Raw genomic sequence first — 71294 nt, 5'->3', positions numbered from 1 at the left:
ACCACGTCTCCCAGTGCAACACCTAAGCATTCACTGAGCAAAAGCTTCGTTTGGAGGAGATGTGGCCCTGTGCTGGCTCTGGTGGCACTTTGGCACGGGTTGGGATTGCTCTCGGCACGGAGGGCTACGCACGTGGGAGCAGGAGAGCAGCTCCTTCATGATGTACGTGTCGTAGATCTGGCGGCTCCTGCTCAGGCGCTCCTCCTCGGAGTCCAGCTTCTCGTACTCTTTGATCTGCAACGCCAGAGGAAGGGCCCATCACATGAGCACATCTTTAATACTGTTCAGGTCTTTGGCAAATGAAGGACTTTGCTTCGGCTAAAGCTTTGCTTATCTTCATTTTTTTCTTAGTTAAGACATGTAGAACCACAATTACACGTGATGTGAGGTTTCCCTCCTAATTCTTTTCTTGTTTGCCTGAAATTCCCACAAAGCTCCATTTCCTACAGCTGTGTGACTGCAGTGCATTTCCCTCAGCTCAGTTTCGCTTTTGTTTTAGCATCACTCAGGAGCTGCTCTATGCACAGGTGGAACTGAGGAGCCCAGAATGAAGCCAAGGAAAAACCCCCAGCCCAGCCCTGGTGTTCGCTGCCTGCCATTAGGCAGCAGTTCTACTGCCACCTCTGACCTCTTCCCCCTTGGGACCATTTTATAATTACAGTGATACAAAACATCTTTGCTACGTTGTTTTTAATTAATGCCATGCCTCAAAACAATTAGAAGCAGCAGAGGAGCCCCAGTGTGCATCACCTGAGCTCAGCCTCATTCTCATGGGCACCACAGACAGCATAACCCACGGACACAGCACCCCAAAGCTGCAGGGACACCCCTGCCAACCCCAGTTCACCTTCACACAGCAGCTGATAAAGAAGCTTTCAAGAACTGCCATTAGCTTTCAAGCACCCTGACGTTCTTTTTTCCTTCTTTTTCCTTGTGTTTTTTTGTTTGAAACCGATCCGGATGAATCACTCATCCACTTAAATGCTCGATCGTGACTTAAGCTGCAGCAGTGTGTGATCCCTGGAGTACGGAGCCTTTCTGCACTGAGTGATTTTTAATGTGGCAATGCACTCAAATTATTCCACATGTAATAAGTGCGGCAAGTAAATCAAATACATCGGGAAGAAAAGCTCAAGAATCCAGCACATCACAGGAGAAGATGTAATGAACCTCTTTAAATATCTTCAATAGGATTTTTCCAAAAGTGCATGACGAAGCATTTAACATCTTTTTAAGCAACACTTCGCTAATAACCTAAAAATACAATTTCACATTGTTTCAAAGATAAAAAGGCGGCTAAAAATATCTTGCTAAACAATCGGCTGCAACTCGCCTTCCTGATTACTTCTGACAGCAATATCTTCAGCATAGAAAAAGATGGAAATGATGGGAAAAAAAGATCCCTCTTCCTTGAAAGCAATGCCTCACTGAGTGGGGGAGAAGCGGGTCGCTCGTGATTTGTCTCCACGCCGATCCCTCTTCCCCTATTTGTGCTGTTAGCCCACAAGCAAGAACAACTGTAACTCATCAGCCTGACAGCACTCCAGACACAGGGTTATCTCAGGCAGCACTTCTAATTAGCACAGAGCAACACAGGCTGCACTGTAAAGGCACCCAAACCTCACTGCTATACTTAGCAACAGGCAGGGGCTGAACGCAGCAGGAGCACGCGGGCGTCCCTTGCAGAGGCAGAAAAATCCTTCCCTACATGCAGTGGATATGAATTCACGTCCCACGTCAGCTGTAGTAACAAGTTCTGCTTTTGCTTTCAGATCTTTCCGAGAGCAGGAATCTACTGCTCTCGTTCCACTGGGAGCTGGCAGACGTTATTTACTTTCGCCTCATCTCTGTTTGTAGAAGAACTCAGATTTATCATCATCTTCACCAGCAGAGATCAAGAGTTTACTCCACTGCTCGAAAACGGGTCTGGCTTAACTCTCAGCTATCAGAGATCCTTTACAAGCCGAGGTGAACCCAGTTGACAACTGAGCTCTTAGCAACAGTTCAGGTGACCCACAGTAAAAGCAGGCAACTCACAATGGAAAATAGCAATAAACCCAAAGATACTTCGATCTCTGTTAGCATCCTCCTCCTCTCCACCACCATAGAATCATTAGGGTTGGAAAAGACCACTATGATCATCCACTCCAACCATCAACCCACTGTCCAACTGTTGACCGTCAAGTCAATCCATGTGCTGTGCTGGCAGTGTCTGCAGGGTGCAGCTTACCTCTTCATAGAACTTCAGCTGAGGGACGGCTTCATCGATTTCATTCATGCAATAGTCTTTAAAGAGCAAAAATCCTGGGGGGAAAAAAAAAGAAAAATCAGAAAAAAATGTATCACTGCTACAACTTGCTCTAATATTGCTATCAGACAAGGCCTGGGAGCCCCATGGGCTGCATACACCTGTGTAAGTATCCCTAATTGCCACAACTGAGCGATGTTGATTCTCCAGCAACTTCACAGCATTCTGAGTAGAAAACCACCGTACAACTCATTCATCTCCCAGGGGTACGTAAAGCACATCCCAATACCTGCTGAGGAGCTTATGAGATGTTTATACAACACACCGAAATATTCCATTCCTCTTCCCTGTCTGATCTCTGAGGTGTTTTTCACAGTAAAAACCAGATATTATTCAAGCATTTTGCTTCTTGGTACTGGAGTTCCATGCTTTAGTGATGAAAAACCAACTCCTTCAACATTTTGACTTTACAATTGCTGGTTAGTGTTACCACTAATGGATTTTACAGTGCCATGAATTACATCAGAGCCTTTATAGTTCCTTTGCAAGTGATTTAAAGCACGGCCCCTGCAGCCCGCTGAGGAGCCTTTTCCATTACGAGTGCTTTAAGCTCTGCCCCACAGAGGCAGTGTGGGCACCTATCATCCAAACCCTCTGCCTGACACTGGTATTTCAAAGCATCACTCCGTGGATACACACATCCATGTACACCAGGGCATAAAGTGCTCGTTTTCAACTTACCCAGCTACGCACCACTCTGCTCTATTTTATTTTTATTAAGCATCATTGTCATTTAAACTTACAGGTGGCCCTGAATTTGCGGCAGGGCGGTTGGAGCTTGATGACCCTTGAGGTCCCTTCCAACCCAAGCCATTCTATGATTCTACGAGAACCAACACTGAGCAGACAACAGAAGGCCACGTTGATGCACAACCAAAAGCTTCTTGGTTACTTCTGGATCCCAAGCTAAATTTCCTATTAGCAGAGCTTGTTCTCCTGGGCACCCCTTGGTGCAGCCATAAACAGACACCAAAGAAGGGATGATGACCACAGAGACGCAGTGCTTTCCCTGACTCACTTGGCTGATTAGGATGATATTTGGATGATCATACAAACCGGGTTTTGTTCTCTAAATAAGGCCAGGAATCTAATTAAGAAATTATCTTCTGAGAATCTCTAAACTTTCCAATTATTCTCACCAAAAAAGAATCATTCTTGAACTACTTTATAGCCAATTGGGTTTGCTGTTGATTTTCTTTTTTATGAAAACAGAAGGAGTTTGCCATTTCCCTGAAAGCCATTTGCAATTACCACTCAGAGCAGCATCACACGCATGGCAAACGCAGTCCCAAAGCACAGATTACCCTGCAGCCCACTGTCTGCACAGGAAACATCCCATCAACCCCATCTGGAGCAAACCTGAGGACAAAAAACGGCGCATTTCTGGATCTCCACAAATGGCACTCATGGAAATAAAGCTCGCTCATTAACTCTTCTTTTACACATGATCGAAACATCACAGCAAAACAACGCTAAATAGACCGGACTTCTATTTGGACAACGAACCAAAGGAGATTGCAGCTGTGTAATTAAGAGACCAAAGAGCGGCACAAACAGCGATGAATGCAGTGAAAGAAAAATCCCTGGCGTGTTCCCAGACGCTGGCTGCTCACCAACGAAACCCACAAACAAAACAAACCCACAAAGGCAACTGTGGGAGGGGTGTGAAAACACAGCAGCACAACCCCTCAGCAATGCTGCTGCCCACACTGCAGCCCTGTGTGATGGGCAGGGGACGAGGAGCAGTGACAGCCTGCTGCACTGCTCACAGCTTCTCACCGAGATGCTTTTGTCTTTAATTGCACTGCAATGGTGAAGGGAAAAAAAAAAAGACACATCCAAAAGAAGTTGGGAACTTTGACAGCTCGTTCATCTATCAGCTCTCCACCATTTTCTTTGGAGGGAAAAGAAGTCGATTCGTTCCCGGTTCAGAAATGCTGCTTGGGTCAATGTAAAAATAGATCTCTCTCTCTCTTCCTTTGAAAAAACCACTGGTCAGAGCATTTATGTGTGTCTGCTAAGACATACTGCACTCATACACGTTATACAGTCATTAAGAAGCATTTCTGAGACACGCTTCTCATTAACAAGGGATGCTGCATTTCACCTCATGCCAATCCCAGCACTGCTGTTCTTTCAGGGCCACCAGCAGCAGAACAAACGCTGCTCCCCAGAACTGATCTCCCTACAAAAGAAGGTTTCCATTTATGCCTCTTTTCAGAAGTTATGCTATGACCAAAGCACGAGAAGGACGAGGCACCACCAGCCTGCAACACGCACTGCTCCATCAGCCAGCTGCACTTCCACCGCAGCATAAAGGAGATCTCTTTTTTCCTACTGATGTTCTGAGATTGAGCGAAAAATTATTAGCCAGGAAGCACAGCTTTCAGATAATAGCACAACTAATTGACAGGAGCAGTGCTGGAGTGGTGACAGCAGTTCTAAGGAGCTTGGGCAGAGCTGACGCAGAGCACAATGAGCACCGTTAGCTGCGCGCTGCAAGTGGGACCCAGAGCAGAAAGCAGGAATTAAAGAAATGATAGCATTAAGTAACTGCTAAAAGGAACCAGCAATTATTTATGAAATAAAGATGTTGACAGCTTTTTGCTTTCAAGATTTCTCCTTCTAGGCTATATAATTGCTGCAACCACCAGATCAGTGGCTGCTAAGGAAAAAGAAACTGGTAACGAACAAAGTGATGGATGGGATTAATAATGCAGACGCGTGAGAGAACAAGAGGGTACCTCACTGCAGGCCATGGCTTCCCAGCCTCTGAGCACTGCTTTTTTCTCACTCCTTTCTTATGGATGATCCTGCACGGCACAGTGTGCCAAATGCCATTATTTGCAGTAAGCCCCATCACCGACACAGCGCTCACGCTCGCAGTCTAAAGGTCACCCTGCATTCATCACACCATGTCCCCGTCCTCAATTCATACAGAGAGCAGAATAACCACCATAAAACTAATGAGGGACTCCATAATAAAACAGCCTCGGATCAAACTACTTATCGAATCTGAGCTGGAACTTTATTAGTATCCGATTCAAATTTCCTTTGAACAGGAGTAAATAAAAATCTTATTAAAGCAAACAGAAGCAGCCAGGTAAGTCAGCAGAGCTAAAAATAGGCAGCTGAGCTCTGGTGCAGGGATTCGCAGTGCCACAGACTGAAAGGAGGCTGCCTCTATTTACAGCAGACCTGAATGTGGTCCAACATGCCGATGTCGACTCCTTCCAGTAAGCAAAATAGGAAACAAAAATGTCAAGCTGCTTCCAAATCCTTACTAAACGTGCTGCAAATAAACAGAAGGTGACCGGAGCCCGTGGGGACACCTGTGTGCAGTTGGATGGTTGGGTCCTATTGCTGCGTCCCCAGAGCTCCACAACACCCACGGCGGGCACTTTAAATCAAGGTCTCTCCCCCGAGTCCCTCTCAGATCTCTCCCCATCTCTGCTATTTGGCTGCTTTCGCCCAACAGAACCCAGAGGAAGGTAAGCAGAGGGACGGCCACCCCGCCTCCAGCAAAGCCATCCTGCAGAACTGCTGGGAAACCGCCTTGTGCTTCAATCTCAGTCACAGGTCTGGGTTTCAGACACCAAAAGTCAGGGACAGAGGTCTATGATTAAACCATGTAAGCACCTCGAAACAGCCTGCGTTGTCCCAGAATACCCAGCCAGGTTCAAAGTCTCTCTCTGCAAGGTAAACACGCTCAGTTGCCGTAGCGTAGGATAAGTGAGACCCCCTAAAAGCTCCAGAATGGAGACAAGCAATGATTCCTCATTCAGGCACAAAGAGACCTGAAGTGCCAGGAGAGCCGACCCACGCAGGGAGCCGGGTTCAGCATCACAGAGCTGTGCCCACCTTGCAGCCCCAAAGGCACCGTGGCTTTCCCTACCTCTGTGAGCTATTTGCCTTTAGCCTACTCCTTCTAACAGAGCCTGATGTACGTCCACCCGTCGTTAAAAATAATAGATCATAACAAATTAGAACATAACTCTGCACATAAAAGGCAGGATAAAAGAACAAATTAGATTTTACAAGACAGCACTTGCATACACTGATGATGAGCGCAGAACAGTTTCTCAAGAACAGAAGCAAACTGAGCCCAAATGAGTCTGCAAGTTGCCAGGTAGCTGGTTTAATAACCTCCATAAATCATTACATGAAAATAAATTTTGCATCAGTTCAAGTGTCTTTAAAGAAAATCCTTACTTCAGGCATACCCACTGCAGGGGAGCTGCACAAGATGACCTGCAAGGGTCCCTTCCAACTCAAATCCTTCTGTGGTTCTATGCTTCCCAACAGCCTCAGTCCTGCCTGAGCACAGCACAGGGATATCCCCAGCACTGTCACACCTCTGACAGCACCAGCTTACAAGGCAGAGCTCGTGCACTAAGCTAATGGTGGCCACCAGCATAAGGATTTCCAAGAAAAGGGGCATGTACAAAGATATGTAAAAATATTCCAATGTCTAACGTGACAACTAAGTACAGCACTGAGGCATTTTGTCTCAATCAGCTGCAAAGAATGTGCCTGAATTCCTCCACTAAAGCTCACCAAGAAGAACAGAGCGCTTGAGTTCTCTTCTTTTTCCACTTGTGGAAGTGGTGGGAGTTCCTTAGATTTACAAGTAAGTGGCATTAGCAGCTACCAGCAAGCTATTAGCGAGCTAACAAGTATTAGCAGCTTTAAATGTCACCCTTGTTGTTTAGAACTCATCAGCTCTTTCCCTACGTCACAAGAACTCTCAGTCCCTGGGAAGGACGTGACAGACTCCTCCTGGATATTGTTTGGTGAAACGATCATTAAGAATGATCCTGACAATGCAGGTCTGCACCCCCTGATCCTGACCACGCACTGCTCCTGCGCAGCATTCCAAGCCACAGCAGCAGGACAGTACTGCCCAGCCCCCGATGCCCTTAGCAAGCAGTGTGAGGGACCTCAACCACTCTAACGAGCCAGAGCCAAACGAGGAACCAAACTGCTCACAGCAACAGCAGCAGGCTGCTACACTGCGGGTAGCACCATCAGGCAGTACGTACCCACAGCACTTGGTGAGGAGGAGCAAAACCGCCCCGATAGCGGCAGGGCACAGAACTCTCCCACGTGAATCTCAAAGCCTTCCTGTGCACTCAGAGAGAGGAAAGCTGCTGAGAGCTGAAGATTCGGCAACAGATGGTTCTCATTCTCTCCTGGCTTCCCCTTCTAATGGAAGAAATTATTGATAGAAGCATCTCAGCTCACTCGGAAACCGTCCTGCATATCTGCAGCTCCCTTCCCAACACAGACACTGCTGGTTGCTCTGCACCCTCCTTAACAGAGCATTGCTTGTAAGGAACCAGGACAGCACTTAGGGACTTAGGAACTCTGCCTGTTCCCTGACCTGCAATGAATTCATAACGGAACTGATGGCCAGAGCTCTCTGGTGTGTCTGCTGCAACTCTTTGACTATTGCTGAAAGCCACAAGACTTCACAGCTTCAGCAATTTATGCTCTACTTACTGTACCCTTGGTACTGGAGTTTTTTTCTGGTTACTAATGAGTTATCCCACTGAGAAGAGTGAGCAGCACTGACAGGGCCAGACAACTTGCTTTGTTATTGCTACAGAGCCATACAGGTAAATCGCATTAACGCTGTTATTATGCCACGTTAGAGACATGGAAAACTAATATTTACCTATTTCACAGTAGGGTTCTGAGCCTTAATTAGTCTGTGAATTGTTTGAGGACGCATGGATGAAACCTCCATGAAAGTGGAATGCTTCTGACCGACTGCAAAGGGAGGGAAACCAAGGCTGTGCATGGAGCAGTGACAGAGCACAAGTGAGATGTTCCACCAGAAATGGGCTAAGAAAGCTTAAGTGAACAACAGCAGATGGAAAAAACGTAGGTAGAAAGCTGTATTTTTGGTAGGGAAGTGGCTGAGCAACACGCAAGGTTGTGTTTGTAACACACAATCATAGAATGGCTTAGGGTGGAGGGGACCTAAAAGACCACCCAGTTCCAACTCGAAATATTCAAGTGAAAATTCATTCAGAAAACTGGTAATCTGTCGCCTGTACCTATCTATGTATTATATTTGTCGTCCATCTCGTTCTCTTTTTCTTTCTCCACTCCAGCTGTAACCCAACCCCAAAGCTGTGTAATTACGCTGCATTGCTGAGATGAAGACTATTTTTCTCCATGATTCATATTTTCCAAGAACTGTACTGTATATAAGTGTTAATATATATCAGCATATACACATTATCCATTATGTGATGTTGCACAGGATGATAAATGTATATATATATATATAAATTTCTTCTATTTTAAAGCTCAGATTTAATCTGTGGCTCCTCTGGGAAATCACACAACTGAGCATCTCCGACACTTCTAAGAAGAAAGCCATGGGAGCTTATCAGGCTGTATCCCAACAAAGAAATGCTCAATTATTCATGATCAGAAGGAAAAAAAATAATAATAAATGCATACATTATTAATAGTGACTTTGGATGCTGTCTGTCCCTGACACACAAGACAGACATCTCCTTACAACTGCCTACAGGCAAAACACGCACATCTCTCCAGCAGGAAGCTTCATCAGCATCACTCTCAATGATCTCCAATATAATTCATGCAAGTATCATGTTTATTTCACAACAAAATAAAACGTATGCCAAGAGAGACGTAGCCTCCAGCAATGCTTCAATTATCAGATGATAACCAGACCTCAAACTCAAGGCTAACTCTAAGAAAAAAAATGCACACAGCAGAGCAGGCTGAGCTTGCAGGAAGGCTCTGAGCGTGCATTTTCTCTCCTCCAGCACTCACACCCCACACACAAGAGGAGAAACGCTGTATGGGAACAGCTCGGTGCAAAGAGCCTTGCAGTTTCTGTTTCAGTTTGCAGTCACACAGCTTCTGACATTTCCTTGTGGTTTGCTCTTGGCGTTGTTTTGAACCCACTGGAGGCACTGCGCAAGGAAAGCACGCGCTCACCAAACCCATACGGGAATCCTGCACACCATCCACGATCCAGGTTTTAGCCTGCACTTGAACTGAGAACAAGGAGACACAAGAATAGAAGATCCCTCTTAGAAGAGCATTTCAAACACCATCTCTCGTTCAGCCGCTCACTTCCCCATTTTGATGGTGCCCACTTCTGCATGGCGGCTGGCTTCTCTGGGTCAGAAAAGGAACGTCCCAAAAAATAAAACAAACTGCTTTCATACACCGCCTGCCTCCTTGCTCCTGCAGAAAGCCTTGCTGTGCACACAGCATTTTCCAGTCCCCAGCCCCCTTCTCATGCCCACCCATCGCTGGTGCTGCTCCATGCACCCAGCCCTGCCCTAACCTTACCATCCGTGCCAATCCAGCAGCCCAAAGCTTCCTGACTTTCTCTACTCCCAACCAAGCTTTATTGCTTTCATTGTTATTTCCTCGGAGGACTGTTTCATTAGTTGAAAATGCCAATGACACATAGATCTTACACTTAAATTAAACAATAGCTTCAATAACGCTTCGGGGAGGTGCTTCTCCAAGCCTGTTATTTTTAGGCATCAGGGAGCGCAGTGTGCTGAGCTGCCACACTGCACCACAGAAAGAGGAAGAGCAAGGATGTTTTTCTCAACACGTTTTAACTCCAGATCCATCTCAGCAGCAGCACCGAAATTCTGAAGTAATGCAAACAATGGGTCCCTAACCAGAGAAACAAGGGACAGAAAGCGTGTTTCCTTGCACCAAAAAGCAAACACACAAACAAAAACCACGGTGCTTTGGCTGTTCTGACCCTATTTCTTTTTTATTATTTCTCAACAGAGCTGTCAGTGAGAGAGCTGCAGGAAACACAGAGCAGAAGGTCAGCACAGCGCTTCTCTCTCACTCCAGAAAGTCCCCTCCCCGCTGCTGCAGGTTGGGCTGTGCAGAAGGAACTCTGAAATGGACCGAATGCTCATCTGGCCTGAATGCTCAGCTGCAAAGAGACCCAAAGACACAGAGAGATGCAGCGGCGGGAGGGAGCAGCTGAATGCACAGGGCACCAAGCAGGAGCTGCATGTGCAGGAAGCAGCTCTGGTGTGGATGGCAATGCTCACCTGGGCTGGGACACCTCCTGCTGCAGCTAGCTGGTTGGAGAGCACAGAACAGAAATTAAAGGAAGTTTACACTCACTCATACTGCAGTATTAGCAGCTGCTGGAACTGCTAGAATACATTTGGTTCTCACTTCTCACCAACCCAAACCCACCAGCTCTGTGCAGGTGACAACTGAGGTGGCTGCAGGCAAACTCCCACATCCCACCAGGCTGCAAACCAGGCCAGAAACCCCTGGCTAAGCTGAGCTGGAACTGCAGGATGCAGGACAAGGGGGAATGGTTATAAACTGAGACAGAGGAGGTTTAGGTTGGATAGTAGGAGGAAGTTTTTCACCCAGAGGGTGGTGAGGCACTGGAACAGGTTGCCCAAGGAGGCTGTGGATGCCCCATCTCTGGAGGCATTCAAGGCCAGGCTGGATGTGGCTCTGGGCAGCCTGGTCTGCTGGTTGGCGACCCTGCACATAGCAGGGGGTTGAAACTAAATGATCACTGTGGTCCTTTTCAACCCAGGCCATTCTATGATGCTTCATGCCTCTGTTCAGCTCTGTTTCTCACCTACCAGGTAGATGCAAGCTGTACAAAATCCCACAATCAAACAGTGAACAAAAAAATAAAACTGGTCCAAGCAAATGCACCTTAATAACCCCAGTAATCCCTTTCTAAAGCAATACTATGACCCAACTTCTGTCTTCAATGCCCAGCAGCCACACGTGACGCAGCAGACCCTGACTCTCCCACCAGCTACACCCATTGCAGCTCATTTCCAAACTGCCCTCTGCAAGCAGTTTGCTTTCAGCACGCCTGCCCTGCAGCTCAGCACAGCCCTGGAAGGATTTCACGTACGGTTTTAACACGGTCAAGAAGCAGAGTGGATTCCACGTGTTAATTACAGATATTGGGATAGTAAATAAATAAATAAATAAATAAATGGCTCCCTCCCCCCCCTCTCCAAAGCAAACCCATAATCTGGTGTTGTAGCAAACAGGATGTGGTAGAAAAAAAAAAAATTAGCTAAGGTGGTTATGTACTGTGCTCCGAGACATGCTGTACTTCCCCAAGAAGCTTCTGCTGTGGAGGAAGCAGCTTCTGCAGGAGCAGTCGGCTGTGAGGCTGCAGGGCAGCACTTCGCCTCTGACTCATTCTGTAATTCTTAGAGAGTTCATGACCGTTCTGGAGGAGCCCTCCTGCAAACGGCCGTCAGAGATCAGCAGCACATGCAGCTGGTAAGGCCAGTGCCACCGCAAGGCTTGGCGGCAGGAAAGCATCACCGGCTGGGACTCCATGCACACAGCGACAGCAGACAAGTGATCAACGCTCTGCTCCTTTTCCATTGGAAAGGAGGATACTGAAAAACGGAACAAACTGGGAACTGGAGCTGTAAGAAAGAGCTGTGGTCTGGGGAAAAAAAAAAAAAAAAAAAGAAAACGGAACGGTCCTCATCTGCACTGCCTGCCAAAGCAAAGGGAGGTCGCTGGATGAAGCTTTATAATGAGTGCATAAAGGAAAGCATTCTAGAGCAGCAGGCTCTCCGATGAGGCATGAAGCAGCAAGTCTATCAGCGATGCTCCCTGCAGGCTGGGTCTGACCCAACCAAGCTGCCCGCACACCTCACAGCAGCAATGCCAGGGCAAGGTGATCAAGCTTCCCATCACCACACCCTACTGATCTTACAGCACTGTGCATAATGCCTGCCTACAACTGAGGGTGCTTCACCACAAGTTATTATGCTAATGCATGGAAACAGTACAGATTTAACGGCAAAGAACAAGCTAGAAAACGCAATAAAATTTAAATGAGCCACCACGGTACAGGAATACAACGTTTTCAAGTGCAATGCAAAGTCTTCTGTTAAAAACAGTCCTATTCCATCTTTCCTCCTTCCCTCCTAAACCTTCCCTCCAAAGGAGCCACCTCCAAGCTCCAGCCCCATGTGCACAGCTGGCCTTCGTATCTGGGACTGCAGCACAGAGAGGAGGAGAGCTCTGCACATCTGCAAGCTGTGCATCTCCAGTAATGGGAAAAGCTAATCCCTAACGACAGCCCGGGCTCCACAGTTCCACTTCTGGCAGCTACCAGAGTGGGGAAAATAAGGAGATAAAATCTTTCATTTCTTCCAGGGTCAGTTACCTAACTGTAATTGCTGTGACTTATCAGAATAACTGCAACCGTCTTCTCTATCCTCTGGAATCAACTGTTAATGAAAAGTATTCAATTACATAAATACAAATATCCATTACATACAAGCCGTTCCACTCAAATTCATTTTTTATTTTATTTTTAAAAAGGCTTCTTCATTTCATTGCCAACAATGAGAAACAAACAGTTTGAGCCAACGCTTATGAGGTTACTTAAAATTCCACTTATTTTGCAACTGCGAGGCTATAGCAAGACATCAGTGCTTCAGCAGAGACCGCACATGCTGAAAGATGTCAGCACAAGCAAATGAGAAATCCCTGCATGCACCACATAGGTGCAACGCCACAGGACACCAGTACCTTTAGGAAATGGGGAACAGCAGCCCCGTGCTCCCAGCACCTGCTCATCACATTCTCTCCTTTCCTTCAGGCAGGAAGAGATGCACTGAGCTCCTCTCCTTCCCAGCCCATCTTATGGTCTTGTCCCCATTTTGCAAGACAAGTGCTGTTGTGCCATCACCGCAGACTTACAGCAACCCGCTCCTAAAATCTACTTGACAAAGACATCACAAGCTGCTCATTACATCCATTGCACTGCTTTACACCCGTTAATTATCAAAAACCAACACATATTTTAATCACATTAAGCCTCTGGAAATCAAACTGTCCTCACCACCTCTGCAACCACCTTTCTCTCTTCTTAAGACTGCCTACCCTCACTTCTCTCTCTCTCACAGCGCGCATCGTGCCCTACTGCAGTACTTCCTTGTAGGTCGCTCTCAGCAGATGCTAAGTAAGGTCTGTTTGCTGCCTCTGCTCCTTCCTGGCTTCCTCCCAGCAGGTCCACGTTCGTTCTCCAGCCCGGTGCCAGGACGGGACGCAGCACTCTGCCAAAGCAGGATTACTTGCCGTGCCTCGCAGGCTGTGATCCCATGGTTATATTTAGTTGTGTGATCGAGCCGAGACGTCACAGCTTGAGGCTCACTGTAACACCCGGCTCTGCTAAAATGCTGCCTGATTTGCAGCTTTCCAACCTCTATCTGTGCCATTCTCCAGCACAGGCGCTCACACCTCCTGTTTATGGAGCTCTTTGGTAACCTGCTCTCAGTGCATTTACGGCCTTTCTCTGAGGTTCTTCATCCCAGCATTCCCACTGATAACCAAATGCTGACATTCGTGCAAGCTCGTTGGCTGCATCCATCCATCCCCACCCTGCATGAGCCACTGGAGCTCTTCTCAGATCACTTCTCCCAGCAGTTCACCCAGCACCTGCCAAAGTCACCCAGGCACCCTTGCCTGTGCTGCTATGGGAACACCCAGCAGACAGACAGGATGACAAGCATGGTATTTTTATACAACTGCTCCCTGACCAAGGCTTATTATCCTGCAGAAAAAAAAAAAACCAACTTGAACTGATGTGACACATTATATTGTTGACAAGCCCATACCAAGTAATACAATTTTCTCCTACATGTTTCCAAGTAATTCAATTACTTTTCCAGTAGTTTTCCAGAACATGAAGTTAAGCTGACAGATTGCCTTGCTTCACCTTCTACCCTTCTACATCTCATTCTACCAAAGGCCTCTGTTTCACAACGTCCTGTCCACACTACAGCATTCTCCAGGCCACTCACCACGTGGATTCTGTGCAGCCCATCAGAGAGGTGGCACAAAAGACAGCCTTAAAAGATTCACAAGAACAGCAGAACGACTCACCGATTCTCTGATGGAAGATCTTGTCAAAGGTTAATTCACCCCTTTCCTCGAGGTATTTCTGCATGACGCTGCGGATGCTGAAAGGGAAAAAGAGAAAAAAAGAGGTAGTTGAAGCTGTTTCTTTTAACAAAACTCTTCACACACTTGGGAGAAAAGCATCGCTGCAATGAAACACCCATGCAAAGGCCAGTGCAGACACCACAGCTCAGCCCTATCTCCATACTGGGCACTGCTGCCTCTTCGGCCCCACGTTGGGTCTTAGCCAGCACCATGCAAATAAAAGCACAAGTCAATCGAGTCAGCATCAGGCCATTCACACAGCCATTGCCACACATCATTAGGAGAATTAGCCAGTGTTGGCTCCATTAGGAGCCCAGCTTGGCTGTGGTGCACTTAACATCTCCTTTGGCTAATTTACAATGTCACAACCACTCATCGAAACCACATTAACGAAGATTTTCTTTATTTGTCAAGTAACGTCAATATTCTTTTTAATATAATGCTATAAAAATTTCATATGGGAAACAATACAAGTACATAAATTTTAAAATCAATGCAGCACGGCGGTGCTGTGCCATGATCCAACTGTGCCATGGCAGCATTCAGCCAAAATTCCTTTTTTTGTTTTGTTCTGTTTCCAATTTTAAAACTGGTATTTTCGTGCACACTCGGTATTTCTGTAAAAATAGCCACAAATAACCCACACGATGTATTCTTGCCCTAAATAAGGCTGTCAAAATCGCTCGCGCTCTTCAAAAGCACGGCTGAGCACCTGATCCCTGCGAGACGCAGGCTCCACACCACTCCGTGTCAGGGAAAGGAAAGGAACAAACTAGCTCTGAAATGCAGCAGGGCAGGCTGGCTCTCACAGCCTAACCCTAACGCTTCCTGGAGAAGGAAAATCAGGTGGCTTGGCTTGTTTGGCACCAGGACTCTCAGCCCCTTGCCTACATGAGGATGATCTCTGCAGCTCTGTCCTGCCCTGGTCCCAGCTCCAGTTCCCATGCGAGCAGCAGACCAGCACTAACAAAATGAGCCCTTCTCATAACAAGGGTGCTGAGAAGGCTCTGCTCTGCCATAACAAGTGTGCTGCGAGAGATCACATAAATCTGAGTCTAGACAACGGGAGGAGAGAATAAGCAACATAACGTGTGAGTGAAATGCCCTGGGAAACACTCTGTAATGAACAGATCTGCTCGGCAGGGCTGCTCCTGTCCCTGCTGCTTGTACTGCTCCTGTGCCCGCCTGCCTGACTCTCACCCACAGGTTGGAGGTGAAAATTTTACCGGGTTGGCAAGAAGCAAAGCAGAGTCCACACATCCTTCAGCTGGATGGAACAATCCGCAGCGCAGCCCAGCCCATGCCACAGGCAGGAAGGAAGGCTCCTCGGCTCCTGACACCGACCCATTAGCTGCCCTGCAGGCCAGCAATCCGCCACTAAAAGCCACATTTTGCAGAGAAGCGGCCGTTCCTCAAAGGCTCTCCCTGCCCAAATGTGCTCTCAGCACTAATGGGAGCTGTGGCCTTCCCGCGGGTCAGCTCGGTTCACAGCACGACCCACCTCGATGGCAATACTCAGATCAAGCAAAACAAAAGCTGCCTGAAAACAAAATCCAGGGAGACTCCAGAAACAAAAGCACATCCGACCACGCTGGAGAAAAACCTTTTGTCGGTATATTTTTTTTTACTTCATAAGGGAAGAAAACAGCAAGCAACAAAAAACTCGGGGATGCTCAGCTTGCTGTCCGCACGCCACGAGTGTGCTGAGCTGACGGGGCAAATACACAGGGCAGAAATCAAAAAGCAGACTTACAATTACATTCAGACTTACATTACATTACAATCAGACTTAACATTAAAAGCCTAGGCTATAGAGTAGCTTTGGTTGGAAGGGACCTTGAAGATCCTCTGTTCCATCCCCCTGCCGTGTGCTGGCTGCCCCCAGCTCAGGCTGCCCATCCATGGCCTCGGGCACCTCTAGGGATGGGGCACCACAGCTCTGGGCAGCACTGCCAGGGCCTCACTGCCCTCTGAGTGAGGAATTGCTTCCTCACATCCAACCTCCATCTCTCCTCTTTTCATTTAGAGCCGTTCCCTGCCGTCCCATCCCCATCACGCAGGCAGGTGCCCACCTGCAGTCCCCAGTCTGTGAGCTGGAAAGGAACAGTTCAGCCCAACCCGGGCAGCAGGGCTGCAGGCTGCACTGGGAGCTGAGCTCACCGCAGCAGCACGGCCCGTCAGAGCTGATCAAAGGCATCTGCTGAGCAGCAGCCTTCGTGGTTTGGGGGCCTTCCATCAGTACAGAGCTCTTGCTGCCCATGAGCGTGCAGGAAGGTGAGCTGACAGGACACAGATCGCAGCACCAAGGTACAGGCGCACAACGCCCATCTGAAAACACATCTGAAAAAATAAGGGGGGAAAAAAAACCAAAATGAACGATGGGCTTTTTAATGGAAAAGAACATGGGTAGGGCGTGAGGAGTGCACATCTGCAGCCCTGCCCTGCCACGAGCACTGGAGGAGCAGCAGGGCATGGAGAGCAGCCCGGGCTGTGACCCCTCAGCAGCAACCCGTGACCCCAGTGTCACCAAATTTGTCAAAAGAAATCCATCTTCTGACGGGTTTGGGGATGCCTTGCAGCCATACAGCATGATGCCATCTTCCAGGCAGCTTCCTGCCAGCTGTAAGCACTGCCACAGCAGGTGCAGGGAGAAACCAGGAACTGCAGCAGAGGGAAACGAGCAGCGTTCGTTTTGATACTTCCTAAAAGTTCTGCTATTAATTTCAGAGATGCACGGACTCCATCCCTGTGGGTTCATCCTACTGAATAATGCAGGAGTTGTTCTGAAAGCATCTCACGCCTCGGAAATGGAAGGCTGAGGAGCAGTGCAATGCTATGTGTGCACATGCATACTCTCCCTATTGGAACAACATCAAGAAGCCACTTACTGCTGACCTTCTTACCATGGGGTCTTAGAGGAGCTTTTTATCATTTAACATAAAAGCATGCTGCTTTTTCTTGTAAATCGGTATAAGTTCTGATTGGTGGAATGCTGTCTATTGTACAGATGCCCACTAAAGCTTGAAAAATAATCATCAAACCCACCCAGCTTAATGCACCTGCAGGCACTGATATGTTCACCTATAAGACGAAACAGGGAAAAGACAGGCAGGCAGAGCACAGGGATGCACTGCACGCCTTCCATCCACTTCACTTTGCTTCCTCTCAGACTTGTACCCACTTCAGAGTTCATTACAGGCTCCAAGTGATTCTGTTCTCAGGTATCACAAAGCACATTTTACACACTGCCACTGCTCTTCCAGTCCAGCAGGCAAAGTGAATTCCCAGCATATAAAGGCCCACTGGCCCATCTAATCTGATCTACTTATCTCCCATTTGTGATTTGCCCGATTGGAAGAGGAAACAAATCATTAGGAGACATTTTTGGACAACAATGAAATAACATGGAAAACATATGTGCCTTTGATTCTTCTACTTCCTAGCACCCTATAATATTACTAGAATAACCCTGGCAGCGATGCCGTATTCAATTGACTTAATTATTTTAATAGAGAAATCAAAGCAATCATTGGTACTAAATTAATTAGTGCACATGCTCATTCAATTCCTCATCCCATCAGCTGATGAACGGAGCACTGATCAGTGCAAAGGAACGCTCTGATCCCTCTCCATGCACAGCACATCCCCACACGTCCCATACCCCAAAGCTGCACTGTCTGCACACCACAGGATGGACCAACACACCAAACCCCAGAGCAGGGCCAGGCTCTGCCATCTTCCATCCCAACTGCACCCATTTCTACCCCATTTCCCATCTCAGCACACTCTCTTCCATTCCAAACTCTCCAAACCATTCCATTCCCACTTCCAAACCATTCAGCAGCTCCTACAATTGCTAGGGGTGATCACTAGTTTCCTGCCCAAGCAGATCCACATCTGCAACAAATATTAATGGAGAAAGCTTACAACTTAAAGCTTAAAGCAAGAGCACGGAGCTGTGAGTTCAGCACAGACACTACCCTCGTGTTTCTTGAGGACTGCCTGCATTACCATTGCTGAAACCTGAAACTAATACAAAAGCTTCTAAGCACATGAATTTTTCAGGAATAATTGCACTGAACTGTAATGTCAAGGACGTGCCCTTCCACCAGAACGCCGCTACTGAGAAACTGCAAGAAGGAGAAATGGGAACAACATCACATCTCCTCACTCTAAACGCCATTAAGCCATCTGTCAATCACAACGTGCTGGGCTTCTTTGATACAAACACGAAATTAAGTGCAACGTGCCTATTATTTATTTGATTTGTCTGTACCTATGCTTTAGACTTTCTTTAAAAACAGTGTGCAAATGTAAAGGCTATAAGCAACCGAGAACAACATGCAGCCCACGCTGGCTGGGATGCACCACACCTGGCTGTGATTGACTCATCTACAGCCACAGGATGTGATTTCAGAGCCCTCAGCGCCTCTCTGCACCACCCAAACCCAGCCTACACTGCTCGTGCATCTGCCCCAAAGGCCTCCCACGATGGTCAGCAAATACACCTTAAGACAAGGACAGAATGGCCTGCAGTCATTACAGACAACGTATTCTTTCATACAAGCATAGGGTTCAGCAATGCAAGCTTTACCAAAAGTGAAACAAGCCAAGGAAGGCTCAGCCTGTAAAAGAGATCTACTGAGAACTTCTTAAACAAGTTAAACCTGGCAAAAACGTTCCTATGTTTTTTCTCCTCCGGAAGAAACAATCCTCTTTAAACAAACAAGCATCTCTCAGAGCCACACATCCCAAGCACGCCACAGAGATCCTCCTGCAGCAAAACAAAGCAAGGAAGTGTAAAATTGTCTCTGTTGATTTTCTGCACTTCACGGTGGGCTTTTGACTCGCAGTTATTCTTAGGTCCCGAAAAGAAGGGAGATGCCAACAGAGAAACCGATAGCTGGATGAAAAGGAAAACGTGGGTAACAGAATGAAGAACTGACACAGAGAGGTGCAGAACAGCTCTGATATGAAAACAAGCAGAGTATGAAGATGTGGGGAAGCCAGGCTGGGGTTTTTAGAAGGAACAGCAGATGAAAGGCTCAGAGAAGAAAATCACCTCCTTGACATGGAGCTGTGTCCTGCTAACCCAGTGCTTGCTGGGACCCAACGGCCTGCTGTTCTGCCCATTTAATTCAATTAAACTATGTATGCACCTGCACCTGACAGGTTCTGATAGGCTTTCTTCTAATTGCATTAATTACCCTCAATAGATAAATACCCCCCTATAGATAAGAAGCTTAACACAGCCCCTTCTGCATGACCTGACATTGCCCAGCACTGTGCTCAGCCCTTCCCTGGCACTGCAGTGCAGCACCCTGAGTGGTACCCAGAGCACGAGGGACAGCTGGGAGGTCCACCAGCCCTCCACCTCCCCACGGCCATCCTGCAGTGCCAGGCACCCACGCTGCATGATCAGCAATGGGAGCTTCCCCCAAAGCATCCCTCAGTACAGAGCACGGTAGCAGAAAGCTGAACCTCTCCCCCAGTTGCCCTCATTTACCTTTTGCTTAATTACAGTATCAGCACCCAAGGGAAGGCCCGTGATTAAAACCCATTGCACCTCCCACGTGTTGCTGATTTCTTAACAGGCTTAGCCCCAACTCTGTGTGCTTCAGATAGCAGTGCAGCCCTGCTCCAAGGCTCTGCCTTCTGCCTGGGCAAAGCCCTTCAGCAGCACCTCTGCTGTGCCATGAGCTTCTGCTGTGAGCCTGAGCAGTTCAAGTATTCTTATGCTGTTTGAGTCAGAAGGGACCCCCGAAGGCCATCTGTTCCCATTCCCTGCATTGCACAGGGACATCCTCAGCTCCATCAGTGCTCACAGCCCCATCCCCGCCTGTGGCTGTCTGCAGGGATGGGGCATCCAGTGGGAACAGGGGTGCTGGTGGCATCTGCTCAGTGCCACGCTGCTGCAGGGCCCAGCACACAGCACAGGGCTGCAGGTGCAGAGCAGTGCAGAGCAGCACAGAGCGAGGCGTGAGCACAAGTGGCGTAATTGTAACAAATGCAAAAATGGCAACAAACAATTTTCAGGAAAATTTTCTTAAGAGACAGCATTGTAAATGAAAGAGCACAAGAAGGAGGCGTTAGACAAAACCAGAGGAAACAATGTCAAAGGAACCAGGACTGACAGCACAGAGACAGCGAGGCGCTCTGCCCTCTAACCTGGAGCGCTGCTGATGTTTGAAGAGGTGCAAGAACTCAGGGATGTCCAAAGATACAGCTAAGATTCAGAGAAAGAATGCCACAATGCCAAGAGAACAGAACTGCAAAAGCAGGATTAATACAGGAGAGATCACAAATGGCCCAGGATGGAGTCGGGAAAGGAAAATCGACCTCCATGCATCCTATGAAGCTCAGCCAGAACTTCGCTGATACTGGAATGCCAGGTGAGGAGGAAAAGTGTATTGCAGGCTGATCAGAGCCGAGGGGTGGCCTGGAAACACCTCTGGAGATACAACAAGGATGGGATAACCAAAAAAAAATCATCACAGCTGGAGAATGATTTTTAAGTGTCTGCAACACGGTTTGGTTTTCCCCTGGGAGGGCAGGATGAGAGGAAGGCTGGAGACCAAAGAGACCTGGAAGAATCAATCACAGAATTAACGTCACAGAGAGCTAACTAGTGAACGTGCAGGTTAGAAGAGATGATGAGAAACTTCTACAACCGTGGCAGCAGAAGAGAAGCCCGATGGACGCCTGCTCTGTTCTGTTCCCATACACCAAGAGTGAGCCCCGCACCCACCCCGGCTCCAACCTGCTATTTCCTGCCCCTATTTCCTGCACCACTCATCTGCACTTCCCAATATGCAAATCTTCATCTCAGAACAGAAGGGGCCAGCAAATCGGAAGAACTATAACTTAGTTCTCTTCCACTCCCAGTGACCAAAATAAGGGGAACCTAAAATTGATATCTAAAAGTGAAAGACTTCAGAAGCCCCACGAAAACCCTAAAAATTGAGTGCAGTTCACTGGCTCCTCTCCTCCCGACCCTAGAGTTAAATATCAAGGCTGACATTTCAGTGTGCATGCCCTCTCTCCCACTGAGTTCCCAATCCTGCAGGCCCTTCTGCCCACCCACCTGCAGGATGGCCCTTTCAGGACACGCAATGAAGAGATGCTGCAGCTCTCCCAGCTCCTGGGAAGGAACGGAGGAAATGCTGAAAGGAAGGAAAAGCAGACGACAGAGAACACACAGAGGATTGTTTGGGTTTGGTGCTTAAAATCACCAGCCCAGCCTCTTCCCCAGGCACACGTGTCCCATTGGCACGTTCTGCCCTTGTTCTTCCCGAGCTGTGACATTTAACAGTTCAGGCGCACAAACAATCTGAGGATGCTCCACACGAGCCCAGCAACCAGCAGCCAACAAACTTCACCCTCACAGCTTGGTTGCTGCTGAGCCTTGGCCCGCAGCCTTGGAATCTGCTCTGCCCTACAGCTCTTGCCTCGCAAACAGGCATTGCAGCAAACTCATCCCTTTTGCTTTGCATCACTTAACCCAGAGACACAAAATGGTGCCAACAGGTGCACCGGGCTCCAGCAAGAGCACGACCTGCAGAGAGCAAGGAGATCTTTGCAGCATTCCTGGAGCAGACGGTGCTGGAGCTGCAGCACATCCCTGCCATCGCCTGCTCCTGGCTATGCAGCATGGCTGTGGTGCTGCAGGGCCCGGCTCTGCACACAGAGAAAGCCAAAATCTCCTTGGGGAAAGGGCTCAACTGCAGACCCAGAGAGGAACACAGACTTTCTGTGCACGGCGGTGGGTTTTTGCTGTTACTATACCAACCTGCATGCAAGCAGTTGATTTGTATTATATAATTGTACACGGATCCATCTGCCAGTAGCACACAGTATTTAAGTATGCCCAACGCATCGTGGTGGTTCTAACGAAGGAGGTTGAGGGGGGGGGGGGGAGGAAAAAAAAATACACCATCAAAAAAACGACCAGAAACCAGTACGAAGACATCTGACACCAGAGCAACAGTCGCTGCTTCCTCCTGCGTGAGGAAATCCCTGCTCTGGGCCAAGCTGCGCCCATTGCCAGGCCCCCTGGCCCCAGGCAAGCCGCCGCTTCCCGTGCCAGCAACGGCTGCAAACCGCTTCCCACCTTCCTCCGAGCACCGGAGCTGCCAGTATCTCCTTCGATCATCAGCGCGGTTTGCAGACGCGTCCTTGCACAGTCAGCCCTGCCCGTGCGGCGGTTCGGCCGCATCACCTCCCCGCCGCTCACAGCCCCGCACGGCGCCCTGAACCCCGCGCCACGCAAACGGGCACGGAGCGCGGCACGGCGCTGGCGCACCTGCTGGGGCTGCAGCCCGAGGGCGGTTCGTGCCCTGGGCACAGCGGGCGGCTGGCACGGCGCGCAGCCCAGAGAGCGACAACCGCCGCCCGGCGCGGCAACGGGGCGAGCAGAAGCGAAGCGCTCATCTCCGGCCGCGCTCGCGGGAGCGCAGGGCGAGGGCTGCAAGGGCAGCGCCGGGCCGACGGCCGCCCGCCCCTCCTGCGGCACGCACTATGCGGGATTTGCCGTCCCGCCGGCTCGTCCCGCTAGCCGGCACGGCGCCTTGCCGGGCTCCATCCATCGGCCGGCCGCGCTCAGACCACCGCTCCGCCGGGAGCTCCGGGTCACGGCGCTGCTCTCGGGCTCCCGCATCCCCGCTCCCACCAACCCCCCCCGGCCGCCCCGAAGGAGCCGGGCTGCGCTGCCCACCCCCCCACCGCCACCGCCCTCGGTGCCCTCCGCTGCGGACCGTTAGCCGGCGGTACCTGGGCTCGGGCAGCGTGATCTTCTTGCTGGCCCGGGCCGCCGGCGTGCTCTTGCTCTTCTCCATCGCCATCAGGTAGCTGACATCGGCCAGCACCGCCTCCAGGTCCGCCATGTTCCCGCTCCCGCCGCCGGGCTGCAGATGGAGGCTCGGCCGGGGGCAGCCGCCCCCGAGGCGGGGAACGGCGGAACGGACGGGGCGGCGGCGGGGCTCGGCCGAGCGCCTCCCGCGTGCCTCGGTGCCGCGCGGCGGCTGCGTGCGTGCGGCGCGGCGGGGCCGCTCCCCGCCCTCCCTCCCTCCGTCTCTTTCTTCCCCCCCCCCCCCTTCTATCTCCGCTCCCGGGGCTCTCCGCCGGCCCTCAGCCCGCGGCCGCCGCGCCGGGCGGGCGGGAAACCCCCCCGCGGCGCAGCCGCCTCAGCCGGGCCGCCCCGCAGCGCCCCCCGCCCCGCGCCGCCTCCCGCGGGCGCTCGGCCCCGGGCTGCCGGCGGCGGCCATGGGGCTGCGGTGCGAGGGGCTGCGGCGAAAACGCGGACCTGGATCGACGGAGCGGGAGAGGGGATGGGAGGGGGGGGCGAGCCGACGCGCTGCTGGGCTGCGCCCGTGATCTTAGTGGGCTCTTCCAACCCTCATTTGGATTCCACGCTTCTATGAACCCTGCGGCTCCGTCCCCGTCCCCGTCCCCACGTGCAGCCCCGCGCCGCGCTCAGCCCTGTCTGCGTGGCAGCCGGCGTATATGCAGATTTTCGCTCCTCTCTCTCCTGAATTTCTTCAAATATGTCACAAATAATTGGCTGAATGAAAGGCAAAGTCAATGACAAGTCTGAAGGTTCCAACTCAGCTTGTTTTGAGCTCTTTTCAAGTGCTGCCACTCCTCCTTCCTACAGCTTTCTGAAAGCTAATGATCTGATTAGAGCCGAGGAAGGCACACGGCGTTGCTGCGAGCCGCCGTGACAGCCCCGAGCATCGGAGCGCATTGCGGGGCAGCTCTGTGCTCCATGGGCAATGGGGCTGAGCTCCGGGCTGCGCCCCTCTGCGAGCACACAGCAAACAGGATCCCACCACCCGCCTTGTTCTGCCAGTTGGGCCCTTCTGTGTTGGACTGGTTGGCCTCTAAGAAAAATTTCTTCTCCCAGATGCTGGACAAGCACTGAGATATGATGCCCGGGGAGGTGGTGGGGTTACCGTCCCTGGAAGGGCTTGAGGAATCTGGGGATGTGGCAGCGAGGGATGTGGTCAGTGGGCATGGGTTGGGTTTGTTGATCTTGGAGGTCACAGAGAGCCCACCTGCTCCCAGCCAGCACACTGGAAAACCTTTGCAGAAAGCCCCATGGAAATAATGGGAAGGCCACGTGAAGCGCTCCCCGCTCAGTCCTCTTTCCGGACTCTTCATGCTGGCTGTCTGTTTGCACAGAACTTGGCACTGGCTGCCTTGGCTGATCATTCACCCGAATTCAATATCCCACACCTGGTCCCCGGTCCAGCCGCGATGCCGACATTAGCAGCAAGGCAAACAGCAGCGGGAGCCAAGTCCATGGCATCGCCACCACCCCCTGTCCCCAGCCCCTGTCCAGCTGGGAGGGAGTGCCCCCACCCTGCCCCACCATCACACCCCACAACTGGGGGACAAAGGAGGCTCGCTCCAGCACTGGAGCTCAGAGCCACACCATGCTGCTGTCACACTGCTGCTTTCCCTCCTGGGCTGCTTTGCTTTGTTTCAGCCAAAGTTGGGAGCTGCGCCCCGAGGTGCCCATCCAGGTGCTGTGGCTCTGAGCCCTCTGTGGGCAAACCCCAGGGAAGCACTGGCGCAGCAGAGGGACCCGAGCAGCACTGTTTGTGCTTCCCCCACATCAAAGGGGCCCTTGTCTGAATCCTTCTGTCTGTAGCCTGGAGGAGAAGGGGAAAGATTGGTTCCTATTAATAGCCCCGCATCCCACCAGATCCCAGCCTTGCAAGGAGCCATGAAAGACTGCGGCATCTGATGCTCTGAATAAATGAGGTAATTTGGGCAGAAATGTGTGCTCAGCAACCCTGATTCCTGCCTTCTCCAGTCTGGGAAGAGACGGCAGCGATAACCGCTCCGCATCGGTGGCACCGGAGCAGAGCAGCTCAGAGCCTTCATTCCCAGAGAGCGCCTGGCGTGGGTGATGCAAACCCCAACACCTCCCCACCTCACAGCAAACCCCACCAGTGCTGATGGCTGCAGGATGCACCGAGCCCAGCACAGGCTTTGCAGGAACATCGCCATCTGCCAAACAGTTCTCCTGCCCTCTCGGCGCCCTTGTAAAGCACACCAGTGGGTTATCTTCATTTCACAGCTGAGGAAGCGCGGTTCCAGAGCGGTCACCATGCCCACAGGGTTGGGATTGATGCTGGGAGCACAGATGTAGCACCTCTCATCTCCCAAGCTCTGGCACTGCTGAGAGCATCTTTGCTGCGGGGCTCTTTGGGTTACCCTCCAAATGAGCTGGCATCGCCACGCACCGCATTCAGAGCGAACGAGAACTGGAAATGATTGCAATTAAACACTAAAAGCAGTGTGCTCCTTTCTGCTTGAGTAGAGCAGGAAAGGGCTGCATGCCTGTAAACCACACACGGCAGGACGCAGAGCTCCCTGCTTGCCCTGCAGCACGGCCCTGTGCCTCAGCAGATAATGATCTTTGCCTTCGGACTTAATCTTCTGTAAATCTCTCTCTCTTAATTGCTTATCATCCGGAAATCTCAAAGGGAGCCAAGGCGGACGCTCCCCCTCATTTGATGCAGCCGTCCTTTCCTTCCCTTCTGTGGTCCTGCTAAAAGTGTGCAGTCAGTGCACCCAGTGTGCCCATGGCACCCAGTGAGCCCACGGCGCCCCGTGCACCCATGGCACCCCAGGCACCCAGTGAGCTTATGGCTCCCAGGAGCCCTTGGCACCCATGGCACCCAGTATGCCCAGTGTGCCCAGTGAGCCCAGTGAGCCCACGGCACTCAGCACAGCCAGGAGCCCCATAGCACAGACATCACTCAGAGCCCAACGCGGCACCAATGGTGCGTCCCCATTTGGAGCAGCTCTTGTGCCTTACGTCAGTGACAAATGAAGAAAGGACAATCCTGAAGAGGAATGTAGAGAAACGGGGGAAAATGCTGTTCGTTTCTCCCCTGATTTCCTAAGAACTCTCCCAGCAGCTGATCTCTGCAGCACCGCCATAATCCGGTGATACATTTTAATCCCATTACGTTGCCATGCGGCGGCTCGCAGCCCGCTCGGCCTATGGGGAACAGATGTTCCCTAATTGCCAATTCCACTGCCCAGGAGTTGACATCACTGAAAAGAGTTTCTTTGGCTTTCGTGTTGACATTGAAAGCGAGACCCCGCCGCGGCTTTTACAGCCCCACGTCGCATTATGGCAGCGGCGGCTCCCACTGCAATTACTCACCTCCAGCTGCTGCGTGCTGGACTCAAGCAGTGGTGCTGGCACTGTGCTGCGGTCTCCACACAGCCAGGGCAGCCGTGATGCTGTCTGCTTACAGATGCCTTAAGTGAAGCTATTGGAGGCAAAGAACTCAGCCCAGGGAGCTGCAGGGTTGCTCCTGGGTTTGGGACAAAGAGCAAGCAGTGCTTTCCCAGCGAGGAGCCCAGGCACAGCCCCAACCCCATGCAGCCTTCTGAATTTGAGCTCAGTGTTCCCACCTCCCGGTGCCAACTGGGACCGTTCCAGGCACCTGTGCTCACCATGTAACCATACCCAGCTGTGCGTCCGCGCCGCTGTGCGCCTTCAGCCCTTGGTGTTATTCACCATTTGTTTCTGTGCTGACTGTCTTGTAAGGGAGCTTTGAGAAAAACACTGCTGCAGGGCACGGGGCAGGAGCCACCAAATCCCCACCGCTGCTCTAATCCCCTGATACATGTTAATCCCATTATGTCTCCATGTGGCTGTTTCCATTTCTGGCCTTGGAAGATGTGATGTTTCTTAATTAGCATTTTAGCTGGATGGGAGGGAGGTTCATTTGCCCGAGGAAGCCCAGGAAGCTGTGAAGCTCTCCTGTCTTCCTTTTTCTCCCCATTTGCACTGGTGTTGGGAATTAAAGGGCACAAAGGAAGCAAACCGTGCTGAGCACTGCATGGAGCAGCAGCAGGACGCAGACGTGGCCACCCAAGGGACGGTGGGTGCAGGCTGTGCCATTGCCCCGCTGTTCACCTGGTGAGGAAAAATAAAGCTGAGTTTGACAGCCCAGAGAACAGCTTTAGCTGCAGTCTATTGGCACGGCAGCAGAACCACCCACAGGCAGGGAGAGCTGCACGGCCGCCAGCACAGCAGCAGTGCCACGGAGCAGCATGTCTTGGGGACACCATCAGGGACAGCCCCAGTGGCACCTGGGGCCATTGTGGGATGGCAGCCACCTTATGCTTCTCCATACAATTCAATTAAAAATCAAAGCGAGCAGCAGTGCCACGTCCTACCTGGCACATTGTGCACAGCCACATGCTTGAACACTGCTCTGGAGGAGCACTGGGCTCCATGGGGGGGTTTCCATGGTGGCAAACCCTGCAGCAGCCAAAGGTGGGTGCTGCAAAGAGGAACCGCCATCACATTTCAAAAGCAGCACTTATTGCTCACATCAACTGATGGTGGGATGGGATGGGATGGGATGGGATGGGATGGGATGGGATGGGATGGGATGGGATGGGATGGGATGGGACGGGATGGGACGGGATGGGATGGGGTGGGATGGGGTGGGATGGGGTGGGATGGGGTGGGATGGGGTGGGATGGGATGGGGTGGGATGGGGTGGGGTGGGGTGGGGTGGGGAGGGATGGGGTGGGGAGGGATGGGGTGGGATGGGATGGGATGGAATGCAATGGAATGCAATGGGATATAGTGAGATGCACTGGGATGCACCTTCCCTTGGCAGTCGCAGGTGATGGGGCCAGGGTTACCGATGAGCAATGGTGAGTCAGAACAGGAGCAAGTGCAAAATAACAGAAGCACTTGCTCAGCGTGTTGCACTCAGCCAGGAAATCACATCTCCTCCCACATGGGCCCTGCAGCAGGCGGGGTGCAGCCCACCTCCATGGAGAAAGAGCCCAGCCAGGGCCAATCCTGCTCCTGCCTGCACTGTGGTGCTGCATCTCTTCAGGCCACAAAGCCCAGGGGACAACCTCTGGAGGAGACAGGTCCCCGTGTTGCTGGACCCATTGGTACTCTCCATCCTGCCAGGGCCAGAGAAAAGCAGCTCTCACAGCACGCTGTGGTCCAGCATGCGGCACTGAGATGTGTGTAACAGTGCTATTTACACCCTGGGGGGCATGAGAGCAGAGGACAGTGGAAAACCCAACCTCAGCCACATCTGAGTCACCTCCGGCCCCATCTGAGCGCAGTGAAAGGGAAATCCCCCAGCAGGTCAGGTCACGGAGGTGCCTCCTCCAACCCACTCACATTTTCCCCTCTTGCTGTTGTTGCCTTCCCTTGAGACCCCCTGTGTCTCCTCACCCCATTCTCACCGTGCCGTTTCCCCCCCCCCCCCCCGGATGCTGCAGTTTCCTGCTGACAGCCCCAACCCCGCTGCCGGGATGCGGCGGTGGCAGCAGCACATGGGCGGCATCCATGCGCTCATCAAACCCCCCATTTCTCCCAACAGAAACGCTCAGGGCTGGGATCGTTCTGATGTTTTTCCCTTGGCACAGATATCTGCAGGCAGCCGGTTCTGCCGAGGCGACGCAGCGAGGCGCTGCCAAGCACGATGCACAGCGGGGCTGACATTTCCGAGCAGCATTTGGTGGATGATTAATGCTGCACAGTGTGGAGCCGTGCCAGAGCCAGTAGTGAAGCGGGGCACAGGGGTGCAAAGCCCCACTTGTAAGGCTGACAGCCCCCGGTGCCACCATTTGGCTGCATTGGTGCCAAACCTGCAGCGGAGCATCCCCATGCACAGGGATGTGGCTGCAGTGCCTGTGCCTCCAACAGACCCCATTGGTGCCCACGTTTGGGTACAAGTGATGCACTCAACCCAGCGGTGCCACCCACCCTTGTATCCTGCACCTCTTGCTCCCAGGGCAACACAGAGCCACGGTGATGCTGCAGGGGGGGAACCAAGCAGTGGAGCCTGCACTCAGCAGCTGCATTTGCTCAACTCAGAGTACAAATGATTAAACCGTTATTTAGTTTTGTTAATGCTAAATTAGAGGCTTATTACGGGTTAAAGCAGTTATTAAGAAATGCTATTAAGCATCAACAGTGCTTAATAACTGCTTTATTAAACAGCTGTGCATGCTGGACACCCACCCATAGCCATGCACCCTGCAGACCCCATGGTGATGTGAGCGTCTCCATGCCCACGGCCCACATGCAGGGAGGTGAGCACTGGGTGCCCGCCAAGGAAGGGCCCAGACCAGCGACTTTGCAACTCCAAGCTTTATTCGGTTGCGGTGTGACTCACACGGAGGGAGATGGGAGGTGAGGCCGTGGGGGCAGCGGCAGATGGGGGCAGCGCTCGGCCCCCTGTGCCCGGCAGTGCAAGGGCTTCAGTTGGAGGGGTGGTAAGCGCCACGCTGGTGCCACTGCATGTCCCGAATGCGCCGCACCGACTGGATCTGGGGGTGCTGGGCGCCAAACTCGGAGCTGTCTTTGTAGTCACCCTTCTCAAACAGGTACTGGTAGCCTCGGTAGCCAGGGTACTGATAGCCCACCCACCTGCGGGCAAGCACGAGGCGTGACTCAATGGCCACAGCATGGCCCAGTGGCCACAACACGACCCAATGGCCACCGCACGACCCACTGGCCATAACCCAACCCAATGGCCACAACACAACCAATGGCCACAACACGACCCGATGGCCACAACACAACCAATGGCCACAGGATGGCCACGGTGCAGTGCCACGTGGGCGCATCGCCCACTCCCCTCACCCCCTACTCACGTGCCACTCTGCACCCGCACGGAGGAGACCTTCTCCTGGTAGCCGTGCGCATGGAAGCTGGGCACGTCGTCGTCAATGATCTCAATTTTCTTGCCGGTGAAGCTGGGGTTTTCATACAGCACAATCTTGTGCTCCTGGCTGTCCTGCAGCGGGGAGAGCGGAGGTGGGGATCAGCATTGCCAGCCCCAGGGCTGGGAAGGGGGCAAAGCTTGGGGCCGTGGGGAAACTGAGGCAAGGGGTCCCCCCGCCGCACCCCCCAGCAGCCGCCCTCCGCTCTCAGGGCACCACTCCCCATCCCAACCACCCCCCGGGGGTCCCTGAGGGCTGCCCCTCCGCCCGTGGGGCTGGGGAGGGCGGGGGAAGGCGGGGGAAGCCATCGGGCTGCAGACCTTGGTCTGGCGGGTGGGTAGTGGCTGTCGGGGTGCTCTCACCACTTTGATGGGTCTCAGGGAGGTGATGCTGTCGCTTCTCCGGCTGTTGGTCCAGGAGTCCCAGCGGGGGTACTCCCCCTTCTCAAACACAAACTGCTCACCCTTGCAGCTTGCCTGCTCGTAGCCCACCCAGCTGGAAGGGAGCAGAGGGGTGGGCTTCAAGGGGGGGCTGGGATGAGCCCCCTGCCATGCCCCCTCTTCTCCATGCTATGAAACACAACGAGCACTGCGGTGCAGGGGGAGCAGCCTCCATCTAAGGCAAACACAGGTACCCCTCTCCCAGGACCCCCCTCCCCCACCAACGTACGGTCCGGAGTGCACGAGGATGGAGCCCACTTTGTCCACACCGGCATCCTTCAGGTTGGGGCAGACACCACTGAGCTCATGGCAGCGGCCCTGGAAGTTCTCCTGCTCGAAGATCGCAATCTGCAGGAAAATGAGGCCATGAGAGCAGGGCATGGCCCACACTGACCCCAAAATAAGCACTGAGCATAGGGCCCCCACCCTCACGGCACAGCCAACAGGGCGCATCCCCATGAGCCGCCAGTTCAGCACTGATTTCATGGTTCAGTGGGGCGGCAGGAGGGCGTGCATCACATCTGTGGGGATGGCAGGGGACTGGGAGCTGATCCTGGGTCCCTACAATGCCTTGATCACAGAGAGGACCCCAAAGGGCAGAGCAGCCGCATGGTCACCCCAGCACTGGAGCTGCAGTTGGAATGCCCAGAGGGGATTTGGGGTGTCCTGGCCCCGCAGACTGACCTTGGAGCTGGCGGGCTGCTGCTTGGAGGCCGGCATCTGGTGTTCGGAAGCCATGCTCAGCTGGGCGTGCTGCTTCTTCGGGGGGAAGCTCAGCATTAGCGGCTGCCAGACTGTGCTTGTGGCCCCCGCTCCATGCCCACGTCCACACCCCATACCCAGTGCTGAACCACGCTGAACCCCATCCTGACTGTGTCCCCACTGTGCTGCTCGGGGGTCAAAGCCCCGTTCCCCATGGGGTGAGGGTCCCAGCGCGGAGCTGGGATGGGCCCTGTGCACCAAACAGCCACAAAGTGGGGCGGTTCTGGTCAAAAATTGTATGACTGACTTAGTGCCCAGCTTCGGGCAGCACTGCCCCTGGGTTGCCCGGTCCGTGGCTCCGGGTGAGAAGCTGCAAGACAGGGTGGAAACAAACCCAGAAAGGAGAGGACAAAAAGAGAGAATCCTTACCAGTGAGACCAGTACCGCCTGAGCCAGTGGAGGTCTGGGACCGAGGGGTGGAATTTATACCGCCTCGCAGCAGAACGATGCCCAGACTATTTACCAAATAGCTAGAGCATGATTCAAAGCGAGAATGCTGGATTAAACCCCAATGAAAACCTCGGTCAGCTGACCCGCCGGGCCATTGTCTCCCGAAACCCCAAGTCGAAGTTATTTCATTAGCTTTCACATTCGCCTCACCCGCTTTGTTGGGTTTGTTGGCAAGGAGATTTGGAGTTTGCATGCATCAGCCGAACGCATGCCAAGACCCAGAGCGGCCCTTGCAAACAAAGGCCCGGCAGCCCTGCTTCAGGAGTTTTGGAGCCAGGGAATTGATCCCCCCGACAAACCGCCGCGAGCGCCGAACCGCTGCCGTCAGCACTTTCCTCGCGCAGTGCCAACTGGAGAGCTCGAGCGGCGAGCACCTGAGGCACCCATCCCCAGCCAGGGGATCCCCAGCCCTGTGCCAAGCGGGGTGAGCGCTGGGGGTCCTCCTGTAGCCCCAACCCTTTTTGGGGCCCCAGCAGTGACTCAGCGTGGGTTCCATCAGCACACGGGGACAAAGACACCATTGGATCGCCACTGGGCCGCATCCTGCAGCTCTGCACCTGCACGGTGCTGGCAGGATCCCACCTGTGACCAAGCCGTTTTCCTTGGTGACTCACGGTTCTGAGCCCCTCGCAGCAGCACACCCCTCCCATCGCCCCATGTGGCACACAGCATTAGCACAGAGGAGAGCAGCACTCCCAGAGCGTTCTGCAGGGCCTGCGCCCCCCACCTGCAGCTCCTCCTGCCCCAGCATCATGGGAGGACCCTGGGGCTCTTCTGCCCAGGTATGTCCATCAGCACTCACCCTGATGCGCACAGGACGGCAGCACACAATCAGAGCATAGCATACGGCTCAGGAAGCACAAGCACCCTCATGGGGCCACACGGAGCTGTGACTGCAGGAAACTGCTTCACACCAGGGATGGCTTTTGGCAGCTCTGGTGCGTGATCCATTGATACAACAGATCCAGAGCAGGATCCTTCTCCATCCCCAATGCTAGGGACAGAGGCACACAGTGTGAAGGGTGGTCACGTGCCCAGCTGCCATCACCATCCCCCACGAGGGTCCCCCCAGCCCAGGGTGAGGGCACATGGCGCAGCACTGAGCAGAGAATCATAAAAGTAGGTAAAGACCTTATCCAGTCCAACCCAAACCCACCCCCACCATGCCCACTAGCATGTCCCCATGTGTCCCAGACAACCACACACGTGGGGTGCTCAGGTAGCTGTGACCCATCCCCCATCCCTGCTGCCAGTCCCAGACATCGCTACTACTTCCACGCCCCATGCAGCTGCTCACAGTACCACCACCTGGGCACAAGTGCCAGGATGGGTCCTCCTCTAATTCTGGGGCTCACAGCAGGATCCAGCAGTTGGCCCCAAGGCTCTGCCCTGCTGCATGCCCCAGCCGGGACAGCCTCATCCCAACACAGCGGGACCAGCAGGACAGGGTGCAGGAGATGCCCCATGCACCTGGTTGGCACCAGGGCCACATGCACAGCCAAGGTCATGCCATGCCTGGCATCCCTGGTGGCTGCACCAGCACTGAGCTCACAGCATGGCACATGGCACAGAACGCATTTGCAACAAAAGGGGCTGCAGGGAAGTGTTGGGGAGATCAGCCCGGGAAGCAACAGCTCTGGAGGTGACACAGTGCTGCAGTGTGCGATGCAGGAGCAGCCCCAGGGATGAAGGATGCACAGGAGGCTGAGGGCTGTGCGAGGCACTGGGGGGGTTGTACATGGGGCACAGTCCAGCCGTGGGTCAGCCCCACTCTGGGTGCTGCACAGCGTATGAGCTGCCCACATGCCCAGCCGTGCTCCAGCCTTGGTCCCGCTGTGCTCAGGGGCATCGCTCCCACGGCCCAGGCAGATGCTTTGAGAAGGGAACAAACCCTTGGCAAGCGCCCCGAGCCGCAGCCCTGGGGCTGTTGGTTTTGGACGGCCGCAGCCTTTATGTAACACTGCACCCGCTCCGTGCGCCCCGGCTGCGCCCGCTTCCCACCCTGAGCACGCAGCGCCACAGCCTCAGCTCAGAGCTTTATTGAGGTTTTTGCACAAAGAACACCAAACCGATGGCACCGGCGGTAGCATCACCACCGCCCATCGCAGGGCCGGCACGACGCTCAGCTGTTCTCGAAGCAGCCACGCTGGTGCCACTGCTGGTCCCGCACACGGCGCACCGACTGCATCAGGGGCTGGTTGGCATCCCACTCGTTCCAGTGCCGGTACTCGCCCTTCTCAAAGACGTGCTGGCGGCCCCGGTACCCCGGGTACTCATAGCCCACCCACCTGCGCATGGAAGCAGCGCTCAGTGGGGCCGTGGGGACAATGTGCTGTCCCCAGGACAGGAGAGCTGCCCCGTCCCACCGCTGTCACCCTTACGTTCCGTTCAGGGCCCGGACGCTGGCCACCCGATCCTGGAAGCCGTGGGCCCACAGGCTGGGCACGTCATCATCCACGATCTCCATCTTGCGCCCGGTGTAGCCAGCATTCTCAAAGAGGTGGATCTTGTGGTCAGGGCTGTCCTAAGAGGGACATGGGTTAGGGATAACCCCACGACCCCCTCCAGCCCTCTGGGCCCCCCACTGCCACTACTCACGATCTGGAGGGGGCGGAGGGACATGAGGCTGTCGCTGTTGTGGCTGTTGGACCAGGAGTCCCAGCGTGGGTAGTCACCCTTCTCCAGCACAAACTGCTCCCCAGCAAAGGCCTGCCGCTCAAAGCCCAGCCACCTGCAGGGCAGCACGTCAGCACTCCCCACAGGGGGCCATGGCCCAGGGTAGCTGTATCCCAGTCCCACCCCCCAACTTACGGGCCGGACTCCACCTGGATGGAGCCCACCTTCTCCAGAGCTTTCTCGACCACGTTGGGGAGCTCCTCGCTCAACTCACACCTGCGGCCCTGGAAGTTCTCCAGCTCATAGATGGTGATCTGGGGGTGCAGAAACAGCACCAGCTGCTGTGGGTGGCTGCGCATCCTGTGGCAGCACAGAGCTGAGCTGAGCACTCAGTCTTGGAGCCCGCCAGACCCACACGGATGTTAGCATCACATCCCCATGCCGGGGACAGTGCTCCACTGATGGTAGATCCGTGGCCCAGTGCTGGCTCCCACCGGTCCCACCACATCCCAGGCATGCTCCAGCCCCTGAGAAAGAGCTCATATTTGGGTATTTTCACCTCAAGCCCCATTGCCTCACACAGACTGCTGTGCAGCGCTGAGGCAGACCCCCACCCTGGGGGGGTCCCAGCTGCAAGCCCCCGTCTGGGTCACATGGCGGCACGCAGGATAGAGGTGACACCCACAGCCCTCAGCCCAAACCCACAAACAGCAGTTCATCACCGCCCGAGCAGAGAGCCGCAGCAGTGCTCCATCTCCTGGAGCTGCACGCACTGCAGCCCAAGAGGAAAAATCACGGGGAGGTGACAAACACACCGGGACACAGCAGCTGCTGGTGGCTCTGATGGCACCGGCGCAGCCAGGGGCTTCACCACGTAGCACTCGGGTGCTGGTGACACCACAGTGACCGACCACACGCACAGGCAGCGTGTCACCACCATCCCCGCATACCTTGTAATTGCCACCGCGCTCACCAGCGCCCTCCCCAGTCACCATCTGCTCGGGGGGACTCTGCTGCTCGGTCATCGTGCCTGGAAAACCCAAATCGCGGCCGTTAACGCAGCATCGGCTTCAGGTGAGGCACCTGACCCTCCCCACTGCTACAGGGTTAATAGGAGCGGGATCCAAGCAAGCCCCACGCGTGCCGTTCTGGTTAATTGCGGTTAATGACACCCCGCAGCGCCGCTCCTCGCCCCGGCCCGGCTGCGCCGCACACCTCTCTTGCTGTGTCCCGCGGCGATGCCCAGCTGCGGCCGCGCTATTTATGGGCTGCGTCTGCCCAGGGCAGCACTTTGCTCGGATGCTGATGCAGCAGCCGCGTCCGCTTGATTCCATCCGTGAGATTTCATCTCAATAGGGCGGGCGCGCGGCGCTGCATGGGAGCAGCGTTGGGATTTCTCCCGGCCGCCCCTTAAAAATGTGCCGCAGATTAACGTCGAAATCGGCGTCAGCACGTTCACGGAGCTTCTTGCCAGGAGCTCTGGAAAACTCTCCCATCAGCAGCAAAGGGCAGGGCTGGGGCAGAGCACAAGCAAACACCGTGCAGGGCACTGAAGCTGCTGGGGGCTGCTCACGGCATGGAGGCAAGGGCGAAGGCGTGCAGATCCCCAAACCCATCTTACAGCCTTGCTCCTGCCCCCAAAGCCACGTCCTCTCTAGAAGCCCACCTTTTCCCCCCTCTGTAATTCATGAGGATGAAGAAAAAGCGACTACTGCTGACCTGCTCCTGCTCAAAGAGGTCAAATCCATGAGAGAAACCACTTGCTCCTCCTTCCCAACACTTGTACTCAGCTGGGGCAGAGCGTGACACACACCATGGTTCCCTCCCAAGGCAGAGACTGGCTCACCCCCAATGGGACCACAATGGGCTATGGGAGCCTGCCCTGGGATCACACCACAGCCCAACTGACTCATTAGGTGTCTCTAATTAACACAGAGCTGATGAACGCACCGCTTTAAGGGCACGTTCCCACCTCACCTGAACAGCAAACACAGCGCGTGGCAACAGAAGCGTGTGAAGAATTCAACAAGCATTACTTGGAACGAAAATAAACGTGTATGTAAAGTGTATTACAGTCTGTTCTGCCATTTATCACATAGGAACATGTTCATAGATCTTTTATTACAGTGAGAACCTGCAGAGAAGGAAGTAGGGATATTCAACTCTTATACAATGTGAAGAAATAGAGCAGAAAAGACACTTTCCCATTCAACACCATTCTAAAGATGCTTTTTAATTAGACATGTAAGCATTAAACATTTCTCAGTAGTAGGTTGAACTACTAAATACAGTAAATTTCAGTGCATTGTCCAAGCAGACGTGGAAATGCATACGCATTTGTTCCCCAAACACAGAGCCAAGGCTGTGGGCAAAGAATCTCTGCCTTCACCTGTCAGACCGTGGAGCAGCCAGCTCTCCAATGAGCTCTAACGCAACGCCGTCAGCCTGCTGAATTAAGCCTGCCTAAGTGTCTGGTAAGCAGGGGGAATTTACCTGATTTCTAGATCCTTTTTAAAGTGGGACTGAGCTGGTGAACGCTGCCTGAAAAATTCCAACAGACGTGCGCACAAAGCTGACCTCAGATCTGCCTTTTCCACCACCATCTAACGAGAAGGGAAGAAAACGGGCAATTTGTTGAGAATCGGCTACGGGCAGCTCTTGTGATTGACCCTATCTGAGCAGACATCCACGGCTCGGGGCTGGAAGGTGAGGTGGCGAGTTGGGGAGGTGGAAGAGGCTTCAGATGGGACGGGGGCAACGGTGTGCAATGGGGCACGGCAGCAAGGAAGGGTTTTAATTAGAGAGCCGTGAGGGGAGCTGCTCCTGCAAGCGGAGCTGGGCAGACGTGCAGATGGGCCCTGCGTGCTGCCGTGCCCATGAGCAGGGCAGCTCCTCCGGGAGGAGCAGTGGCACACGGGTTTGGCAGCGACGGGCTCGGCAGGCAGCAGCGTGGGCAGACGCACTGCTGTGGGAGCCCCGCCGGAATGGGAGCCTTCTGAGGAGCTGGGATGGTGAAGGAGAAAAGGAGAAAAAGTTCAGTGCTGGTGGCTGCGTCTGCAGGAGCGAAGGGCGCCCGGCAGCGGGGTCGGAGCAACAGGCGGCTCCTCCTACGGGCTGCTGAAAAGAGCACTTCATGGGGGAAAGGATCAGGTGTGCCCCGAAGGGCCATCGTGCCTGACAGCCAAACCTGCGTTCAAAACACCGCCGCATCGGAGACCAGCGGCAGCCGTGAGAGCCGCGTTACGCCTGAGGCCATCGGCGCGGCTGCCGGAACCTCAGCCTTAGCAAAAGAAGGACAAGGAAATCATCTGAGCCCGCAGCTCACCGTCAGGCCGTCCCACACAGTCGGCATAAAAACAGAACTTAAAACGGGTATTTACAGATCAACGGATAAAAACGTGAAGTGGGATTATCCAAACTGCTGTGAAAGTGACGTTCGACAATCAACTGGAACCCTGATATGAGTAGAACATCCTCCCTCTTGTCTTCCTTTTTTTTTTGTTATAAAAAAAACAGTATTTACATTCTTTTTTTTTATATATATATATATATGTATATATGTATATATATCTTTTTAAAGAGAACTGGTCGACGTTATTGCTTGATCCTTTTTTGTAGGAAAGACATTCCGATGAAGCAATTATCCCACATGCTGACAAAACACTGAATGCACCACTTCAAGGGTGACCCAAAATTAACAATTTGTTCATCTAAAAAAAAAAGAAGAAAAAAAAAGAAAGAGATCCATCTGCCGGATCAGCAGAGCACAAGGAAGTAGAAGCCAATCAAAAATACATTGTACAAAAAAATCATCAAGTTTCCTTTTTCAGTATGGCAGTAAACATCATTTGTTCTTCCACTCTCACATTCCACAAACTTCCTTCTCAATAGGAGCTATTATTTTTTTTTTTTTTCAACCCCCCCCAAAAAAGATAAATGTGATTAAAATCCTGATGTTCATAAACAAACACAAAGCCCAGCCTCACACCCATCTACCACAAGTTGGACTTTTCAGGTGCTGAGCATCCGGGTAGGAATGAAGTCTTTGTTCTAGAGCGAGGGGACTTCTCCAGTGCACAGCACTCCTACATCAAACACGACAACCTTTCTGAAAGTTAGTGCTATGAACCACTGGTTCTTCTTCCAGGGAGCTCTAAAGTGACCATCCTCCCACATCCAGAAAGATACAGCTTTGTATTTGACTATGAATATTAAGCAGCTTTCTCCACAAAACAGGAAGGCACCATGCACATAGCAGTTGAGGCAGGAAGCAAACAGCAGCAACATGACGTGTGAATTTTAAGTTCAGATGAGTTAAGGCTTCTGTTAAACTTCTTTATCTTCTTCTAGCTAGAATCGCTATCTGAAAAGGAAAAAACAACACAGAAATTGTTGAAGTAAATGAATGAATGGTCAAGGAATATCATAGAATATAGGTTGGAAAAGACCACTAAGATCATCTGGTCCGACCACAACAGCAGTGAAGCACTTTTTAGCATCTGCAGTAGCAAAGACCCACAAATGTCTGTTTACTGGTGCAGTGTCATTGTGGTCTTGTCCTATTCAACGCACTGAACATCCAAGAGCTGCCCAGAATGCTGCTGAAAATCAGCATGCTCATATTGTGTACAAGTCCCACTTCATACAATCGTAATCATGGAATCATAAAGGTTGGAAAAGACCTCTAAGGTCATCCAAGCCCAGTGGCTGCCTTGCTGCTGGTCAATAGAAGCACCAGGGAATGGCAGCACAAATGGGCTGAGAGGTGTCAAAGCAAAACCGACTGCAGAGAATGAGTGTAAATAAATGTGTCCAGGAATGCAGTCTACTTTAATATTTACACTTACACAGCTGCTACACTGACACGTTAAGGAAATATTTTCCATGTCTCTCTTGTCTTTGCATGCTTCCATTTAGCAAAGCCCCACTTTCAGCATCAGAAGATACCTTTATCAAACCTGATTCTCATAATGGCTCTGTCTCTTCTTTGATTTCAGCTCCTTAAGCCACTGAGGAGATTTTTCCTCTGACCTAGGATATAAAAACACACTCTTTAATAATGAAAATTCATCAACGAAACAAACCAAAAAAAAAAAAAAAAAAAGAATTACACAATTTTCTCGAGCCTCAGGAGCCCTCCTTGCATCTTTTTGACTCTTGTGGGAGTCTCTCACCTTTCCTCCTTCTCTACACTGGAGGGCAGTATTCTGCTACCAGTTCCAAGCTGTGGTTTAGGGGATTTGAACGGCTGAGCAGAACTTGGCTCGCCAGGACTCTCAGATTCGTGTCTTTTCCGCAGCTGGGCCTAAAAAGTGAAAATAAAGAACAGGGGTCCTTCTTAAGGCAGCAGGAAGGCTGTGCAATGCAAAACCCATCACACATTTATAAACAGAAATGATCCGACAAACTGTGCCTTTACTCACCTTGAGAACAGAGTGGTCCATTCCTGGAAATATGGGAAGCCTCTGACCTTGCATAGCAGACAGTCTCCCAGAACGCAGTGTCTTTTCTTCCTCATCAGAATCCTCTTGTTGCATAGGTTTCTTCTCTTCTAATCAATTGTTTAAAAGAAAATATATATGTTCAGCAAGCTTTCCACCTCTAAGTTGTTCTAGAACTCTGCTTCTGTTCAAAAATGTATTAAGAATAATAGTAATGCACCACTGTAATGAGTTCAGTGCTCCAATGGAGCAACAATCACCCTGAACACTCAGCAACAGAAAGATTTCTTGCTGGCTGACAGAAGGGAACCAAAGGTACTCCTAAGTTAACGAATGTCGCTTTGTGGAGACCTGAGAGTGGCCCTTCAGTATCTAAAGGGGCTGTGAGAAACAAGGGGATGGACTCTAAAGAGGATCTGTTGTGAAAGGACAAGGGGAAATGGTTTCAGACTTAAAGAGGGGAGATTTGAGAAGGATATAAGAAAGATATAAGAAAGAAGTTTTGACACTGAGGGCAGTGAGGCACTGCACAGGGTGCCCAGAGAGCTGGTGCTGCCCCATCCCTGCACACAGCCACGCTCAGGGCACGGCGCTGTGAGCACTGCTGGAGCTGTGGTGTCCCTGTGCGCTGCAGGCAGTGGGAGCAGATGGCCTTTGGGGGTTCCTCCGGACTCTAACGGCTCCACAACCCCTTCACTCATTATTTTCTCCACAAACAAGCTTGTCTTATGCCAGCTGCCAGAACTAACTGAGATGGAAGCTCTCCTTCACTTCAGTCTTTGGTAGCTCACGGCAGCAGAGCTCCCTCCAGGCTCCAAGGAACGGAGGGGAAGGCTCAATTCAGAGGATGGCCCAGAGGTGGCAAGAAGAAGCTACTGCTAGACTACAGTGCAACTCCGGGTGCAATCCAACATTGAGAAACTGCTGCCCTTGCAACCAAGTTGATTACACCTCGTTATTTCAGACAGCTGAGGGATACCTGTGGAATCTTTAAACATCCACGCACTACCCGATTCTTCCGTCAACGAAAATCTGTTTTCATACTCCAGCCCTCTGCTTCTCCTCAGAGAGTGGGAAACAGGAGCCCGATGGCGTCTCTTCTTGCTGAGCTGCACGCGGTTCTTCAGGGCACTGGAGTCCAGAACAGTGGTTTGCTATAAAAAGAAACAAACCAGACTGAAAATAAAAGCCACCCCCTGCATAACGGCTCCCCACCCCATTTGCACCAAACCCTACAGTTCAACTAAATGATATACATTTGCCTGATCATTACTCTTCTTGCATGAAGCTATATTAAAGAGAATTAATGATGAGGAGATGCTGCATTGTGGCTAACTGGGTGCAACGCTGGGCCTTTGATCTCTCTTGGCTGTGGACATCTGATCTGCATGAATTAGTTTCACTAAATGAATTAATAAACGGGATTTGGGTTGCTGAAGTGCTGTATGAATGCGGGCCTTGCTAGCTAGTAACAGCTGATGGCCAAGAGGGAGACTGGGATCTAAAAAGGACAACTAGACTAAGTCCTGGTGTAGCTGAGGGCTGTAATTTAATTTAACATGATGACAGATTGCCATCCATTGAAATTCCACGCCAGCTTACCAGCAACAAGTAGACCACAAGTGAAGCAGCATGGCACTGAAAAAAAGCATTACCTCCTCAATCCATAAGAAAGTTATTAATAAACATCTTTAGCTATAGCCTTCACCCTTAGCCTTTTCCAAATGAGAAGTTAGCTGGAAAAATTCATTACGATAAAGAAAAGGCAGAAGACAGAGGGCAAAGTCTGCAGAAGGGAACGCTTTGTGGTGGCTGGTGCTGGCAGCAGTACAGCTCACGGAGAAGGAGAGCTTGCCTTTTCCTCACGATAGCTTACATCAATGAAGGAGAAGTCAGTGGTCTTTCCATCAGGATAGGCATCTCCTGGAGGAGGTAACTCAGTCCCATCCGTAGAGTCTATGTCAGTGCTGGATCGGTCCAGACTTGTGCTCCTTTGGTCTTTAGAGAAGTCACAGCGGTCAGCCAGGGAGGTGGGCTCTGTTTGAGAGGACAGGGATGATGGCTGGCTGTTCGGTGGCTGCTTTCTCGTGGAAATGACATCATTTTCTGATGAAGGAGATTCAGGCACAAAGCTGTGGGTGAAGAAAATGAAATCTATGAGACTTCAGGGTGAACAAACACACGCAAGGATACTCTGCATCACACATTAACAGTCACGAGGTAACCTAACACACAGGAATCCAAACACACGTTTTGAACAATAGACCTCAGTGTGCGAGACCGACCAAGGCCATGGAAATCCTGGAAGGGAAGCACTCAGGAGCCCGCTGCTGAACAGCCACCACCACCAACCACTGGGACGTGAGATAATTTCCAGCCTGGCACAGGGAATGCTGCACAGAGCGTTCCAGCTCGTGGGTGGTGAATGCCGCTTCCCTCCTCCAGCAGTGGGCCCTGAGATAATTAAGGAACGGTACTAATGAGCGCCAGGGGAAAGCTTGGTCTGGCATTCTTTACCTCAAATGGTATTTGCTATCTGCAGCATTAGTGGATCTAAATATCCACTGAAATACAGAATAATGTAGAGAAAAGGAGATGCAATCTGGAGACATAACACCTCTCACAGAAATGTATGAGAGCTGTGTTAAAGGACCCTCCCTGATCTCACACCTCCACAAAGCCTCTCCCCTTTGGCAGCCCAGCACCTCAGCTGGTGCAACTCAGTGCAGAGCTCACCCTGAAAATCCATGGGAGAATGCAAGGAGAAACACAGCTCCTCTCACTGAACCTGCGCTGCTTGGTGGTTTCTAATTCATCCCCTCTCCTACGGGCTCTCCTTGCACAGTTCCATCACACACTGCAGCACAGCAAGGAGAAACAGCACCATCAGTTCTGCACAGCGGGCTCCTCCAGCTGATTAGCAAATTAGGGGAAAAAATTTCCTTCGGAACAATGGTCAAATACTGTAATGTAAAGTATGCTTCCAGCTCTCATTACAGAGAGGCATTACGTATCTTTTTCTACTGCTTGATTAAGATTTCACATTTTATGAATATACCCAGATATATTGCTTTGAGTACATTACCAACACTTGCAAATACTCGCTCTATGAAAATCTTTCGCGTGCGATCTAAAAAGCCACTTCCCATAAAAGTTAATTGTTTTTCCTTATGAAATCTGTTTCAATCTGTAACCGAGGATTTTCTATGACATCAATTTGGAAATGCTCACTCGACTGCTTGAGAAAATAGCACCATCTTGTAGATAGGCTAATCAGAAACCCAATTCCTGCCTCCAAGTCCAACCATGTCCCTCCGTTCCAAGCAGCTTTTTGCAGCGAGCCCAGAGCAGCCCCAATGCCTGCTCCACAGTGACTCAGCCCTGGGTGACAATGATCCTTCCTCCCCCTCCAAGCAGCTCATTGAGCAGCAGGGCCATGTATATCCTGTTGCCATGTAGTCATGGTTTATTTTGAAATTCCCTTCCTCTCAGAGAAAATGAGTTCATACGCAGATGCATCAATGAAATGCTCCTAAGGGGGATAAAATGATCCCCTTCGTGGCTCCAGTACTGGAAAATGCCAGAAGGTGGAAGCTTCAAGCAGAGCTGTAGGCATCGTTACACGGTACAGGAATTAAAAACTAAACATTTGCTACAGAGGAAACAAAATGCCAGGATGTGAGGATGGAGAGTTCAATACTTTAATAAACCAAGCATTTTTTCTGCTGCTTTTCTAATCCTTCAAGTGTGAAATAGCTGTCTCTTCAGGAGCTGAGAGAAGCACCTTGGTTAAGAAACTGATTTCCAAAAACACCTACAAGGTACTAAAATCACAGTTCATTTTACAGAAAAGCTGGATGCTGGCATGTCACTCTGTCAGCTGAAAGCTCCCCTTGACTTCATAAGCGATAATATTTATATATATATATATATATATATATATTTATAACTCAGAGTTCTCAAGTGTAAAATACACGATGTTGAATTGATATTAATACCTGCTGTAAGAGTTCAACGAAACAGCATCAAAAAAGAGCAGGAAAAACACTATTTCCACATTATCTTGAGCAGAGAAGACATTGGCTCGAGCAGGACAGAATCACAGAATGGCTGGGTTGGAAGGGGCCTTGAAGATCAGAGTCATGGAATCACAGCATGGTTGAGTTGGAAGGCACCTCTGAGCTCCCCCAATCCCTGCCATAGGCTGGTTGCCCCCACCGAATCCCAAAACTGCTCACACAGCCTGCCCAACCATGGTCAGACCACGTCCTTACCTACCTGATGGGAAGAAAGTGGACAGTTACAGCAGAACCTCTGCCCATCCCCAGCTCTACCCATCAGACCCACATATCACACAAGTAGGTAATCACTTTCTAAACATGCAACTATACATTTCTAATTGCAATTACAGAAACAAATGCAATGTGAAACTACACTACCTTAGTTAAAGCCGATCATCGAGAAAATAACTTTTCCCATATCTTCTATCATTTTAGCACTACAAAATACCATTCTGTTTGTGTGTTTCACGCACCAGCAGACTTGTTAGATCTATTCCAATTGAAGCTGTTTTTGCCATTGCCTATAGAAGTGGTGATACTGCTTTCTCCCTGGGGGTGGCACTTAAATTCACTGCTGCTGGCGGACACCCGCGAAATAGTTCTTCACCTATAGACTAAAGAAACCTTACACCCACTGCAACTTTAGAAAACCATACATGTGCACAAGCACACTTGAGTGTTTGCAGCAAAAACCAGAAGGATGGGTGCTTCTCATGAAGCAGCCCAGGCAGGATGATGGTGCTCACCTGTCCCCGCTGCGCCGCTGCTCGCTCCAGGTGCCATACTGGCTGTCGGGCTCCTGCACCAACGTGTCTGTGTCCTTGGCTTCAGGGGGCTGTCTTGTGAAGCATTGCTTCAGCTGGTCCTGCAACAGAGCAAATGAAACCCACCATTATTCCTCCATCCCTGGGCTGAATGGCTTCGGTTTTATTTCCCGCTGTGGTTTCGAATCGATTGATTCCACTTGAAGGTAGAAAAAAGGCTGTGAGCTCCAAACCACAGCTCTCTACAACATGAGCACCGATCTCCTGGCCAAACAACCCATTTTAAAGGTAGAAACCAGCTAGTTTGTTTTAGCAACTCTTATCTCACCCATGCAACAACAGGAGTTCTGCACAGAGCCCCCCAAGCACACAGGGGAAACGTCAGCTCCACTGATGTTTAAAGCTTGCTAGCTTTAAAAAGCGCTTTCATTTTCGAACACTTCCTTTGGAAGACCTTCAAAACAAAAATCATCAATAAATAAATAAGCAGAAGGCCAGACACTAGAAAGCCCTTGGCAAATGGATGGTTGTTACTGGAAAGTTTAAATACAGCACAGAAAGTAGGGCAGATTGCAATGTTGGTGGGTCGTTTTTCCTTCGCTGCGTTCTACTTTGACCTTTCATACCTCAAGGAATTATCTGATGAAGGCAGGAGATGCATGAAATAAAAAGGGGATCAGTGCATCCGAGGACCATTCCCTTTTGGGGACAGAAGTGGGCCAGCTGCTGCTGCTGGCACCTTCGATTTGCAGCAGACTGATGCTCCTGTGCACCAAAACGTAGCAGTGCTGTACCTTTTGCTTTGTATCTGCATGGAGAGAGCACTGAAGTAGAGTTACCCAAACGCACCCGTTGCTCTGCACGGACACAAACACAGCTCTTGGTGCCATACCAGCCGTGTGGTTTCTTGTGCCATCACTTCTGTGAATCTGAAGAATGCTGCTCTGAGGCTGACGATTCAGGATAGCTAAGCAACACAGGCAGGAGCTACTCAAGAAGTTCTATAATGCTTGCATCTTTGGGAGCAAATGCCTGCATCTTTTTTTTCCTTATTCCCTCAAGTGTACCATCAGCAATTGCCATTTTCTAGTCCTACCGCTGCTATTTGCTGCTGACAAAGTGGTCTATTTTAACACCAAGTGAAATAAGGCAATAAAAGGCTCAGCTACTTGTTCCAATATCAAAAAGCACCATTGCCAGACAATTCTCAGCCTGCAAAACTCAAGGTGCCCATTTGGGGAGTTGGACAAAATTCCTTGCTTTCAGATGTCCCCACGTCTCGTAGCTCATTGGGTGTAATTCTTAACCTCCATTTCTCCATATGCCCATGGATGGACAGATGCAAGCTGAACTCCTCCACTTTTCCATCCATCCCCACCTGCAGCAAGGCGCTTCCCCTGGCACTCAGATGCCTGGCAGAAGAAATTGCCTTGTTGCTCTTAGAAACCACACAGCGTTTCCTCTCCCTTGGCACGGGCACGTGGTTGGGTTCCTACAAACTCTCCTTGCAGGCCCTGTGTGGGGCAGAACCAACACTCCCCTAACAGACATGAGCCCTCAGGGCACACATTGCCCACTGTTTATAAAAACCACTGTGTTATCACTAAAATGGTGGCTGTAAGGAGAAAACATGCACAGCCCAGATAATAGCACCATCCCAGCAGCAGCAGGAAAGGCATTCAGACAGAATGCTGCTCAACTGAAGGTTCTCTCAGAGCTCTATGTGTGTATTGGTTCATGGCTGAAATGCTTTTAGACAGGAGTGATTCCAAATTAGATCATACAGATACATTTGCTCCTGCTGGCATTACCATTTCCCCTGGAACAGCTTAGCGCTCCTGACAAAGAGCATGAATGGAAACAGCACCAAAAGCTTTAAAACACGACAGCATAGGGAACATAACACAGCAGTCCTGGATGCACAAGTGATGCTCTTTGGGTCTGCCACCAGCCCAGTCCATCACACAGCTCGCAGTGCCCCAGCCATTCACTCGCACAGACACAGCAGAACAAACAGCCCAGCAGAACAGAGCTGTGCAGGACAGGGTTGGTTTGTTTTTCATGTGAGATAATTATTAACGTGATGAAGTTGTGCAGGTGGCCCGTTCCTTCTTTGTTTTATCCCTCGGAACAGAACAAGCTCAAAAGGTCAAAGCGTGCACAACCAGAGCCAGACACTAAAAGGACCTCAAGAAACAGAGCATCATCACAAAAAGAGGCATTTCAAAAGGAAAAGGCAATTAAAAAAAAGGGCTCTGGCCTCTTCTTCACATGCAACATAAACCCAAGTGAAGAACTCCCTTACTTACCGTCACAGAAAGCACACACGGAAGGTGTCCCCAATCAAACACCACTCTCCATCCAGTACTCAAATGCAGTAATTCCCCACGATTGGATCAATTTAATCATTCCACCAACAGTAGCCACGATAAACACAACGCAATTTTCAGATGGAGCAGAACAGCAGAGTCGGACACTGACTCACAACTCGCTCTACTCCATCTACAAGCAGAAGTTATGATTAAAGCTCCTTCAGGACTCTCTTGGAATTAAGCTGCTTTGGCAATAATCCAGGATTGATTATTCCTGCAATTTCCAGTTCCTGAAAATGATGTGCACACAATATTGCTCCTGCCAGTGCAAAAATTTACCATAACTGAGAACAAACGCATATATTTATGTGAAGAACTCTTCTGCACTGCTGTGAAATAAAGACTTGGCGCACGAGGAGCAGCAGTTGACAGAGATCTCACAAGGTAGAATCTGCACAGACAGCTTCAAAAATAATCTTTGTTTGCTAAAGAGACTGAGACATCAGACAGCCAAATGACACCCTGCAGCTTGACGTGCAAACAGGAGAAGCTAAACTCTACTGGAAGAGTGAATCTGAATAGATAACTGCACAAAGGAATGGAGTTTGGACCATCCACTCTACCAGCACAAAATTCACAGGAAAGTTTTGCCAGCTTCTTGAAAGGTTTTTTTGGGTGTATATTTATATACACATACACACACATACTGATAAAATACATTAAAAGAAAACAAAATAAAAGCACTGGTTGGCCTTAGAAACTATGCAATATTGGATGGGATAGGATGGGGGGGGGAGGGGGGGAGGGCATGGGATGGGGCCCTGGGTGGCGTGAGCTGGTGGTTGGCACCCAAGCCAAAGCAGGAGGTTGGACTGGGTGATCTCTAAGCTCCCCTGCAACTTAAGCCATCCTGCAATTCTGCAACCTGGATATTTTCACTTCCAAAGTACCGGAGCAGCAGTGCAGAGGGATGCCATGGCTACTTACTATCCGGCGGATGAGCGCTGCCCACAGGGAGAAGGTCATGGCTGGGACCAGGCTCGGTGCCGTGGGGCACTGGGTCCCATGGAGCAGCACCCGCTGCCGCCCGCCCCACCCGGCCCTGTGGCCACAGATAGCAGTTCCAGGAACTGCAGCTTTCTCTCCGAGAAGCTGAAGGAGCTCCAACTCCACCCGCGTGCACGGATACGCAGAGCTGCCCTCCTCAGCCCCAAACGCTGCGAAGCAATGGAAAATCCTCAAAGAAACGCTGGAGTATTGACAGAAGTAATGGGATGAATCCATCTCAGAGTCTTTGCATCCCTGCACAGCGCAATCCCAGCTTTCCATGGCCCCCATCCAGAGCTTTGCAAAGGACCCCTGTGACCCTGCGCAACGATTTCTAGCCACAGCTTCTGCACAACTGCAATCCATCACTCCTTCCACTGAGGATTCCAAAGGCGATTTGGAGTTTGTCATGCTCTGTGCCCTGAAAATAGAGCTGCTGGGACTCGCTGTGAACTCACCACCACCCACCACGTGGTCTCTGCACAAGGCTCCAGCACTGCAAGGGACGAGCCAGAGCACACTGATTTGATGCTGTTATGGTAGGAAGTGAATCTATTTGCTTTTTTTTGACAAGCTGCATGCTTGAAATCAACACCTCCCACTTGGAATGCTGTTATCTCACAGCTCTGCTGCACAGTTAAGGCTTTTCCAAGCAAGACGCAGTTTTAAACCTCAAACAAACAATCTTGGGAAATAGGGCTCCCCAGTTTGAAGTCTAGGATTTAAGATGCACACAGAGCAGTGGGATTTCCTGCCAGCAAATGAATATCTGGAAATGGCGCACCGCTCGTTTGAACAAAAATTCCATACAACCTAGAAGCTGCTTGCATCATCTCCTTGCAACAAGCCTGAGGAACACCAGAGAGCTGAGCTGAAGTGATTATTACTGTCAAAACAAGTCGGGAACAACAGAGGCACTCAGCTCAGCACCCACCGCTGTGGTTGCATGGCCCTCATTTGCACTGCCAGCCACATTCATGGCCCATTAAACCGAAGAGAAGTTATTAAGAATGAAAAAGCATGAGCTGGCCCTCGTATCTTCGTTAATTAAACAGAACAGCTCTCCTCCTCCCCCGAGCCCCAAGCTACACAAACACTCCTTTCTGAAAGCCCACTTCCTACAACTTCCTTCTCGCTGCCACAATAGCTGTCTGCAAATTGAACAATAAATGGACAGGACACAAAGTATTTTTGAGAACGATTTGTTGGGTTTCCAGGGAATACTGGGGCCAAATAGGTCTGTAGCAAAACAGTAGAGCTCAGAACAAGAATGCCAGCATGCATTTGGTTCTTTTGCTGAAGGATACTCAGGGCACAGGACCTCGGGTAAAACCAAAGTGTTTGGTGCAGATGAATGCTCTCCAGAATACGAAAGAAACAAATTGCCATACTTTATAGCAGCATAAAGGCATAGCTAAGGAACAGAGGGTATTAAGCACAGGTTTTATATGATGGCACATCAATGATGTAATCCCCAGGCTTCTGAAGTGTTCAACTTTTATGACCTCCAGCAAGGAAATAACCAACTATACCAACTCCTTTCCAGTGCTGACAGTTCTCTCAGTGCCCAAGAGCCTCCTGCACAGCCCAGAAGCATGGTGGTGATTTATCCACAAGCCCTTTCCCAGATGCAAAGCTTGCAGGAGCGACATAATACTAAATAAGGAGCCCACTTGCCAGCTTGCCCTCATTTAATAACTTAGAATCACAGAATGGTTTGAGTTGGAAGGGGCCTCAAACATCACCCAGTTTCAATCCCACTGCAGTGGCACATCGAAGAGCACAACAGCACCAACTCCCCACTCATACAAGGGCTGAGTGACCTTAAGTTGGAGCACAGGAGCTGCTCACAAGCTGAGCTAAATGCATGCACAAAGCCAAGCATGTGCCAAAAGAATGGCAGCTCCACTGCTGCCTTCAGCAAGTTTGCTGGAAAGGTGACCCCACACCCCAGGGCTCCCTGCTCTGCAGAGCAAGAAGCACAGTTGCCCTCTGCAGGTTCCCCATTCCCATTCTGCAGTCCCATCTTGTTTAAACAAGTTTTGCGTTCGGGTGGTTCTAATAAATCCAATGTATCAACTTCAATACAAATGTCACCATGCTAACAGTGTAACAATGGTTACCAAATATTTTCCTCCTCGTTCTTTTGTGCTCACCTGACAATATTCCAGCACAGCCAAAAAGGAGATTAGCAGAAAGCTGGGCCAAAAAAGCAGCAGAGCTGATAAAAGCAATGCTGGAAACGGCGCCATTGCCTGATGCCACACCTGCCCCAGGAATGTGGCTTTGCCTCGGATCCCCGATGAACAGCCCTCCCTGAGCCCATGTCACAGAATGGCTGAGGTTGGAGGGGAGCTCAGAGATCCCCCAGCCCTGCCGTGTGCTGGCTGCCCCCAGCTCAGGCTGCCCATGCATGGCCTCTGGCACCTCCAGGGATGGGGCACCACAGCTCTGAGCAGCTCTGCCAGGGCCTCACTGCCCTCACACTGGGGCTTCTCGTGTCTGTGCAGCTTACAGTGAGTAAACAAAATTGGAGCCCTCCCCATTCACCTGGGTCTCTCAGCTTCTATCCCATGACAAAGTAACAACGGTGCTCAGAAAAATCAGCTGGGGATAACACCACTGCTCACCACTGACCGCAGGGTGACGGCACTCAGCTCTTTTCAAGTGCAACTTCAGGCACAGCAAACACAGAGGGGCAGGCAGAGTCACGCCGACCTGTGACACCAACACACTTCCCTCACTGCCAAAGGTTTCCATCCGTGCTCCAGCCAGCTGGGAGCAGCTATCTTTACCTGTCACCGCTCCGGATCATTCCTAACCCAAAAGCAGACCAAAAAACACCACACAAAGCTAAGATTGCACGCGGGTCATCCACCCCCAAGCCTCCCACGGCGCACGGCTTACAAGGTCAGGCGGCTCCGCGCTGCTCTGCCTCTTCCTCAGCGAGGAGAAGCGCTGCTGGCTGCGCACCGAGAAGCGCCGGAAGGACTCCCGGCTGCGGGAGGCGAAGTGCCTGAAGGAGGACGTCCGCTTCAAGGGGGCTCGGGGGCCGGCAGCCCGCTCGTGGGCCACCGCCGCCGTCACCAGGTTGAGCGCTTCCTGCAGGGATCGACGCACCGTGCCCATCCACTGGGTCATGTGAGTTTGGGCCACGGTCAGCTTGTCTCCCAGGTAATCCATCTTTATGTTATCTTTTTCCCCAGATGGATATTCAGGAATGTAATTCTCCCTGGCAGCCCCGATCGGATTCTGCAAGAAGGATTCCGTTTGTACAATATTTCCTGTGCACGTAAATAGCACTAGGCTAGCACTGCCGGCGTGCTTCTGTATGTAAATGGAGACGTGAAGCTGGAGATGGACATTCGTCAAGTAGGAAAAAAAACAAAAGGTCTTCCTACTTACAATCACGTTAGCTCAAAATAACGCTTCATTCAGCCATGTTAGGGATTGAAATGAAGGTCTCAGTCCTGGAAATCCAGTCTTACTTTCTCATTCCGGAGCTGGATAAGCATCCCCTTTCAGAAGCCAACTTTGCACGCTGCAGCCAGTATCAGAAGGGCAGCATCCTCCCGGCAGGGCAGCAGTTCAGCACACCACGGAGCGTCCCTCCCCTGCGATCCATGCGGCCGCCGGGCTGCTCCCCATCCAGGGGCTCTGGGCACGGCGTCAGCAGCTCCCGCCGCCCACTGCCCACGGTGCCATGGTCGCAGCCAGCCCCACTGACAGACCCGAGGCCGTGCGTGCAGGAGAGCTGCGGAGCAGCGTGCTGACCGGCGCGGAGCTCTGCGCTCCCCAGGCTGAGCGCTCCGGAGCACCGCTGGCTGCTGCCAGCTCTTGGCCGCCCGCCCGGCTCCTGCGAGCTGCTCCCGAGCAGGGCGGCCTGCCTGGAACAATGCGCGGGGTGACACAGCCGCAGCAACGGGAAGGAGCTGGGCTGGGCCCTGTGCAGGCAGCGTTGCCATGGCGACGCGGAACAGCATCTCTCTGCCTGCAGCCAGGCGGGCACGGAGGGGCTGGGGGCCAGGCCAAGCTCCCGCAAGGCGTGGGTAGGGATGGGGAGGCGCAGCCCCTTCCTTACGCGTTCACCAAGCAACACTGAGATCCAAATCAGTGTCTGTCAACGATTAACCCGGGGTGAGCCATGTTCCACGTGTCACCCGGGCACGGTGACACCACGACCTGCAGCACGCCGGCCATGGAGATTTGCCTAGCCCAGAGGTGCTGGGGGCAATACTTTGTGTGCCTTTCTCACCCCACAAGGCAGAGCTGCTGGCTGTGATCAGGGCTTCTTTTTGTTTCGACGCATTGCATCATTCTCCCCTCTCCCATACGCTACCCCTTTCTGGGGTAGCAGATTTAACAGAACGAAAAATTTTTAAGCAATATGGCATGAAACGGTGCCAGTTTAGGGTTTCGCTGTATCAGGAGTGCTGCCTGGAACCATGCCTATGAGCTTGGAGGAAATGGAGTTTCTTCCCTTTAAAGAGCTGAACTCCTCACGGAGCACACCATACCCCGTTTCTTACCCCAGAACACCTTACATTTGTTTTGAACATTCTCAAATTAGCAGTCAAATAGAAATCCTCCGTGCTGCAAAGGAATCCAGCCAACAGAAAAACCCGTTCTTCCTTACATAGCCCTTCCTCTGAAGAGCTACCGAGCTGGTTTTGCACAGAAATGGAAGGAGATCTCCCCGATCGGGTGACCTTAGGGCAGGGCTCTTCTTATTTTTTAAAGTAACAGGAAAAAGATATTTAACGCATTATTCTGTCTCTGTTAAGTGATGGAGATCCTGCATCCCACCCACAGCACAGGCTCCTGAGCTCTGCACCCAAGCTGGCCAAGGCCAACAGATAGGGCTGAACTCAGCTCCCCTGGACCACCCAGAAAAATAAGCAAGGTATGGAAGAAGGGAATTTTGGAGGAGCGTTTCCTCACTGATACGCACCTCCATATCAATGCTGCGGAAGAAGCATCCTAAAAACACACTGCAATAGACCCAGCAAAGGCTGGAACACTTATTCCACTTTTCTATTTTTCCCCACAAAAGCTTCATAGGCTGGCCTCTACACCGTGTTTTTATGAGTTCCCATGCTAGAGATGGGGTCTGCCAAGGTCAACCTTCCCTGGAGGTGCTGAAGGAAATGGTGGATGTAGAACTTCGGGACATGGTTAGTAAGCAATACTGGTAGTTGGTGGATGGTTGGACTGGGTGATTTTTAGAGGTCTTTTCCAACCTTCATGGTTCTATGATACTCCTTGTGTTCATCAGACACTACAAAATGGCACCTGAATAATTTCCTTATTTTTGCCCACAAATTGTCTATTTTGCCAACCAACGCAATTCACATAGATGTCTATACTGCTCTACTTGCTGCAACAGCTACCAGCAGTCTCTGGTCAAGAAGAAAAAAATAAGTATTGATTAAAAGGAGTATTTTAGCGTGAGAACTTTGGACAGTGTCTATTAGCAGTGAAAACTCTTGCGTAAGCTGAAACAACAGGTACTTCGTTAATATTTACACTGAATATAGTCACAGAATGCTTTGAGTTGGAAGGGACCCCCAAAGGCCATCTGGTTCCACTGCCTGCAATGCACAGGGACACCCACAGCTCCATCAGATGCTCAAAGCTTGACCTAATGTTTGGTTTCCTCTCTTATACTCGTTTCAATCTGAAACAGCGTAATTTAAGTTCACGTGCAGTTTTAATTTGTGCTTATTCAGAATGATTGTTATGGCATCAGAACCTGACGTTAAAGCCACTTCCCTCATACGCATACCTAACTACAAGGAGACAGAAATTGGCCTCTCAGCCCATGCTTTCCAATGTTTGGCTATTTAAAAGCCCCCAGAGTTCACAGCTGTGCAGGATGAAGGGGGAGAGCGGCAGCAAAGACCTATCACTGCAATACCTTGCCCTCTTTACCCTTTAAACACAGCGTCATCCAGCCCTGAGCTCCCTGCGCGCTGCGTGCTGTGCTGAGCTCCAATCTGCATTCCCCTCCTGCCACCACCGCCCTTCCTCACGCACTTCATGACTTCGGCCCATTGTTTCAACTCCGAGCTGCTCAGGGAAAGCACCTGACTGTTCCTGTAGAGCACAGGCAACACTCCACGACTTCCTAACATAAGAAACCAGAGCGCTATCAGCTCTGCAAGACAAAGCTCTGTACCTCCTGCTCTCCTTTAAGAGAAGCCATACTGAAGTAGGTACTTAAACAGCAATCTATACATGCAACAATTTAATGAATTGCAGTCAGATGATATAAAGAGGGACAGATGCATTAGGCCAATAATAATATTCTCCGTACTACTGTTAGGCTTAAATATGATTTTCAGTAACAACTGTCATGCTAGCAGCAACAAATGTTTCTGAGGACATCAATCCTTTTGTCCCCCACGAAGCAAGGCACAGCTAAACATCCTGACCATGCACTGCTGTTGGACCTTGAATTGTTTCAGCGTGAAACAAAAGCTATCGATGCTAAAGCTTAGGGAATGTGCTAAAAATACATGATGATGTTTGAAGGCTCGTGTCCACAATCATTCAGCACTTCCCTTCTATCTCAGCTGAGGAGGAAAGGCTGAAAAACAAAGCAGAAACAGGAAACTCCTACAGCACAGCTCTTCTGGAAAGCACTGAAAACATTTTCTTTACATTTACCTATGTCAAGAGGATCAAGCCAAGCAAAACGTGGATAAATAATGGTTGTTGGGTTGGTTTTCCCTCCCCCCATGTATACCAATAAAAAAAACCTACTGTTATGAAAGGCTTTTGTTGCCCCATCCCTGAAGGTGGCCAAGGCCATGGACGTGCACTGGGCAGCCTGAGCTGGTGGGGAGCAGCCAGCCCTCAGCAGGGGTTGGGGCTGGGTGATCTTTGAGCCTCCCTCCAACCTCAGCTGTTCTGTGATTGTTAATAAATATTACTATACCTCCAGCACGGACTGAATGTTGCACACCAGTTAGATCCCACCAGTTGGCCACTTTTACATGCAAATGAGAATTGGCTTTACAAAACCAAGAGACACCCAAAGCATCTTCCTTCTTTGCCTGGCAGCAGCTTTCATTGCTGTCTGGCTAGAGAAACTTGGCATAATTTTTTCTTTCTCATGGAAGACGAGAACCAACCAGAGCTACTGAAGGTATAAATCTGACTTTGGGAATTCAGAAGACACTCAAAGGGAAAGCACTGTTCGGGTTGCAGGGCTCTGTCCAACTGGATTGGGTTCCCTGCCCAGGTGGGGCCCATACAAACACGATGGAGATGAAGGGCACTGTTTCCCCACCAGGGCTCTGCAATTCCTTCTGCTTCTCAGCCACATCTGCTGCACTCCTGCTCAGCACTGCTGCATTGCAAATCAAATGCCATTGAACATCCACTCACATCTGACACCTGCAACCTCCAACTCGGCGACCAGAACTTGCCAGGTATGCAGTGAGCAAATAACCCACACTGCCTCTGTCACGCAGCGTGTGCTCACCAGCCCCAGCCATGAATCACCAAACCAAATACTACATTTTTCTGACCTGCGTTCGTGTTTAAGATTAACCTGGAGTTAATTTTTAAGAGAATCCCCGCACCGCAGCACGCAATCCATGCAACTCGAGGAAAATCCCCCACAAAGAGCTACTTTCACCGTGCTCAAGCTGCTCTCCCCTAAATGCCATTTCCTCTCAGTACAGTAAACACGCACTGCCGTACTGACAAGTTGCAACTGCTGAAAGAACAGAAACAATAGTGGGAACTTGGCCGTCGCCCAGCGGTAGCAGCGTGGACAACAGCATGGGAAAGCAGGAATTGAGTCAAACCAACTTTACAGCAACATGTTGGCTGTGAGGTTGCCCCTGGGCTGTAGGTCCAGCTGTGGCACGGCCCCCCACCAGCAGCCCGTCCCACTGCACAGCACAGCACGGCTCAGCCCTCCCAGACGTGAACCAAGAGCGCGTTACTTCCTCAAAGCATTTCATGGTAAATTGAACTTAATCCCTTTGCTATCATAGCAGACGGACGAGGATGCTGTGCGTTTCCCCAGTGTGAGATGGGATGCAGCTGCAGTGACACACAGTGGCAGCGAGCTCCAGCACACCGGGGAAGCAGCAAGCTGCTCTACAAGGGCAAAGCAGCTGAGACCTTGTCAAAACAATCTTTGGATCTTGATTTCTAGCTTCAATAACCCAAATCGCTTGCAATTTTGTAATTACTATTCAATGACTAGCAATAATCCCAGCAGGGTTTTAGCAATCTCTACAACTAGAGCTGAAAAACTGTCCTGAGTTAGAAATAGAGGAACAAAGTATGCTGAGCAGGAAGAAACACAGCGTTCTTCTAACCCACATTTTGACCACGCAGCTAGGATATTTTTAAAGTTCATCATCCTGCAGGTTAATCAAACACCATCTTCACTGACTGAGGTGTCTGAATCAGTACCCAAAATAGGAAAGAAGGGGACAGGCTCTGGAGTAGGGTCTGTTGGGATAGGGGAAATGGTTTCAAACTGAAAGGGAGGAGATTTAGATTGGATATAAGGAAGAAGTTGTACTCACTGAGGGCAGTGAGGCACTGCACAGGGTGCCCAGAGAGCTGGTGCTGCCCCATCCCTGCACACAGCCACGCTCAGGGCACGGCGCTGTGAGCACTGCTGGAGCTGTGGGTGTCCCTGTGCACTGCAGGCACTGGGAACAGACGGCCTTTGGGGTCCTTTCCAACTCAAACCATTCTATGAGTCTGTGATTCTATGAATGTACCATAAGCTTACTTGATATTGCCCCTTCCCATTAAACAAGAAAAAGAGGTAAAAGGAACAGTGGTGTCCCACAGACTTCTGGGAGTAAAAGTGAACTTGTTTTACAGTGGAGCCACGGCCATCCTTGCAGCATCTCTGTATTTTATCAAGTTCTCAGCATCTCCCACCACTCCCCTGCCCCAGACGTCTTTCCTGCCACCCCTAGTTGAAATTAACGAAATACACACTGTATGAGATGCTAGGATGTAACTATCCCTTCCTACATGGGGTATCCACAAGAAGCCAACCCCTCACTTCTCACGCAGCACGGTGCTCTCCAGCAGCTGCTCCCAGCTTTGCCAGCTCCGTCCCATCCAGAATGACCGATGTTCACACCGCTCTCATCGAGCCCCCAGATTTTGGCTGCTTATTGCCTCAGACACCCCAGCAGCAGCGCAGATGGAGACCCCAGGGCCCTGTGCAGGGCTGAGCCAGACTCCCACTGAGCACCCAGCAGAGCTGCTGCTCGGCACAGGAACCCATCTCTTCTGGAGCTAATCCAGAGTTCTCCTCTCTTTCCAGCTCTGCCCCCACTGCAAGGAGCTTGCCCTCTGTTTGCAAAGCTGGCTTAAATTACCTGGTTCTAATGCACCTGATTAATTGTTTATCAATGTGCTCCTACAGCTACATTAAAAAGCGATTGCATCACGATGTTGCAACATTCTGCAAAAAAAACCCTGGGGCAGAGCATGAATTGCTGATAACCGAGGTGGTTATAGACAGGAACAGAACCACCTGAGAGCACTCCACCAGCAGCACAGGCCAACAGACCACTGAGCAGCACTGCAAGGGCTGCCTAGGCAAGTCAGATCCAAAGATATCTTGTATCAGCTGCAGCAAAGCTCCTCACCAGCTGTAAAAAGGAGGATGAATACACCATGTACCCTGGAAAACACTCAACTATGATCAATATAGCTCGGGTCAGCAAATGACTGGCATATGAATACATGATTACAATAAACAGCCAATTAAAGATGATGAACAGATCGGTGCTAGGAAGAAGGTATATGACAGAACAGAGAAGGAAATGACGAGGTGGTGAATACTGAGATCTGTGACTCAGCCTCTGCACTTCAGCTGCTGAGGTACAGACCATGGCAGCGAGCTGGTGAGGAAGTCCTGCTCCTCCCCTGCTCCAAGAGGCACCGCTTCATCCGACCAAACCAGACTCTTACATCATCAGCCAGGAGCCTCTGCATTCCTGAACTGCCATTCCAAAGATTCATGAAGCCTTATGTAGCCATCTGCGAGGCTCTATCAACACTCTTAGCTTTTCTCCCCCTTTATTCACTTTCACCTAGCAGGTACAGTTGAAGGAATAGTTCTCAGAAGCTTCTGTTAGTCCATCTGCTGCCTTCAAGAAACTCAACGTTCGCTCCTCCCCAGGATCTTGGCTTCTCAGCACCGCATTTCGATGTTAAGCATCATGTAAAGGGGACACAAACCTAAAGGGAAGAGCTGCAGTATCTCAGACTGCTGCAGCAAGCCTCAGCAATGCTGTAAACGGTCCAGGTTTGATAGGCTTGCTTTTCTCCTCGTTATCACAGCTCTCATTGAATTAATGGACCAAACGCTGCAACCCAACAAGCCATTCTGCCCCCAGCACAGACAGCTTCTCAGAAACTCTGAGCACACGCTGACGTCTCGCTGACCACTGACCGCTTCCCATGCGCTCAGGCTGACCACAGACATTCTGGCGCTCAAAAAAAAAACCACCACCACCACCAAGATGTTATTTAGAAACTTTCCTACACGTCACAACAGTAAGTGCCCTATTTAAAGGCTAGGAGAGGCAACAGCACGCAGTTAGTCAGTGGTTGGCACTGAGAGAATCCAGTGATGCCCAACACAACAGTGCAAGAAAGCAACATGCATGGCAGAAGAGATGTAACGTACCAATAACTCCCAGCAGAGGCTTTAAAGTGCATTTTCATGATAATGTTTTTTAATTAAGAGTTGTCTTCTTCTCCAGGTCTACCTAATGAATATCTTAGCTGCCCAAGATGGATTAAATAATGCAGAGCTTGACAACTAACCCTGATATCTCTGGTTACTCCTGATACAGAGAGAACTGATAATTATTTCCTTAGCAGCCTTCAGACGTAACGCCAACACACACACAAAAATAAAGTGACTGCTGTGCTCTTCCCTTAAAGCTTCTTAATATTTATGTAAATAAGTTTATGTAATTCTATGAATGTCATACTTATTCTCCAGTTGTCTCTTGCAGCAGTGTGAGAAGATATACACTAACGCTTATGGAATATTTCCAGGTCTCTTAAAAGACCATATACACAGCAAATCTGCTCTGAAATGTCCAAAGAGTTCCATGTTTTACAATACTACAGTTTCCCAAACTTGGCAGCGAGATGAGATTCTCTGCTGTAATGCAAAGCACATACACAGCAAGGCTTGTAAAAAAACTGAAGAAATTAAAGCATGACATTGGATCTAGTGTCCATTCATGAAAGCTTACAGAAATTAATCTTATCCCTTCAAATGTGGCTCTATGTGACAAACAGAAGCCTCTGAGCAGCTGGCAGGGAAAGCAGCACACTTAAAGGAGCTTATCATTGAAGAGGGGCCTCAGAGCCGTCTGAAGAGGAAGTGCACGCTGAGAAGGAGAAACCTAGCAAAACACTCACGTTAGAAATGGTGAAAACACACAATTCCAATGCTGTCAGTGCTGGCTCTTCTGCTCACACAGCTGGCGGCGGCCCTGGCTGCAGCAGGAGATGGGAAGTTTTGGGAAGCAGAGCCCAAAGGTTGCTCCTGAGCCAGCGGGGAAGGATGTTGCAAGAGCGCAGCATGTAGAACTACAACTCTTAGATATAAACAAGGAAGAAATTTCAGCCAAAGGGTTTTCAGAGGCATCTCTAAGCAGCCCGCAGTCTCCTCGCTATAAGCTGGCATTAAAGACAAAAGAACCTGTTGCATCAAATACATCCCAAGATCAGAGAGAGCACGAAGGAACTGCAAAGCAGCACCACCGCTGCCTACAAGCTGCCCTGCGATTGTCGAGAACAGCTCGAAACACCCAAACCCTTCAGCGCGACGGCAGCAAAGGAGGCACTTACCCACAAATACTGCAAGAACTTCAGCAAACGCGGGCAGTAGTAATACTCCATTCTTCTGCAGCGCAAAGCTGACGCCGAACCATCGTCCTTCGGGCCGGGCCGCCCGCGCTCCCCTCCTCCGGCAGCAGCCAGGAGCACACCCACACACTTAAAGGCAGCGCGCCTCACGAGCGATGCTATCTGCACCCGCATCGCCAGCTGAGCTCTGCGCCTTTAACAGATGCTGGGGCTACTTATGGGCAGCGCTGAGCTCCCATGTGACTTCCCCACTTGTGATTGAGCATCTCGCCGCTCACAGTTCGCCTGCCTCGTTAATCCGTGGTCTAGATTGCGAGCTGACCTTATTTGTTCTCTCGTGTGCAAGGGAAAAAAAAAGGAGACACGCGAAAGAAAAGCTGCTTCTAATATAAAACTGCCTCCCGTGGACAAGAAGAAATAGACAAAACAAGTGTCCTTTTTTTTATGTATATGGGACTGGAGTGCTCCCAAGAAAGCAATATGACCAAAAAAGGAAAAAAGTCTGGAGAAGTGAGGCTGCCACCCAGCACCTGTCATCCCTAGGGCTGCTGGAATAGGAAGCTGGGCTGGTGGGGCCTGGTGGGGAGCACCACTGCAGACACAGCACCGCAAGCTGCTTCTGCTTTGTGTGAGCCATGCCTTCAGCTTTTAATTCCAGACTGAGTCAGTTTTTAAGCTAGCAGAACAATATGCACACGACTGGTTTCTAGCTTCCATCTGGAGAGGAGAGAAGATGTAATATCAGAGGCTTTACGCCATCAGAAGACAAGAGAGCTTGCTTTTTGCTGGGCACAACGGGGCTGCTGGGGGCAGACTGGAGAGCACTGGGGAGCTGGGATGTGTCCCACTACCCTTCATCCATGCATGCTTATAAAATATTTACCTTCTCTAGCAGTTCAGTTTTAAAAATCAGCTCATGATTTTGTTAAAGCGTTCCCACCCCGCGCATCAGCCTCAAGTAACTGTGTTTATGTATCACTGCACTATGGATACCAGACTGTCTCACCAAAGTAAACGTGAAGATGAAAAAAACCAACAAATCAAATAAAGAACCAGAGGCTTTGGAAGGGACCACGCTCACCCCAGTTCCAGTATCTTTTAAAAGTAAAAGCACTTTGCTTTTAACCATATATATGTTGATTGCAAGTCACAGCTGCAACCCAGGTTGTCACTTCATCATCATAAAAGTGTTTGAGGTGGAAGGGACCCCCAAAGGCCGTCTGCTCCCACTGCCTGCAGTGCACAGGGACACCCACAGCTCCAGCAGTGCTCACAGCCCCGTGCCCTGAGCGTGGCTGTGTGCAGGGATGGGGCAGCACCAGCTCTCTGGGCACCCTGTGCAGTGCCTCACTGCCCTCAGTGTCAAAACTTCTTTCTTATATCCAATCTAAATCTCCTCCCTTTCAGTTTGAAGCCATTTCCCCTTGTCTTATCACACACACCCTGCTCAAGAGTTTGGCCTCTTCCTTCTTACAGCTCAGACGATGGCACAGGTTCCCCAGCAGAGCACCTCCTCCTGCCCAGGGATGACCCACGTGGCACATCCCGCACTTTTTACTTCCTATCAGCTCTGATGACTGAATCAGACATTGAGGTTTGTGACCCAACGTCAGAATTAGAGACCTGTGTCAGCTGAGATGGAACAAGTGGTGAAAGACACCGCTTGAAAACGTCTTCCATGATTCACGTGGCTCACCACAGCACACTGCAGCTCCAGGATCAAGCTGTGGGTGTCCCCATGCATTGCAGGGGAGCGGGACCAGATGGCCTTTTTGGCCATCCAGCTCAAACCATTCTATGATTCTGTGTTGGAATACCTTTAGTAATTGTACCTTAGCACTTAAATATTTGTAACACATTCAGTCACTAGGTAAAAAAAAACAAAAAACAGTAGCAGCAAAGATTCTAATCAAGGTTAACTAAGAGAGCATGTTGACCAAACCACTGATTTCACAGTGGGGAAAATGGAGTACAACGTAGGGCTTTAAATGCTAGGACTTTTATATTTCTTCCTGCACTGATTTTATAGCAGAAACTAAGGTCTCAAGTCTATTCCTAATGAATAAATCAGCGAGAAAGTGCTGCTTTCTCTGCTGCAGGAAAGCAGGCAGCACAAGGCTTTGGGTTGATAAAAAGGACAAGTGTTGTGACCCAAAAGCCTCCACTAATAAATTCCATTAGGGAAATTTTATTCTCCCAAAGAGCAGTCAGACACTGGCACAGGCTGCCCAGGGAGACAGGTCACTGCCCCTGGAGGTGCTCAAGAACATGGAGACGTGGCCCTGAGGGACAGGTTAGTGAGCGTGCTGGGGGTGGGTTGATGGTTGGACTGGATGACCTTGGAGGTATTCTTCAACCTTGATGACTCTGTGATTCTATGAATGAGGACAGGTTGGACTTGGTGATCTTAAAGGTCTTTTCCAATCTTAATGATTATGTTCTAATCCTCAAGAAACAGGAAAAGCCAAAAGATGTGCACAGGGGCGCATGGACGTGGCACTAAGGGACATGACCTGGTGACAACACTCAGGAGGTAAGCTCAATGCTTCCACTTGAGTCTGAACCTTGATTTTCCAGCACAGTGACTCCAGGATTCCATTCCTCCACCAGAGGGAAGCATTACAACGTACAAACAGCCAAAAGTTGTCGTCTTTAAGATGAGCACAAGGCACTACTGACCTCAGTGCCAGCAATAGCTCTGCTCTACAGCCTCCTGTGACATCCATGTGGGGCTCTGGGCCACATGGAGACATGGTGAGTTCTATTACCCCAAAACTACTTCTGACAGCAGTCTTCTCCCACACATTCTACACAAGGCTGTCAACAGCTATCTTTGCATATTTGCACTACAAACAGGTGACATACAGTAACTCTGGGGGACTGGATGATAACCAGCAAGTCTATAAGCAGTCCAGACTTCCCACTAGTGGTCAGTCAAGCAGAATCCCATGCCAAGAATGGGAAAGGCAAGGTGAAAACAGCCCTCTGTACCTCCCATGAAGTTTTAAGACCGGAATCATAACAGTATGAGTTTGTTTCCAAAGCTTTTGTTGAGAAACTTGTTTACAAAGCCAATACAGACTGTCAAAAGTCACTGTATTGAATTTTCTTTTTCTTCAGTAGCACACAACACAAACCTGCCAGCACTTCCTCTCCTCAGCTGCAGAACAGCAGTGTGTACAAAAAGAGGCTCTGAAGAGAGCTATGCGTCCCATGGCCACACGAGTGTGCTAGCAGTCCAAGAGAAGGGATGAGACTCGACCTTGGGGCAGGGAAGAACAGTGACATCCTTCTGTCATCTTCTCTACAAAAATAGAATGATTTTGAGAAGATGCAGGACAGTCAGATCTCTAGAACTACAAATATGTGCATACAGAATTATAAAACGCGCTCTGAAGTCACCGCAGGATTGTTCTACTGTGCCAAAACTGGGTTCATGCACAAGGCTTAAAAAAAAAAAAAAACAAACCAAAAAAGCACAGCACTTGTAATGAATCAGAGCCAGTCCTTCCAGTAAGGAAGGATTTCATTGGGAGCATCATCACCTCCCACAAAATCAGAGTTCTGTGTTGTTGATACTCTATTTAAATGCTTGATTTTCCACAGAACACACTGATATTTCATTTGTTTTGCAGCTTTGGAAAGATTCAGATCTTTACCCTGCGTTTCAGGAGATAGGATGTTAACTGTTTCCTAAAATCAAGCGTTTGTGTGGGCTGACATAGGAGGCCATACTGCAAGCTAGTACAATGTCACCCAACAACTGAAGAGGGAATTTACCCCACTAAGAGAAAAATCAGACTGCTGAGAAAAGTAAGCTGTGATTATTCATGTTATTATTTGTCTGTCTATTTGCCTACAGAAAGAGAATTAAGCTCATCATTTTTCAGACTATGATCCAGTTCCATTTGTCCACACGGTTTTCCAAAGAGATCACAATGACCAACTTCCATGATCTAAGCTGAGGAAAAACAAGCAGCATAACGACCCAGTCCCACGCCTTAAGAGTTCAGGATGAAAAATCTTTGTTTAGAAAGAAACATAAACAAGCCGTACAGTTAATGTGTTATGTTAGGAGACCTGGCACAGACCAGTGTGGTGAAAGCACTCCCTACTAGTTCAACTCTACAGGAAGAACATGTGCTCCTCCTGCTCAGAAGGCACACACACTCCTTCACAACTATTCGAAAAACAGGGAAAACAGCTCTGAATGAAGCAAGCCAGGCCGCACCTCCCTTATCTCTTCCTTCACCCAAGCACCTCCTCCAAAATAACATACCGTTATGCTCTCCGCCCTTCGGTCTTTATAAAAAAAGCTGTGACTTCTTCTCTGAGTAGAAACAAAGGAAAATTCTCTTCCATCTGTTTTTTCTGAACTCTGCTTGGTCCACTCTTTCCTAGGAGCCTGTTAAAATAAAGGCATAGGCATCACTAAGAATGCATACAGAGGAGTACACAAAATGCCTTTTTCCATGCTGTACTTTCAAAAGATTGCACCCATCAACACCCAACTGGCTGCACATGCATGCATTAACCTGTCACCTGCACCAGGGAACCACCTGCATTTCACTAACATCAGTGCCAGCACTGAAGTTTCAGGGATAAAATGAGGGGAATTCAGTCACCTGATAGGTACAAAAACAAAGCTGCAGAGTCAGCAATTTAACCCCCCTCGTGTTCAAAGCTTGTTCACGCACACTTTCCAAAGATTTGTCTGTAAAGATACCAATTAATACTCATGCACTTGAAACACAAAGTCTGGTAAACATAGATGCCATGAGAAAATACACCAGAAGGAAATTGAGTCTATTGAAAAGTGTGTGCGTGTCACCCAGAAGCCCTACTGAGACACAACAAAATCTTTTCCTGGCTTTCATTTCCAGTCACAGGAAGCAGTTAAGTACTGTTTGCCAATACCTTCTTATCCTCGTGGAAGAAAGATTCCGACTGAGATGAGACCTTGGTTTTCCACTCATTATCCACACCCTCTGGTGGGAAGCTCTGCCTGGAGCGGTACAGGTCCTTTCTCCCTCTCACTTCTTGCACGAGTGCTAGACCATCTTTTCCTGGGCGGCTCTTTTCTGAATAGGAACGTCTCAGATCTGCAGGTACACTTCCTAAGCCAGATGTACAGCTCTTCCAATCTTTTGCTTTACTTTTCACGTTGGAAGACTCGTTGGCACAGGTCACCTTACTCACATCATCTCTGTCCTTTATTACAGAGCTCCTCGTTACGTTTTTGCTCCAGTCACCTTCCAGAGTCACCTCTGAGAACTGTTCTTTTGTGACCACCTTCTTCTGTAATAGCCCATCATTGGCCTTTATGGACAGCCTGGAAGCAAAATTAACTTCCAATTTTTGGTCCACACCAACTGCATGCACAGGCTGTACCTTGTCAACCACAACTTGTGAACTTTGGTTCCTGGAAGTTAAATTCATGTCTTGATCATCATCAATGATGAATGTTTTCTTTGCAGTGAACTCCACAGGAGAATTGGCAAACTTATCTGGAAACAAGCAGCTGGGATTTTCCCAGGGAGGAGAGCTAAACTTTCTGTCTTTGGACTTCTGTTTATCAGACTCGGGGCCATGGGAATCCAATTTCTCTTCACTCTTTTCAATCAGAACTGATTTCTCTGGCCTGTGGTACTCCTCCACACGCTCACCCTGTTTGTTATTAACAGCATGGTGATCTGATCCCTTCCACTCCTTCCAGGTATAGGAAGAAGTCACCCTGTCTGACACGTTCCTTTTGTTCTTTGATTTGTTCCTACCAAATAAACTATGCTCCTCAGAGACCTTGTCTTGAATACTACTGCCCTTCACAGATTCTTCTTTATATTCTGCCATAAGGGCATCAATGTCAAGAACCTGGGGCCTGTAACCATCCTCAGCCTTCCTTCCAGATACACCATAGCTGCTTTCAGAGCTCTTCTGCATGACTACTTCACCATCTTTGTGCAGCTGTGCAAAATGCAGGGAGGATCGGGGTTCGTGGTAAGAGGAGATCTTTCCTCTGCTACTTTTCAGATCAGTTTGAGCCATATTTTCCCGTTCCTGTTTTAACAGAAAAGCATCAACATCTATAATTTTCTCTTTAGATGGATCCAGACCTTTCTCATAACGCTTCTGGTTATCTTTCCCAAACACATGAAAATTACCAGATGCAGTGTTTTTGGAGAAAGCATTATCTTTGTCCTCCCCTTTTCCCCAATCCTTTTTAATGTACACTTCTCGTGACTCTTCTCTACAATCCGTACTCATCACACTTTTATCTTGTTTGGACCTACCAGAAAAATCAGGACCCAGATTAACTGCTCCTCCCTCATTTGAGCTAGAAATTTTACTACTTACGCTTGTACTAGAAGTACCAACAAAGCTCTTCTCTTTTTTGATACTGGGAATTTGATAAGTCACTGCAAAATACGTCGCCTTTGGTTCAAAGGCAGAACTCTGATTTTTCAAGTGCTCATCAGAACTGCTGGCAGCAGTTTGGTTTGCCTCATTTCCCTCCATCCGCTCTTTGATATTTCTCTTTTTAAGTGAACCTTCTTCCAATTGCAGTGAATCTGCCCAACTCAGCCTTTTTGTATTTTCAGGCGTGAGCCAGCTGATCTCTTCTGCCTTGACAGAATCATGAGGCAAGGTTTTCCTCCTCCACCTTTCAGAAGCCTTCAAATCAGAAATGCTACTTTTAGTTCTCCTGACCTTTTCTTCTGCATCTATTGCTCTGATTTTTTCTCTGTTTTCAGGAGCTCTACTACGTAAACCAAAGTCTTGGTCTTTGCAGTTTGAGTCTACATTTCTCCTCACAGCAAAAGCTCTAGATTCCTCTTTCACATCAGGATGGAGGCTACTGGAAGATTTACATAATTGCCCACTTAGAAGCACCGAAGACGAATGGACCTGCTGTTTTTTTACACTGGTTGAGATAACTTCGTGACCAAAGCTGGGTCCAAATTCATAGTCTATTCCTCCTTGTCTAAAACTCTTTTTCTCAGAAGAGCATTTAACCACGTTAGACCTTCCTGTTTCATCAGTGGAAGAGTCTTCACTCCTGTCTGTTTTAATTTCAGCATGCAGCTTGCTTGCTTTCTCATTTATTCCAGAGCATTTACTTTTGTTTGTAGAGTAAGGTATTTTTTCAGCTATTAATACTGGATCATTTTCAGTTTTATCCAAGTCTTTTTTTCGTTCAGATAAAGTGCATTCACTGGGGAAAAAATCAGTAGGATCCCTACAAGCAGACTTGCTTGGGAAAGCTTCTCCCACCCACGAACGCCTGGTGTGACCCAAAGTCACCACGTCAGGCTTTGCTTCGAGCTCACCACTCGTTTTCAGTGGCAAAGCAGTTCCAGGGAGATCGTCAGCAACATTGTGCCTCTGAACATTATGGTCAAACATGGTGGCTCGGACAGTTTTAATGCAGGTTTTTTCCGTCACATTGGTTGGTTTTAATCTTTTCTCAAAGCTGCTTATGAACGAGACGGAATTTTCACTTTGCTGAGAAAAGCGTTGGCTGTCTCCAGGGAAGCTTCCCTTTGTCTCTGCCTGATCCATTCTGTTGGTTATTTTTAAAACCTGACGGGATTTCCAAGGGTTCCCAGCAGCATTCGCCTCACTGGGATCTCCGCTATGAGCAAGCACGGTCATCTCCTTGCTCTGGAACAAGAAAAGACCAACAGTTATGACTGGTACACACCTATAGATAAAACATTAACTCAATTTCACTACACAGCCTGGGCAAGTTAGCCACATCCCTCTTTAAACACAAAATCCATTGAGACACCGGTAATCTAAGCAGCAGTGCATGGCACCAGTCTGAATTGCCGCATGGCTTAGTATTCACTGCCTCGTCCTACAAGGGTTCAATCATTCTTCAAGTTAAAAATTGTAACATTAGGAATTGACTTAAGGGTCTTTAAAAAAAAAAACAAACAAAAAACTGATCAAGGGAATGTTTTAAATCCTACTTTATTGTCTAATTCCGAAAACAGTGCTTCCATTAATGGAAGATGTTCCTTTTAAAGTGAATTTATCTCCTTCAAAAGGAAATCAGTCTATGGAGATGTCTTAACCAAGCTGTGAGTTTCTCTATCACACACACTCCTGTCTTAAACCTACGTAGGGAAAAAAACACACAGCCATAAGAGCTCACAATATCCTCAAAACAACATTAGATCTCCAGTGCTATGAAGTGTCAGCAGAGAAGTTGTTTTGAAATGCCAACATGTTCCTTAGGAACAGCTTTTCCAGCACTGCGCTATCTGTACAGTATTCAGTGGTCAGAACTGCTAAACTAAACATTATTTAGGAGACTGATAAACGCACAGCATGCATTAAGGAATTGTGACTCAGATGTGGAAGTTTGGTACGTTCGTGCTATCCTTACAGAAAATGAAGGCTAATTGCTACATGGAACAACAACAGCTGTTGCCTACATACACTAAAAGTTCCATTAAAGTAGTACACAGTGTGTTTCACTTTATACCACTGCATGCCTTAAACAGCATGCACGTTTAACTTTGTAAAAGCTCAACACCATCCTCCCATCCAGTGCCTAAAGATAGACTTACACAAGTAAACCTATTAGGATTATGCCATTCTTAATACTCCTGATGCCCGCTTTAAAGTCATTGATTGGTAAAGATGCATGGGCTGCAGAGTATAGGGCTCTCTGCACTCCAAATGCAAGCCTAACTGGAGGCTACACTGACTGATGCCATTTTCTTACTTTTTGATGTTCTCTTGTTTCACTCCCAAAGCCATTCCTAACTTCAGCAGCTTTCTCAGGCTTCACTTCGCTGGTTGATGATGTTGGACTTGAAAACCTAAGACAAAAGGCTCCGTTCAGTTCTTTCAGATCCAATTAGTTAACATTTACACTTTCTACCAAAGCAGACCGATGATTCACCATCTCATATCAAAAAGAAATCACCCAGAAAGTATTTCTTAGAGAGGAAACACTGCTATGTCATGTCACAACTAATGGTAGTCAGTGGTTTTACTGCATCTAGACCAAAGGACTAACAATTTTTCAGTGAGCAAAGTAGCTTATTGTACACCATAAGATTTTTGAGATGCGTGATAATGCAAAATGGTAGAAAATGTTATTAACATTCTCATGCCTCAGTTACATTTATCTTCCATATTTCCACCCCAATGCTGGAAAGGACCCTCAAAGGCTATCTGGTCCCACTGCCTGCAATGCACAGGGACATCCAGATCAGGCTGCTCTGAGCCTGGTCCAGCCTGACCTTGAATTATGGAACTCAGCGAAGCCAAGAGAATGAAGCAGAACGTTTCTGAAACCTACATCTTTGTCAGGTCTGCAGAAAGCGGCCGCGATTGGAGCGATCTGCGAAGATTCCCTGGCTTAGCATCCGTGCTTTCTGTTGTCAGTCCTTTGATTCTCTGCTGGATGTTCATGCACTTGTTTTCCCTCTCAGCAGCCGACGGGAGAGTCTCTGTATCTACAGAGGTACTGGGATTTTCTGACGTGAACAAACTGATGTGTTTTTTAACACTTCCTCTTACGATGCTGTTTTCCTTTTCTGCGGAAGCTGCAGGGCTTTCACAGCTGACAAACACACACGTTTCTTTCTGATCCAACCTCTTCCCTTCCCTGTTTGTTCTGCTTTCACCAGTGCTTTCAAAGGCTCTCTCAGAACTATGCAAATTAGTCACTATGCTTGGTTTTGTCTCAGTTTGCTCACTTTCAGATTTCTGCTTTGCTTCCCACATGCGTTTTCCTTTATTTAGGAGGCCAATCTCCTGACTGCTGCATTTCAAATTTGTTTTTGAAGAGCTGCCTTTATCTAATTCCGTTTCTTCCGTTTTTGGCCCCATTTCAGACTGACCGTGGCTGCCCACGTCAGTGAAAGAAGTTACTGATATGCTCTCCTTGCTCTCATGGGATGAGCAAATCTTCTTGCTCGTAGAAAGGTCTTTAAGTTCAAATTTAGCTGTCAGGTCCATGGACAAAGGCCTTGGTTTCCTAACCCATGATTTCTCTGTAGGAGACTTTTCCTCAGAAGCTTCCACAGTACGATGCTTTTGATCTCTCAAAGATTCCAGAAAAACAGCAGATACTGGTCTAGGTTTTGGCCTTTGCTGCACATCAAGAGAGAGATCAACTTTACTGTTTACGTTATTTGCATCAGTGTTGTTTTTCTCCACTGGATGATCTTCAGTAGCATCTCTCTTCTCTCCAGTTTTGAGGGAGTTCCAGGACACTGGTCGAAGACTGGAGGAAAGCGATATCTGCCTGTGAAGAGACCCTTCAGGACTCCTGGATGTCTCAGGCGATGGCTGAGACGGTTTCTCCTGCTTCACACTGCACTGAGGCTCTTTTGTCTGCACAGTACTCAACACTCTGCAGTCAGCAGCCCCTTTTCCTTGGGCCAGGCTTACCTTTGACTGCTCTGTGCCCGCCGTCTCAAAAAGAATGACAGTATTCGTATTGTGACCGCTGTAGAAGGTCATGTTTGTGACCACTTCGCTGCCAGCCTTGCTTTCATTTCCAATGGCTTTCTGATCTACTAATGGAGGAACGTTTCCACCCAATACCTTGGCAGATGCTGTTTCTTCAGAAGGCTTTCTGATAATACTGCTTGATCTAAAACCCGTAAGAGGTGGTTTTACATTTGCAAAAGTATCTGACGGCGTATCTTTAGAGAAAGGTTTGGGGAAGAGCCTTGGCCTCGATCCCAGCGATGGCATTGTTGCGGATCTCAGAGTGCTCCCAAATTTGTTCTTCTCTTCGAGCGTTAGTGATGCTGAAGGCTCCTTTGTTTTGCTGCTTACATCTGAGAGCACGCTTACATACACTCGCTGTGATTTATCTTCAGTTCTGATCTCGTTTAAGTCGGGTACTGTCGTCAAAGACGCCAAAGTAGAATTTATTTCAACTCTTGTTGCCATAGTTGTAATTACACGTTCAACAGAACTGACAAAATCCAACAAAGAAGGAGAATCTACAAGGAAAGAAAACGCAAGTATTGCTGTAGAGTCGGCACAAATATCCAACAAATTCATTCCAGCTTTAACTCAGGAGGTAGCTAAGCTCACATTAAGGTGTGTTTCAGATATGCATGTGCATCACACAACAAAAAGCTTATTTCTCTTAAAAAAAAAAAAAAAACACCAGCAAAACACACCATTATTCATCAGTTAGGCCCAACAAACAAAAAACATGGCAAAAGCAACAAAAGCATCTGCACAGCACTGAGTTATCAGTGCTCAAGCAAATTTCATTGGTTAAATTGCTTTAAAAAAATAATTTCTTTCTAAAGCAGGCTTCCCCACATTGATGTACAAACTTCACTCCTTTTCACAATACACATAGCTGGCAAGTATATTCTTTCACTCTACCAAAAATACAGAGGTCAGTGTGACTGAAATTGTTATTTATCAGTTACAACCTGCAGCTGAACAGAAACAAACACATATCCCATGCATTTCCAAAAGCTCTGCTGCTGCTCACCGTGA

General features: G+C 49.9%; 4 protein-coding genes across 4 annotated transcripts in view; all 4 read right to left on the bottom strand.

Moving 5' to 3' along the window:
- Positions 1-23175, bottom strand: part of GRK3 (G protein-coupled receptor kinase 3) — a gene marked incomplete at both ends in the record, with an annotated part of 41280 nt that extends 18105 nt beyond the window's left edge. The window contains 4 exons of the mRNA XM_079543803.1: positions 133-234; positions 2231-2304; positions 14234-14310; positions 23063-23175. Of these exons, the coding sequence (XP_079399929.1) occupies positions 133-234; positions 2231-2304; positions 14234-14310; positions 23063-23175 (366 nt within the window). The remainder of the gene's footprint in view (positions 1-132; positions 235-2230; positions 2305-14233; positions 14311-23062) is intronic.
- Positions 23176-29560: 6385 nt separating this feature from the next.
- Positions 29561-31203, bottom strand: CRYBB2 (crystallin beta B2; the record flags this gene model as incomplete). Its single annotated transcript, XM_079543625.1, has 5 exons — positions 29561-29729; positions 29957-30099; positions 30388-30520; positions 30695-30813; positions 31150-31203. The coding sequence occupies 5 exons, from the start codon at positions 31201-31203 to the stop codon at positions 29561-29563; spliced, it is 618 nt and encodes a 205-aa protein (XP_079399751.1).
- Positions 31204-33799: 2596 nt separating this feature from the next.
- Positions 33800-35318, bottom strand: CRYBB3 (crystallin beta B3; the record flags this gene model as incomplete). Its single annotated transcript, XM_079543769.1, has 5 exons — positions 33800-33965; positions 34059-34201; positions 34276-34408; positions 34489-34607; positions 35244-35318. The coding sequence occupies 5 exons, from the start codon at positions 35316-35318 to the stop codon at positions 33800-33802; spliced, it is 636 nt and encodes a 211-aa protein (XP_079399895.1).
- Positions 35319-39245: 3927 nt separating this feature from the next.
- Positions 39246-70727, bottom strand: KIAA1671 (the record flags this gene model as incomplete). Its single annotated transcript, XM_079544038.1, has 10 exons — positions 39246-39324; positions 39468-39598; positions 39717-39844; positions 40714-40888; positions 41611-41866; positions 44542-44660; positions 64084-64209; positions 64722-67454; positions 68539-68635; positions 69121-70727. The coding sequence occupies 10 exons, from the start codon at positions 70725-70727 to the stop codon at positions 39246-39248; spliced, it is 5451 nt and encodes a 1816-aa protein (XP_079400164.1).
- Positions 70728-71294: the final 567 nt, after the last annotated feature.

The sequence above is a fragment of the Tetrao urogallus genome, assembly GCF_951394365.1.
Source record: "Tetrao urogallus genome assembly, chromosome: 17".
In the NCBI taxonomy this organism is placed as follows: domain Eukaryota; kingdom Metazoa; phylum Chordata; class Aves; order Galliformes; family Phasianidae; genus Tetrao; species Tetrao urogallus.
This window is presented reverse-complemented; position numbering and strand designations above follow the sequence as displayed.